The sequence below is a fragment of the Crocuta crocuta genome, unplaced genomic scaffold (genome assembly GCF_008692635.1).
Source record: "Crocuta crocuta isolate KB4526 unplaced genomic scaffold, BGI_CrCroc_1.0 scaffold480, whole genome shotgun sequence".
NCBI classification, from domain to species: Eukaryota; Metazoa; Chordata; class Mammalia; order Carnivora; family Hyaenidae; genus Crocuta; species Crocuta crocuta.
The window spans coordinates 1-56167 of record NW_027532418.1 but is presented as its reverse complement, the minus strand read 5'-3'; the positions used below and the strand labels follow the sequence as shown (position 1 = coordinate 56167).

Sequence of the window (56167 nt, the reverse complement as noted above, 5' to 3'; positions counted from 1 at the left end):
AAACTTGGCAGGCCAGAAAGGAATGGCAGGAGATATTCAATGTGATGAAGAGAAAAATATGCAGCCAAGAATCCTCTATCCAGCAAGCCTGTTATTCAGAATAGAAGGACAGATAAAAGTCTTTGCAAATAAACAAAAATTAAAAGAATTTGTCATCACTAAACCAGCCCTACAAGGAATCCTGAGGGGGACTCCCTGAGGGAAATGTTGCAAAGGAATGCAAGATGCTAGAGACACCACCACAAGCATGAATCCCACAAACAACACAATGACTCTAAACCCGTATAATTCGATATATAACACAGAATGTAAATGGGCTAAATTCCCCAATTAAAAGACATAGGGTAACAAAATGGATAAAAAATACAAAATCCATCTATTTGNCTAAATTCCCCATAATTAAAAGACATAGGGTAACAAAATGGATAAAAAATACAAAATCCATCTATTTGCTGTCTACAAGAAATGCATTTTAGTCTGGAGGACATCTTCAGATTGAAAGTAAGGGGATGGAGAATGTCTATCATGCTACTGGAAGTCAAAAAAAAGCTGGAGTAGCTGTACTTCTATTAGACAAACTGGACTTTAAAGTAAAAGGTAACAAGGGATGAAGAAGGGCATTATATAATAATTACAGATCTATCCATCAGGAAAAGCTAACAATTATAAATGTCTACGCAACAAATATGGGAGCACCTAAATAAATAAACAATAACAAACAGACACACTCTTAACGATAAGAACATGCTAATAGCAGGGGACTTTAATACTCCACTTACAGCAATGAACATATCAACCAGACAGAAAATCACTAAAGAAACAAGGGACTTGAATGACACATTGGACCAGATGGATATGACAGATATATTTAGAACTCTACATCCTGAGTCAATGAAATTCACTTTCTTCTCAAGTGTGCATGGCATATTCTCTAAGATAGAACACATACTGGGACATAAAGCATCCCTCAATCAATAGAAAAGAATTGAGATCATACCATGCACACTTTCAGATCACAATGCTATGAAACTCGAAATCAATCACAGGAAGAAGTCTGGAAAGCTCCAAACACATGGAGGTTAAAGAACACCCTACTAAAGAACGAATAGGCCCAACAGGCAATTAGAGAAGAAATTTAAAAATATATGGAAACAAATGAAAATGAGAATATAATCCAAACTCTTTGGGATTTGGCGAAAGCAGTCCTAAGAGGAAGGTACATTGCACTCCAGGCCTACTTCAAGAAATTAGAAAAAGTGCAAGTGCAAAATCTAACAGCACACCTAAAGCAACTAGAGAGACAGCAACAAGAGCACGCCAAACCAGGTAGAAGAAGAGAAATAATAAAACTCAGGGCAGAAATAAACAAACAGAAACCGAAGAAAAGTTGAACAGATCGATGAAACCAAGAGCTGGTTTCTGAAAAAATAAACAAAATTGACAACCCTCTAGCCAGGCTTCTCTAAAAGAAATGGGAGAGCACTCAAATAAACAAAATCATGAATGAAAATAGACTGATTACAACCAACCCCTCAGAAATACAAGCAATTATTAGGGAATACTATGAAAATCTATATGCCAACAAACTGGACAACTTAGAAGAAATGGACAAATTCCTTAATACACACTGACTACCAAAATTCACATGGGAAGAGACAGAAAACCTGAACAGACCCATAAGAAGTGAGGAAATGGAATCAGTTATCAAAAATCTCCCAACAATTAAGAGCCCTGGGCCAGATAGCTTCCCTGGGAAATTCTACCAGACATTTAAAACAGAATTAATACCCATTCTTCTCAAACTATTCTAAAAATAGAAATCGAAGTAAAACTTCCGGACTCATTTTATGAAGCCAGCATCAATTTGATTCCCAAGCCAGACAGAGACCCAGCAAAAAAGGAGTACTAATGGCCGATATCCTTGATGAATACAGATGCAAAAATCCTCAACAGAATACTTGGAAATCGAATTCAACAGCAAATAAAAACAATTGTCCACCAAGACCAAGAGGGTTTCATTCATGGATTACAAGTCTGGTTTAATATTCGCAAATCAATCAATGTGATACATCACATCACCAAAGAAAATATAAAAACCATGTGATCCTGTCCATAGATGCAGAAAAAGCATTTGACAAAATACAGCATCCCTTCTTAAAAAAGACCCTCGAGAGTGTCGGGATAGAAGGAACTTACTTAAACATCATAAAAGCCATCTATGAGAAGCCCTCAGCTAACATCATCCCCAACGGGGACAAACTGAGAGCGGTCCCCCTGAGATCAGGAACACGACAGGGATGTCCACTCTCACCACTGTTGTTTAACATAGTGCTGGAAGTCCTAGCATCAGCCATCAGACAACATAAGGAAATCAAAGGCATCTGAATTGGCAAAGAAGAAGTCAAACTTTCACTTTTCGCAAATGACACGATACTCTACATAGAAAACCCGACAGACTCCACCAGAAGCCTACTAGCACTGACCCAAGAATTCAGCCAAGTTGCAGGGTACCAAATCAACGTACAGAAATCAGTTGCATTTTTATATACCAACAATGAAGCAACAGAAAGGGAAATCAAGAAACTGATCCCATTCACAACTGCACAAAAACCATAATATACCTAGAAATAAACCTAACCAAGGATACAGGAGATCTGTATGATGAAAACTATAAAAAACGTATGAAGGAAACTGATGAAGGCACAAAGAAATGGAAAAACATTCCATGCTCATGGCCCGGAAGAATAAATATAGTTAAAATGTCATTACTAACCAAAGCAATCTACACATTCAATGCAATCTCAATCAAAATTGCACCAGCATACTTCTCAAAACTAGAACAAACTATCCCAAAATTTGTATGGAACCACAAAAGACCCCAAATAGCCAAAGTAATATTGAAGAAGAAAACCAAAACGGGAGGCATCACCATCCCAGACTTAGCCTCTACTACAAAGCTGTGATCATCAAGATAGTATGGTATTGGCACAAAAACAGACACATAGACCAATGGAATAAAAATTGAGATCTCACAATTGGACCCACAACTGTATGGCCAACTAATCTCTGACAAAACAGGAAAGAGTATCCAATGGAAAAGAAAGCCTCTTTAACAGATGGTGCTGGGAGAACTAGACAGCAACATGCACAAGAATGAAACTAGATCATTTTCTCACACCATACACAAAAATAAACTCAGAATGGATAAAGGAGCTGAAAACCATCAAAACCCTAGAAGAAAAAGCAGAAAACAACCTCCTTGACCTCAACTGCAGCGATTTCTTACTTGAATCATCCCCAAATGGAAGAGAATCAAGAGCAAAAAACTACTGGGACCTCATCAATATAAAAAGCTTCTGCATGCTAAAGGAAACAATCCATAAAACTAATAGGCAACCAAAGGAAAGGGAAAAGATAGTTGCAAATGACAAATCAGAATAAGGGCTAGTACCCAAAATCTATAAGTAACTCACCAATCTCCACACCCAAAAAACAAATAATCCAGTGGAGAAATGGGCAGAAAACATGAACAGACACTTCTCCAAAGAGGACATCCAGATGGCCAACAAACACATCAAACGATGCTCAGCGTCCCTCATCATCAAGGAAATACAAATCAAAACCACACTGAGATACCACCTCACACCGGTCAGAGTGGTTAAAGTGAGCAAATCAGGGGACTCTAGATGCTGGCGACGATGTGGGGAAACGGGAACCCTCCTGCACTGTTGGTGGGAAAGAAAACTGGTGCAGCACCCCCTGGAAAACAGTGTGGAGGTTCTTCACAAAATTAACAATAGAACTCCCCTATGACCCAGCAATAGCACAGCTAGGAATTTACTCAAGAGATACAGGAGTGCTGATGCACAGGGGCACATGTACCCCAATGTTCATAGCGGCACTCTCAACAATAGCCAAAACAGAAAGACCCTAAGTGTCCATCAACTGACAAATGGATCAAGAAGATGTGGTTTATCTATAGAATGCAATACTACATGGCAATGAGAAAGAATGAAATCTGGCCATGTGTAGCAACATGGATGGATCTTGAGGGTGTTATGCTGAGTGAAATAAGTCAGGTAGAGAAGGACAGATACCATATGTTTGCACTTATAGGTTGATTAGGAGGAACTTAATGGAGGACCATGGGGGAGAAGAAGGGGTATATAGTCGGGGAGAGGGAGGGAGGCAAACCATGAGAGACTCTTGAATGCTGAGAACAAACTGAGGGTTGATGGGGGTAAGGGAGATGGGAAGGGGGGTGATGGGCATGGAGGAGGGTACTTGTGGGAATGAGCACTGGGTGTTATATGGAAACCAACTTGACAATAAACTATTAAAAACAAAAAAGAAAGAAAAGAAATGAGACTAGAAAAATAAGCCTATATAAACAAGAGAAAATATATGGAGTACATATAACTGATTTACGGCTTGCTTTCACAATATATTTTTTTAATCTTTAAAGTAATAACAAATTCCCAGTAGTTTAAAAAAGTGTGAGACTCTTGATAAGTCATTATTTAAAAAAAGAGTATATCCAAGATAAAACAGGATGTGTTTTCCTAAATTTTTTTAAAAACTGGCATAACCAAAACTGACCAAAAGAAAAAATAAAAGTAAGAAACTATAAACCAAAATAATAAACATAAATAAATTAAGAGAATAATGAGGATTATCACATACTACTCATGAAAGTGTACATTTGATCAACCACTTTAAAATATTCTGTGACACTATCTGTTATGGTTGGATATATGCATTCTCTGGAATCCAGCCATTTCATAGATATACAACCTAAATTGTCACAAGCATACACCAAGAGATATGTGGAATACAGTTCATTGCAGCATTATTCATAGTATCCCCAAACTAGAAATAACCAAAATGTCTCAACAATAATAAATTGGAGATGTGGTATATTCATGCAAAGCAATAACATATAGCAATAAAAATAAATGAACTGCAGTTATATGAAAGTCCACAGATAAATCTCACAAATTTACTTATGAGTAAAATATTCCAGACACAAAACAGATGGTGTAGTATGTCACTTATGTAGATTTCAAAAACAGATAAATTGAAAGCTTGGTGTTTGATTCTAATTAAATGAAATTTTGAAAATTATCTCCTTTTTTGAACAAAAACTGTTAAATCATCAAGAAAGTCCCAAACCACCTTAACAGGCAAATTGATGGTAATAAAAGTAGAGATAGAGGTTACTCTGGAGAAAGAAGTAGGACCAGGAAAGATGACAATGAGGCTTCTGAGATGTGAGGTAACGTTCTACTGAGGTGGGTGGTTAAATGGATGTGTGCACTTTTAATAATTCAATAAGCTATATAATTACAATATACAAACTTTAAAACACCATGTTTTAAAATTTATTCTGTGCCCTAATACCTCCACTAACCATTTCTTAACAGTGAAATCTAAAGTCTTTACAATAGCCTGTAAGTCTCTGAGGGATCTACCTTCACCCTGTTACCTACCTCTCTGCCATCTTCTCCTACTACTTTTCCCACTGCCACACTAGCCTCTTTGCTCTTTCTCCATCATATTATGCTTTCTTCTGTGTCTGGTTCCTGTGATTGACTATTCTTTCTGCCTAAAATGCAACTCCCCAGATATACACACAGTTTGTTCTCTCACTTTTAAGATATTGTTTAAATGTCACCTTCTCTGTGAGGATTTCTTTACCAACATAGTTAAAATCACAAAATCCCCCCATTCTAACATTCTCCCCCAACTCCCTACCTTATTTTTTATCCAAATTATTTCTGAATAATACTATATGATTACCTTATTTATGTTATTTATTTCCTTCTCCCCCCAAAAGAATATACATACTGTGAAGACATGAGTCTTATGCTTGTTTCATACAATATCCCTGGGATCTTAAATTCTGATTAGCACCTGTTAAGTATTCAGTAAAGACTTTTTAAATAACAGAATACCAATTAAATTCCTTGAGCTACCAATTTTTTCGAGCCTCACTGAGATATAGTTTACATATAACATCGTGTAAGTTTGAGGTGTATAATATTATAACATGGGTTTTATATATGTGTATATTGTGAAATGATTACCACAGTAAGGTTCGTTTACACCTCCATCATCTCACATAATTAGATTTTTTCTTGATAGTGAGAATACTTAAAATCTACTTTCTTAGTGACTCTCAAGTATATAATGCAGTATTGTTAACTATAATCACCATGCTGTACATTAGAACTTATTCATCTTATAGCTAGAAGTCTGTGCCCTTTGACCAACATCATCTCGTTTCCTTTTCTCCTAGTCCTAGAATCCCCATTCTACCCTTTGTTTCTATAAGTTTAAGGAGCAATTCTTTCTGCTCTACATAAAACGTACCTCAGATATCTTTAACAAACTACTTATGTACAGACATCTGATGGTTAAAGAACGATTTCTTCTTCTAAATAGACAAAAGGATTCCAATGAGGTTCCTATTGCCGCTATTATGACAATCCCTATTATGACTAATTATTTCCCCAAAACCGTCAACAATATATGACTACTAGAGAAAAGAAAAGATAGAATTAATTCTGTATCTTGACTATACCTTGTGGAATACTAAGACTTGGTGTTTAATTATAAATAAGTGAAAATTCAAAAATTATCTCCTCTTTTCAACAAATACTAGCAAATCGTCAAGAGGATAAATCCCAAATCCCAAAAGGTCATGACACAAGAAAGTCAACATATATAATACATTCATCTGGGCTTTCATTTTTAACATAACCATGTGCTTTGAAACTAGAGAAAAAATACCTTGTAGGGTTCACTTTTTGCGATCCATGAGAGATTACAAACTGGATCATCCAATTTCTTGGAAGTCCTTCACCTGCCTTTTGCTCGATGGAGTAATATTTTACGTCTGGTCTGTGGCCCTCTTCTCAGCATTCATCCAAGGAGTAAGTGGAAATTGTATAACATTTGAGTCACATGTACTCAACATTTTTGCAAAAATAATTTCATAGGAAATTTTTTCTTATCTTTGAAAAAGCTGAAAATATTTCATTAGAATGAAATACTGACAAATAAATAAAACCTAAAAATATTAACTTCCGTCTTGTTTCCCTGAATTTTAGAGAATATTTTTCACTTAGTTTGTGTATCACCCTAAAAGATAAATAAGAGATATATACAAGAGGCTTAGGATTTCACGTGAAGATGTATATTAACTGAATTGCTAGGGACGGACTTATTTTAATTATTTTTGTTACTTGGTGAGTAAATTCGGCAAATTTCTCTTTCCAGTGATATCTTCTTTCCCAAGCCCACATATTACTTTTCAGTTCTATTACATTAATGAGCCCTGGTTTAATGGGGATTCTTTCTGAGGTGACAAAAGCTTCCAGTATGTTGAGTTTTTATTACTATTTTTGTTATGCATGCAGGATGTACCACAAACTCATTGGACAATTACTATCTTCAGGAAATATTCTAAAATAAGAAGGGTAAGTGTCAATAATTATTTGAAACAAATCTTTTGTCAATGACCTACCTCTGAATAATTCAACTGAGATTATGACACTAGAGTCCTAAACAGAACCATAGGAATGTCTAAAGGACAAAATGACAATCCATTGGAATATAAAAATTACAACATAGAAAATATAGCCAATAATATTGTANGTGAAGATGTATATTAACTGAATTGCTAGGGACGGACTTATTTTAATTATTTTTGTTACTTGGTGAGTAAATTCGGCAAATTTCTCTTTCCAGTGATATCTTCTTTCCCAAGCCCACATATTACTTTTCAGTTCTATTACATTAATGAGCCCTGGTTTAATGGGGATTCTTTCTGAGGTGACAAAAGCTTCCAGTATGTTTTTATTACTATTTTTGTTATGCATGTAGGATGTACCACAAACTCATTGGACAATTACTATCTTCAGGAAATATTCTAAAATAAGAAGGGTAAGTGTCAATAATTATTTGAAACAAATCTTTTGTCAATGACCTACCTCTGAATAATTCAACTGAGATTATGACACTAGAGTCCTAAACAGAACCATAGGAATGTCTAAAGGACAAAATGACAATCCATTGGAATATAAAAATTACAACATAGAAAATATAGCCAATAATATTGTAATAACATGTTGGTAACAGATGGGAACTACACTTATCATGGTAAGCATTGCAGTATGTAGAAAATTATCAAATCACTATGTTGTACACCTGAAACTAATATAACACTGTATGTCAATTATACTTCAATAATAATAATACAATGGAATACTACATGGCAATGAGAAAGAATGAAATCTGGCCATGTGTAGCAACATGGATGGACCTTGAGGGTGTTATGCTGAGCGAAATAAGTCAGGCAGAGGACAGATACCATATGTTTGCACGTATAGGAGGATTAGGAGGAACTTAATGGAGGAGCATGGGAGAGAATAAGAGGGGGGAAATAGTGGGGGAGAGGGAGGGAGGCAAACCATGAGAGACTCTTGAATGCAGAGAACAAACTGAGGACTGATGGAGGTGGGGAAGAGGGAAAGGTGGGTGATGGGGATGGAGGATGGCCCTTGTGGGGATGAGCACTGGGTGTTATATGGAAACCACCTTGACAATAAACTATTAAAAAATTAAAAAATTAAAAAAAATAAAAATGGTAATAATAATAAATCTTTCAAAAAGGAATTTGGGGATGTGATTTCTCAAAAGCCCTGTGTGAATGAGTGAGTTCTTTCTTTAAAAACATTAATAAAGTGCTTTTAGAAAACCAACAGAGCCAAAGATTTTGCTGACCTGACCTTCTACAACCATTTATACAATTTCAGGGCAAAGAGAATCTATAAATAGTAGTCCTTCCAATCTAGATGCCATCTCAATGGTCAAACAAAAGAGTCGGCCATCTATATGGTCTGACCTTTACACAAATAAGTCCAGGATTCCCTGACTCAGAGTCTTGGATTTCTACCTTGAAAAATCTTTATTTATTAAATATTTATTAAATTATTCCTTATAAAATGCAAAAATATTTCCAGGAGTAGAAAACAAATAAAAATTTAGCAAAAAAAATGTATTAAAAGCTTATTGTTAATCTCTTGATTGTAAGTTCCATAAGTGCAAGATCTGTCATACCACAACTGTTTCTTCAGCACTTTAAAGACCACTTAATACAATGAAGAAGCTTAATAAATATTTTTGAATGAATTACTTTGCTTAATATAAAAGGTCAAGATAAAGGTACTGAGGAAACAAGAGAATTGAGGTTTGATTTAATAACAGCTACTTGGGATGGAAGTAGCCACATAGAGGAGTAAGCTCATTGTTTCAGATTTGCCCAGATATGAAAGGCCTAGATGGGGCTTAGCGAGTTGTAAAAAGATACCAAAGTTCTGTTTAAAAGAAAGAAAAAAGAACATGTGGAAAAGGGCTAGGGGCAGGGAGCAAAAAAAAGAATATGGAAATCCTCACAAAAATATAAACCCTATTTTTCCATTTTTTCTTACAGCCAACTTGACCGTGAGTACAAGTATAGGCACAATGAACTTGGACACAGTGATTCAAACTAGCTGCTTCCCCCCAAGTCAACTGCCATTACAGGCATACCTGGTTCATATATGCACACAGAAGTACATCAAATATTTAGCAAGAGTAATTTAGAAAATTAGAGACCAAGCGATAGGACTCTTTATCACACTATATAGTGCATTCAGTTGCATAAAAAGCAAAGGAAGAATTTTTATACTAAATTTTATACTGGTATGAATACTTAAGTATCAGAAAATAAATAAATAAATCCTGGAATAATTGAGGTTTTCTTAGGTTACTTGAAACACCATGAGCAACCTGGAGGAACTGAAAATGAAAATAAATATTAGTTTGTGTCCTGTAATGCCACTACACTTAGATTCTTAAAGCATAGTGACTTAGTTTTTTATTAAATCAGTTATAAATCATAAAGAATCAAGTGTGCACAAACTGTTGAAAGATACTCACATGCACAGAAAAGTGGTATCAATACTGCAGATAAATTTATAAAAAAGTAAACTAATATAGGTATTTTATCAGATCTACAAGACTGCATTCTGAGTATCTACTCTTACATTCCTAGTATCTAGTCTAGCATATTTAGAAAGGGAAAAATTTGTCTCAAATTCATGTTTTCCTTCTTTTCTACTACTGTGACTTCTATTACATGTTCAGGGAGTGAGTCATGGAAGTCACAGTTTTGTTGTTTAAGCAAAAGTCTGTTTACTAGTTTATGAAATTTAAAAAAAGAAATTTAGTGTTTTCAGAGAGAACCAGCATACTCCATCAAGGGTGCTATAACCGAGTCATCTCCATGTCTTCCAGGCCAATGAATGTGTCCAGCACAGAAGCCACCAGCTCCGTTAGCCACTTTATCCTCATGGGCTTTCCCTCAAGCCCACAAATGCAGCTCCTCTACTTCGGGCTCTTCTCAGCAGTCTACACCCTGACCCTCATGGGGAACGCAGCCATTGTCTGTGCAGTGAGGTGGGACTGGCGTCTTCACACTCCCATGTACATCTTCTTGGGGAATTTCTCTCTCCTGGAAATATGTTATGTCACCACAACCGTCCCTAACATGTTGGCCAATCTCCTGTCCACAAGCAAGTCCATTTCCTTTGTGAACTGTTTTGCACAGTTCTACTTCTTCTTCTCTTTGGGATGTGATGAGGGCCTCTTCCTTTGCATCATGGCCTTTGACAGGTATCTTGCCATCTGTCGTCCTCTGCATTACCCACACATCATGACGAAACAGCTATACACTGGCCTTGCCATCTTCGGTTGGTCGTGCGGGTTCATTGTCTTCCTAACCCCAGTTGTTCTCATTTCACACTTACCCTACTGTGGCCCAAATACCATCAACCATTTCGTGTGTGATCCCATCCCATTGATGATGCTGTCTTGTTCTGAAGATACCACCACACAATTCATTTATTCTACCTTCAATGCTATCTTTATGATTGGAACCTTTCTCTTTGTTCTTTGTTCCTATGCTCTGGTGATTGTGGCTGTGCTAAGGATGCCCTCAGCAACAGGCAAACGCAAGGCTTTCTCCACTTGTGCTTCTCATCTAGCAGTGGTGATCCTGTTTTTTGGCTCTGTTATGGTGATGTATATTAGTCCTGGATCAGGTCGCCCAGTGAAAATGCAGAAAATTGTGACCTTGTTTTATTCTGTGATAACACCCCTCTGTAATCCTCTAATTTATAGCCTCAGGAACAAGAAGATGAAGACTGCTCTGAGGAAAATCTTTGGCACTGAATGTGATATTCATAAATTGTCAATCAGAATCAAATTCCATCACTAAAGTGTAACTTCCCTTAACAAAACATGAATGATCTATTTGCCTGAAAATTCATTAAGTTGTATTAAAAAAAACTACTATAATGAAAACTCATTTTCATCTTAAACACCACTCACCACAAAATGCAGTGNTTTGAAATTAGTATCAAGTAAGTGAAATTTTAGTATCTAGGCCCACTGGTCCCTCTATATGTAATTCAATTTCTAAAAAGAAGATAGAGGTCTATTTTGCATTACTGAGTTGAAACAACTGATACACATGTAATAGAGATCACACATTGTTTTGGGCATTAACACTGTAAGACAATAATTCTCCACTGAGACATACTGATTGATAAAGAAGATGCAAATTTGAAGGAAGTCTACCCTGTCAAAATGTAGTATGTGTCTTTAAGGAAATAGACTAATAGCCTTGGCTGGATATTAATGATTTTTCAGAGGGCACAAGACAAGGATTAGGAATTTACAGTGTATTAGCTACCTAGAATACAGTAATGATGAGAGCTAAACATAAAGCCTAGGACATTTTTAGCCAAGTCAAAACTCAGCTTAGGGTAAATCCAGTTAAACAACAGTTTCTGGTGCCATGTGTGGTATAATTTTAGCACTGTGTGACTTATTTTAATGCCATAAGCATCCTTAAATCTATTTCCATAAACTTCACACTTGTCAGAATAGCTAAAATCAGAAACACAAGAAACCAGCATTAGCAAGGGCATGGAGAAAAAGGAACCCTCATGCGTGTTGGTGGGAATGCAAATTGGCTCAGTCACCATAGAAAACAGTATGGAGTTTCCTCAAAAAATTAAAAATAGAATTACCATATGATCAGTAATTCCACTACTGGATATTTACCCACAGAAAATAAAAATTCTAATTTTCGAAGATAATATGCACTCCAGGTCCATTGCAGCATTATTTATAATAGCCAACTAGTGACAGAAATCCAAAGTCTATCAAGAGATGAATGGATAAATAACATATGGAAGATAAAGAAAATAGATATGTCTAAGTATACACAGACATACAATGGACTATTGCTCAGTCATAAAAAAGAATGAAATCTTGCCATTTGCAATAATATGGATTGATCTAGAGAATATAATGCTAAGTAAAATAAGTCACAGAAAGACAAATAGCATATAATTTTACTCATAGGTAGAATTTAAGAACCAAACAAATGAACAAAGAGACAAACAAACAAACAAAGCAGATCCTCAAATAACAGAATACTAACTACTGGTTGACAAAGAGGAAGTAGATGGAGGGATGGATGAATTAGGTGAACAGTATTAAGAGTTTTTTGAATCACTATATTGTACACCTGAAACAAATATAACACTATATGTTAATTATGCTAGAATTTCTTTCTCACTAATATTTTATTAGTGACCTTTCTTAGTGAGTTATGGTATATTACACCATATTATAATAAACCAATATTATATTGATCTATCAATATTTTCCTATGTTTGGCCTTTTGATGTATGTAAATATCTCTATGGTCAATTATAAGGTGAATACAACTTTACTTTTTCTTTTGTTCTGTCTCTTTACTCAATTGCTTAATTATGTTTTTATTTTAATTCATATGTAGTTACCATACAGTGTTAAATAGTTTCACGTGTGCAATACAGTGATTCAACATCTATACATTACTCAGTGCTCATCAAAATACTGGAATATAAAAAAATAAATAAAATTTAAAAATGTTTTACTTCCATAAAATATTTAATTAACATCGTTGCTTTATTTGTTCTGTTGCCACCTTTTTTTTTTAATTTGACTCTCCAAAACATGATTAAGAGAAATCATAATAGGGGACCCTGGGTAGCAGTCAGTTAAGCATGTCATTCTTGGTTTATGCTTAGGTAGAAAGCTCATGGTTTATGAGTTCAAATCCCACACTGGGCTCTGTGCTGGCAGGGCAGAGCCTGGTTGGGATTCTCTATGCTCATCCCCCACTCACACTGTCTCTCTCAAATAAACAAACTTTTTAAAAAACCATACACTAGGAGGCAAGATGGTGGAGAAGTAGAGAGCTCCATGCATTTCTCTTGCACCCATCTCTCAAACAGAAAAGGCCTGAAGTCATAGGACACAGCCACAGGAGTTTGGGAAGAGAGAGACAGAGTATAATGGGAAGGCAACCTCATAGTGTGTGAGAGCCAACCAGGAAAGATAAAAGCGGGCTGGGACCAGAGACATGGAGGGTGGGGAGGGAGTCCCGCTCAGGGGCAGCCACTGTCAGTCAAGGGGAAAACAAAAAGCAGCTGAAATTGCTCATAGAACTGTCCCTGAAGAAGATAAAAACCTTGGCTTGGAAGGAGAGTGTTTTTCGTTCTAGCTGGGGTGCTGACTTCCAACTAGGCGTCCTCAGTCCCAGAAAGCGCCAGGAAAAGCAGCTCTGCTGCGCTCCTGGCACCATCACCATCGGCGCAGACGTTTTGGGCCTGAGGCTGCCTTCCCCAGGCTTGACACCCGACAGCGCGGAGGTGGCAGTCGGAGGCTGAGTTCCCCAGGCTTAACCCCTGGCAGTGTGGAGGTGGTGGACCCCAGGCTGCTCTGCCACCGCTTGACCCCAGCGGATCTGAGGCTGCACCACTTCCCCTGCACTGCCCCCCGCCCCCTGGGCCCCCAGGAGCAGTGAAGCAGCGACCTGCTGGACTGTGGTTCAATCGATATCAATAAAGCACGCTAACTGGGACCTGGAAACGAGATGGGGCATGAGGCATAGAACACAACCCACCTTGGCTATGCCTGCAGCACAGGGAGATCAGACCCAGTGAGTGATTTGCAACACTTGATTCAAGAAGGGACTGGGGTGACACCATTTTTCTCCCCACAACCACCAAGGCGGGGCCTCAGAGAGCATCAGGCGGGAAGCAGTGGAGGCTAAGACCTGTCTACAGCAAACCACGCCCATCTCCACTAAAGAGCTGCTTTTTTTCTTTTTTTTTTTTACCGGAGCAGGGGGAACATCAACATGGATGCACTGCCCAGATTAATTCTAGATAAATTCTTTCTATTCAGATATATTCTCCCTTTTCTCATTCATAACCCTCCACTCTGCTGGACTGGGAACTCAGGTCACTGGTTTGCGTAAACAGTCACATTTAATCCATTCTCTAGATGTACATTCTACACCTCCACCGCTACCTTTTATCTCTCTCTATGGGGTAATCAGACTATATAGTTTCTCTGAGTAACATCTTCATTTCTTTCTTCTTGCCTCTAAACATATTTTACGATTTCTCCATCTGAATCAAGCCTCTTAGTCTCTCTGCCTGGTCATTTCATTTCCAATTTTGCTTCCTCGCCGCCCTGTCATTTCTCGCTCTGTATATGCTCTTTGGGATTTTTCTTTTTTCTTTTCTTTTCTTCTTTTTTTTTTTTAATTTTTATTATTTGTCTTTCCTCATAGCTCTTTTTTCTTTTTTGTTTTGTTTTGTTTTGTTTTTGTCCCTTCCTCTTTTTCTTTTTCCTTTTCCCTTTCAGTTTGCATGTTTGTTGGATTTGCCTGTGCGTTTCTGTACCTTTGTCCCTGTGTGGTTGTCTGTTTTCTTTTCCAGGACTACCTCAAGAAACAAGCCAAAGTACACATGGTGGAGAGTCCCAAATACCACTATGAGTAGGGAAATAAAATAACCAAAGTCTCAAGAAGAGAAACCAAGACACACCATTCAAAGAACACTTCCTAAATGGACAGGACCTGGACAGCCAAAGAGCCCCCTTTAATACAGCAGCACCCNTTCTTTTTTCTTTTCTTTTCTTTTTTTTTTTTTAATTTTTATTATTTGTCTTTCCTCATAGCTCTTTTTTCTTTTTTGTTTTGTTTTGTTTTCTTTTTGTCCCTTCCTCTTTTTCTTTTTCCTTTTCCCTTTCAGTTTGCATGTTTGTTGGATTTGCCTGTGCGTTTCTGTACCTTTGTCCCTGTGTGGTTGTCTGTTTTCTTTTCCAGGACTACCTCAAGAAACAAGCCAAAGTACACATGGTGGAGAGTCCCAAATACCACTATGAGTAGGGAAATAAAATAACCAAAGTCTCAAGAAGAGAAACCAAGACACACCATTCAAAGAACACTTCCTAAATGGACAGGACCTGGACAGCCAAAGAGCCCCCTTTAATACAGCAGCACCCCAGGGGCAGAGTACATAACAAGCTTTTAAAATTAACAAGAGATAGAAAGCTAGCCAAAATGATGAAATGAAAGAACTCTCCTCTAAAGAAATTCCAGGAAAAAATGACAGCTAAAGAACTGCTCAAAACAGATATAAGCAACATGAGTGAACAAAAATTTAGAACAATAATCATAAAATTAATCACTGGGCTTGAAAAAGGCATGGAAGACATCAGGGAAACTATTGCTACAAAGACTATGGAGCTTAAAAGTAGTTCTGATGAACTAAAAAAATGCTATAAATGAGATGCATAATAAAATGGAGGCATCCAATGCACGGATTGAAGAGGCAGAAAGGAGAATAAGAGATTTACAAGATGCAATTATAGAAAAAGAGGGAGTTGAGAAAAAGAGAGATAAACTGAGCCAGGAACACGAAAGGAGAATTCAAGAGCTCAGCGATAGAATCAAACGGAACAATATCCATATCATAGAAATTCGAGAAGAGGAAGCAAGAGGGAAAGGTGCTGAAGGAGTCCTTGAACAAACTATAGCAGAGAACTTCCCCAATCTGCGGAAGGAAATAGATATTGAAATCCAACAGGCACAGAGAACTCCCCTCAATGTAACTTAAATTGCTCTTCTGCACAACATATCATAGTGAAACTGGCAAAATATAAGGACAAAGAGAGCATTTTGAAAGCAGCTAGGAAGAAAAGGGCCTTAACAGAGAAAGGGAGACTTGTCAGAGTGGTGACAGACCTATCTACTGAAACTTGGCAGGCCAGAAAGGAATGGCAGGAAATCTTTAATATGATGAATAGAAAAAATATGCAGCCAAGAATCCTCTATACAGCAAGGATAGAAGGAGAGATAAAAGTCTTTCCAAATAAACAAAAACTGAAAGAATGCATCACCACTAAGCCAGCCCTACAAGAAATCCTGAGGGGAACACTACGAGGAAAATGTTGCAAGTAAAGCAAGATACCAGAGACACCACCACAAGCATGAATCCCATAAAGGACATGATGACTCTAAACCCATATTTTTCAGTATTAACACAATGTAAATGGGCTAAATGACCCCAATCAAAAGACATAGAGTAGCAGAACGGATTAAAAAAACCAAAACCCATCTATTTGCTGTCTATAGGAGACTCATTTTAGACCTGAGGACACCTTCAGATTGAAAGTAAGGGGATAGAGAAATATCTATCATGCTACTGGAAGTCAAAAGGAAGCTGGAGTAGCTATACTTATATCAGACAAACTGGACTTTAAAGTAAAGACAGTAACAAGGGATGAAAAGGGGCATTAAACAATAATTAAAGGGTCTATTAATCAGGAAGAGTTAACAATGATAAATGTCTACACACCGAATATGGAAGCACCTAAATATATAAAACAATCACAAAAAGAAACAATCTTAGGGATGAGAATGTGTTAATAGCAGGGGACTTTAATACTCCACTTACAACAATGGATAGATCAACTAGACAGAAAATCACTAAAGAAACAAGGGACGTGAATGACACATTGGACCAGATGGATTTGACAGATATATTTAGAACTCTACATCCTGAGGCCATGAAATTCACTTTCTTCTCAAGTGTGTATGGCATATTCTCCAATATAGGTCACATACTGGGACATAAAGCAGCCTTCAATAAATAGAAAAGAAATGAGACCATACAATGCACACATTCAGATCACAATGTTATGAAACTTGAAATCACCGTAAGAAAAAGTCCGGAAAATCTCGAAAACCATGGAGATTAAAGAACACCCTACTAAAGAATGATTGAACCAATCAGGCAATTAGAGAAGAAATTTAAAAATATATGGAAACAAATGAAAATGAAAATACAACTATCCAAACTCTATGGGATGTAGCAAAGGCAGTCCTAAAAGGAAAGTACATTGCACTCCAGGCCTACTTCAAGCAATTAGAAAAAGTTCAAGTACAAACTCTAACAGTTCACCTAAAGGAACTAGAGTGAGAACAACAAGAGCACCCCAAACCCAGTAGGAGAAGGGAAATAATAGAAATCAGCGCAGAAATAAACAACATAGAAAGCATCAAAACAGTTGAACAGACCAACGAAACAAAGAGTTGGGTTTTTTGAAAAAATAAACAAAATTGACAAACCTCTAGCCAGGCTTCTCAAAAAGAAAAGAGAGAGCACTCAAATAGACAAAACCGTGAATGAAAATGGACTGATTACAACTAACCCCTCAAAAATACAAGCAATTATCAGGGAATACTATGAAAAATTATGTGCTGAGAGAGGGCAAGATGGTGGGGAAGTAAGGAGCTCCGTACATCTCACTTGCCCCCATATCTCACACGGAGAAGGCCTGAAGCCATAGGAACCCTTAGAGAATCCAGGACTATGGGAGGAACAGGAGACAGAGTCCGCTGTAAAAACCCTATAGCGGCTACCTCAAGAAACAAGCCAAAGTACACATGGTGGAGAGTCTCAAATACCACTACGAGAGGGAAAATAAAATAACCAAGGTCCCAACAAGAGAGACCAAGAGATACCATTCAAAAAACACTTTCTGAATCGACAGGCCCTGGACAGTGAAAGAGCCTTCTTTGGTACAGCAGCTCTCACTAGTGCAGAGAGCATAACAAGATTTTAAAACTAATAAGAGATAGAAAGCTAACCAAAATGACTAAACAAAAGAGCTCTCCTCCAAAGAAATTCCAGGAAGAATTGACAGCTAAAGAACTGCTCAAAACAGATATAAGCAAAATAACTGAGCAAGAATTTAGAACAAAATCATGAAATTAATCGCTGGGCTTGAAAAAAGAATGGAGGACATCAGAAAAACAATGGCTACAAATAATATGGAGCTTAAAAATAGTTATGATGAACTTAAAAATGTGCTAAATGAGATACATAATAAAATGGAGGCATCCAAGGCACGGATTGAAGAGGCAGAAAGGAGAATAAGTGATTTAGAAGACACAATTATAGAAAAAGAAGAAACTGAGAAAAGAGAGATAAACTGATCCAAGAACATGAAAGAAGAGTTCAAAAGCTCAGCGATACAGTCAAACGGAACAATATCCATATCATAGGAATCCCAAAAGAGGAAGAGAGAGGGAAAGGTGATGAAGGAGTCCTGGGACAAATTATAGCAGAGAACTTCCCCAATCTGGGGAAGGAAATGTACACTGAAATCCAACAGGCACAGAGAAATTCCATCAGATGTAACTTGAATTGATCTTCTTCACGACATATCATAGTGAAACTGGCAAAATATAAGGACAAAGAAATTTTTGAAAGCAGCTAGGGAGAAAAAGGCCCTACCATACAAAGGGAAACCTATCGGAGTGGTGACAGACCTATCTACTGAAACTTGACAGGACAGAAAGGAATGGCAGGAGATCTTCAATGTGATGAACAGAAAAAATATGCAGCCAAGAATCCTCTATCCAGCAAGCCCGTCATTCAGAATAGAAGGAGAGATAAAAGTCTTTCCAAATAAACAAAAAGTGAAAGAATCTGTCACCACTAAATCAGCCCTACAAGAAATCCTGAGGAGGGTCTCTCTTAGGGAAATGTTGCAAAGGAACACAAGATACTAGAGACACCACCACAAGCATGAATCCCACAAACGACAGAATGACTCTAAACCCATATTTTTCAATAATGACACAGAATGTAAAAGGGCTAAATGCCCCAATCAAAACATATAGGGTGGTAGAATGGATTAAAAAAAACAAAATCCATCTATTTGCTGTCTACAAGACTCATTTTAGACTGGAGGACACCTTCAGATTGAAAGTAAGGGGATCGAGAAATATCTATCATGCTTCTGGAAGTCAAAAGAAAGCTGGAGTAGCTATACTTATATCAGACAAACTGGACTTTAAAGTAACGGCATTTACAAGGGATGAGGAAGGGCATTATATAATAATTAAAAGGTCTATTAATCAGGAAGAGCTAACAATTATAAATGTCTACACACCAAATGTGGAGGCACCTAAATACATAAAACAATTAATCACAAACAGAAACATTCTTATCGATAAGAACATGCTAATATCGATAAGAACATTAATAGCATATAATGCTTTAATACTCCACTTACAGCAATGGACAGATCAACTAGACAGAAAATCAATAAAGACACAAGGGACATGAATGACACATTGGACCAGATGGATTTGAGAGATATATTTAGAACTCTACATCCTGAGGCTATGGGATTCACTTTTTCTCAAGTGCGCATGGCACATTCTCCATGATAGATCACATACTGGGACATAAAGCAGCCCTCAATCAATAGAAAAGAATTGAGTTCATACCATGCACACTTTCCGATCACAATGCTATGAAACTCGAAATCAATCACAGGAAGAAGTCTGGAAAACCTCCAAACTCATGGAGGTTAAAGGATACCCTACTAAAGAACGAATGGGCCAATCAAGCAATTAAAGAAGAAATTTAAAAATATATGGAAACAAATGAAAATGAAACTAGAACAATCCAAACTCTATGGGATATGGCGAAAGCAGTCCTAAGAGGTAAGTATAGAGCACTCCAGGCCTAATTCAAGAAATTGAGAAAAAGCGGAAGTGCAAAATCTAACAGCACACCTAAAGCAACAAGAGGCAGAACAACAAGAGCACCCCAAACCCAGGAGAATAGAAATAATAAAACTCAGGGAAGAAATAAACAATATAGAAACCAAAGAAACAGTTGAAAAGATCAATGAAACCAAGAGTAGGTTATTTGAAAAAATAAAATTGACAAACCTCTAGCCAGGCTTCTCAAAAAGAAAAGAGAGAGCACCCAAATAGACAAAACCATGAATGAAAATGGACTTATTACAACCAACCCCTCAGAAGTACAATTACCAGGGAATACTATGAAAAATTGTATGCCAACAAATAGGACAACTTAGAAGAAATGGACAAATTCCTAAACACACAGTCACTACCAAAATTCACACAGGAAGATACAGAAAACCTGAACAGACCCATAACAAGTGAGGAAATCAAATCAGTTATCAAAAATCTCCCAACAAATAAGAACACTGGGGAATTCTGGGCCAGGTATCTTCCCTGGGGAATTCTACCAGACATTTAAAACAGAGTTAATACCCATTATCCTCAAACTATTCCAAAAAATAGAAATCAATGGAAAACTTTAGGACTCATTTTATTAAACCAGCATCACTTTTATTCCCAAGCCAGAGAGAGAACTAGCAAAAAAGGAGAACTACAGACCAATATCCTTGATGAATAGAGATGCAGAAATTCTCAACAAGATACCTGCAAATCGAATTCAACAGCACATAAAAAGAATTACCCACCAAGATCAAGAGGGATTCATTCCTAGGTTACAAGTTTGGTTCAATATTCGCAAATCAATCAATGTGATATATCACATCAACAAAAGAAAGGATAAAAATCATATGACCCTGTCAATAGAGGCAGAAAAAGAATTTGACAAAATACAGCATCCATTCTTAATAAAGACCCTCGAGAAAGTTGGGATAGAAGGTACTTATTTAAACATCATAAAAGCCATCTATGAGAAGCCCTCAGCTAACGTCATCCTCAATGGGGAAAAACTGAGAGCTATCCCCCTGAGATCTGGAACACGACAGGGATGTCCACTCTCACCACTGTTGTTTAACATAGTGCTGGAAGTCCTAGCATCGGCCATCAGACAACAAAAGGAAGTAAAAGACATCAGAATTGCAAAGAAAAAGTCAAACCTTCACTTTTTGAAGTGTAGTTTCATGTAGACGACATGATAGTCTACATAGAAAACCTGACAGACTCCACCAGAAGCCTACTAGCACTGACCCAAGAATTCAGCCAAGTTGCAGGGTACAAAATCAACGTACAGAAATCGGTTGCATTTTTATATACCAACAATGAAGAAACAGAAACAGATGGTGCTGGGAGAAGTGGACAGCAACACGCACAAGAATGAAACTAGATCATTTTCTCACACCATACACAAAAATAAACTCAAAATGGATAAAGTACCTGAACGTGAGACAGGAAGCCATCAACACCCTAGAGGAGAAAGCAGGAAACAACCTCCTTGACCTCAACCACATAAATTTCTTACCTGTCATATCCCCAAAGGCAAGGGAATCATGAGCAAAAATGAACTATTGGGATCTCATCAAGATTAAAAGTTTTTGCACGGCAAAGGAAACAAGCAATAAAGCTAATAGGCAACTGATGGAATGGGAAAAGGTATTTGCAAATGACATATCAGATAAAGGGCTAGTACCCAAAATCTATAAGGAACTCACCAAACTCCACACCTGAAAAACAAACAATCCAGTGAAGAAATGGACAGAAGACATGAACAGACACTTCTCCAAAGAGGACATCCAGATGGCCAACAGACATATGAAACGATGATCAGAGTCCCTCCTCATCAAGGAAATACAAATCCAAACCACACTGAGATACCACCTCATGCTGGTCAGAGTGGTTAAAATGTACAAATCAGGAAGCTCTAGATGCTGGTGAAGATGTGGAGAAACGGGCACCCTCCTGCACTGTTGGTTCGAATGTAAGCTGGTGCAACCCCTCTGGAAAACAGTGTCGAGGTGCCTCAAAAAATTAACAATAGAACTCCCCTATGACCCAGCAGTTGCACTGCTAGGAATTTACCCAAGGAATAAAAAGTGCTGATGCATAGGGGCACATGTACCCCAAAATTCATAGCAGCACTTCCAACAATAGCCAAATCATGGAAACAGCCTAAATGTCCATCAACTGATAAATGGATCAAGATGTCATTTAACAATGCTCAGCATCCCTCCTCATCAGGGAAATACAAATCAAAACCACACTGAGATACCACCTCACGCCAGTCAGAGTGGCTAAAATGAGCACATCAGAGAACTCTAGATGCTGGTGAGGATGTGGAGAAATGGGCACCCTCCTACACTGTTGGTGGGAATGTAAACTGGTACAGCCCCTCTGGAAAACAGTGTGGAGGTTCCTCAGGAAACTAACAATAGAACTCCCCTAGGACCCAGCAATAGCACTGCTAGGAATTTACCCAAGGGATACAGAAATGCTGAGGCATAGGAGCACATGGACCCCAATGTTCATAGCAGCACTCTCCACAATAGCTAAAACATGGAAAGAGCCTAAGTGTCCATCAACAGACGAATGGATCAAGAAGATGTGGTTTATCTATACCATGGAATACTACATGGCAATGAGAAACAATGAAATCTGGCCATGTGTAGCAACATGGATGGACCTTGAGGGTGTTATGCTGAGCGAAATAAGTCAGGCAGAGAAGGACAAATACCATATGTTTGCACGTATAGGAGGATTAGGAGGAACTTGACGGAGGAACAAGGGGGAGAAGAAGGGCGGAAATGGTGGGGGAAAGGGAGAGAGGCAAACCATGAGAGACTCTTGAATGCTGACAAAAACTGAGGACTGATGGATGTGGGGGGGAGGGGGGATGGGCATGGAGGAGGACACTTGTGGGGATGAGCACTGAGTGTTATGTGGAAACTAATTTGACAATAAACTATTTGTAAAAAAAATAAAAATAAAAAAATAAATTAAAACAGAATTTCTCAAAAAAAAAAGAATAGAAATTCAAATTTGTTATCAGGATAGAAAGGCGATCTTAATTTAGAATCCTTGTATTATTGGTTAATAAAACAGAGAATTTTAGAGGAAAAAAAAAAAAGAGTTTCAAAGGTTTAAGTGATGTTCCGCTTCTTAGTCTATGTGGTTAGTAAATAGCTGCCTGTTCTGTTTTTGTGTTACTATTGTGCTTTAAATTAAACATGCAAGTTTATACTCAAAAAAAAAAAAGATGTCGTTTAAAAAAAATCTGNTAACTTGACAATAAACTATATATTTAATAAAATATTTTAATTTCCAGCCTTCAAGAAGTCGTTTGTTTCACAAAGTGATGTGAAACAAAAACTGGACTTTAGAATAGTTTTTGAGCTTGGAAGGCAGGATTTCTGGGTTCTGGAAGATGTGAATGTCTTTATTATACTTTACATAAGAAACAAAATAGTTGATCAACTAGCTAAAAGCTTTTATATTGGAAGAAATTATAAACCATTTGGAACTTTATCCAAACACACTTCAATGTTAGGTTCAAAATGTTAATAATTTTAGTTGATTTTCATCCATGGTGCTTAAACAATGTTCATGCCAGTTCCATTCATCTTTCTTAATTGTATAGGAAAAATGAATAGGAATTAATGATTCTTAAAAAAGTATTGTGTGTATTTTACAAAGGTGTACAGTGCCTATACTTTCTTAGTTGTTAATTATTAGCCAAATTTTTCTCACCCATATTTATTTTACCTCATATTATGTTTGTTGCCACTAGATGGAATTGCAAATTGTTTGGCACATTAAGAAGCATTTTTAAAGACACAGACCTATTTTTACTGCACCAACTCCTCTTCCTTAGTTCACACCTATGACTTCATGTTGGAAGTGAGCTTTCATAAATAAACTGACAAAGAAGGAAAGGAACCACTGGATTCATTAAAAAATAGGTCATCTGATTATGTACTACTGTAAGAAAAAAAATGTGCTACTGCTTCACAATAGCCCCTCCACAGGTAGCAATAGAATGTAGCATAAAGGAAATTCTCACAAAGTAAAATGCTCAGAGAAATACACTTAGTTGTCTCCTTTATATGGTAGGAGAAATGGTCTGTTACTCGAGAAAAATATATACAAGATTAATGACAGACACAAAAAGTTTCATTGCTTGGTGGGGGACCTAGAAGGACCAGATAGAAAAACCAGAGTCAAAGAAGCTTGAAGAGGCAGCAAATGGATAGACCTATGAGAGTAGTCACAAAGTATGCAAATCTTTGTGTCTCAAATTGATGCCCATCATAGAGGATCCTTCACAGTGGAGGCATTCAACAGCCAGGTACAAAGAATGAGTTATCCAGGAGATGTCAGGCAGCGCTGACTTCCTTCACCTTAGTGCTTACACAAAGCACCCATGAAGAGAGTGGTAGGTATGGAGGCTGTACATAAGCTACACTATATGGACTCTATTACAAAGGCTGCTAAAACTACTGAGCTACTGAGTATACAGCCTCAGTGAGAGACCAATGCTAAACCATCAATAAGGCAATCTGTGGGGTGCCAGGGTGGCTCAATCAGTTAAGCATCTAACTTAGGCTCAGGTCATGATCTTGTGGTCCATAAGCTCGAGCCCCACATTGGGCTCTGTGCTGACAGCTCAGAGCCTGGAGCCTGCTTCAGATTCTATGCTTCTCTCTCTTTCTCTCTTTCTCTCTCTCTCTCTGTACCTCCCCTGCTCACACTCTGTCTCTCTCTTCCTCTTTAAAATAAACACTGAAAATTTTTTTAAAAATAAGGCACCATCCTTTAAGAAAACTAACCAGCAACAAGTAACAAATTGCTTACATTAAAATTCCTTTCATATTTGTCCTTTCTGTGATTGATTTCTTTTTTCCTGGATGTGGATTGAATTTCTTTTCCTAAAGAGCCTCTGCCTGCACCACCATACTTATGCTTAGAAAATAACTGACTTACTAATATGGGACCGCTGCATGACATTACCACCCTGTGAAGTGAAACAACAGGCACATGATTACAAGATTCACTGGCCCTACCATACACTGCATCATGTGGAAGCAGTATGCTTGATAGAATATAGGAATGCAATACCAAAGGATAAACATGGTTTCTCAACCTAAGCATTATTGACATTATGGGCTAGAGAATTCTTGCTTGTTGGGGAGCTGTCCTTTGTAAGACAGAATATTAAGCAGCGTCCCTGACCTCCACCCACTGTCCACCTGCTGGTAGGACAGGTGTGACAACCAACAATGTCTTCAGACAGCATCAAATATCCCCTGGTAGGTGGGGGTAGCTGCCTCCATTTGAGGACCACTAGGGTAAATGAAGATATCGTTTTGGGCCTACACTGCAAGTTGGGGACTCTGTCCTCCAGAAACTGTTACACATATTTAATCAATGGCCAATAAAAGGGGCTTCACCCTCAACAGCTAAAATTTCAACAGTCTGAGAACAAAAAAGTGCAAGACTGACTCCCTATAATATCCAGTGATTTGCTTGCAGAATTTGCTCTAGCTGCATCTGCAAATTTAAGTTCGGCCAAATAAATCACGGTCACCAGGATGGGAAGAGAAGAAACTTCTGAGAGGACCAAGAAAGAGTTCCATTAAACCTGAAGCTAGGATTGCTTCTATTTGGAATTCTCTTCTTGGCAGACCGATAGACAAAGGATTCACTCTACTGGTCAATGTAATCTATTATAATTACCCATAATTACTGCTATATAATAGGGAATGTAGTAGTATATTTGGAATTGAAACAATTCACTGGGGCTTCTTTTGGTGCTTTCAGGCCCAGTTATATCACTGAACAAGAATATGACACATATGCAGCCTAGCAAGGTTAAACAACCAATTGCTCAGAATTCTAAGACAAAGATCCAGGTGACCTCAACGTAGCTTATGCTATCCGAATTGCTCATCAATGAGAAGGGACATAGAGAATGTGTGGGAGATAAATATCTGTGAGGGCTATTAATTAACGATTCTGCATGAAGCCATTTTTATAGACTGTATTGTATTATGTTTAATAGATGTGGGCTACCAGTACCTTGAAAACGCAGAAACAGAATGGACAAAATACAAGGAACTAATGAATCTGAATAGATCAAGTAGGGTACTATAACAAAAGCTTTCGTGCTCTGCATTACATCTACTCAGCCCAACTGTATTTCCATTACAGTTGCCTGGACAGTTGCAAGCTCGTACGCATAGTGTTAATGTTAACCTCAAGACCTCCACCCTCTCCAAAGCCTCTGGGTCCCAGTCAGCTAGATAGAAAGTCAACCAGAATATAAATAAAGTGATACTCTTAAAGATAACCATCAACCTAATGGGCAGAGGAGCCAGTGGATAAATTTCCCAGCTTCTTAGACATGCTGGCAGAATCAAGCCCCAAATGCCCCAACTGCCTACATTGGAGACCTTGAAAAATGCAAACTGGCATTAGCTCTTTCTGCTTCCAAGTCTCATTCTCCCTGCTCTCTATTCCTATTTTCTAGGTAACCCCAAATAAACTATGCACCTGAGTCTATTGGAGGTTCTGATATGGGGAACATAAACTAAAACAAACTGTCATCTTTCTTAATTATGCCCCTCACAATCAGAACATATAAACATTCCTACTGACACATCTACCTTCCATTTTTAGACCTTTCTTCTTAGAAAATTAGGCATTTCACACCCTTTTCATAGGCAACCTCTCATGATTCCCTTGAGCTCATACTCTCATACATCTTCAGAGACTCTAACATTTACCTCATCTTTCTCCAGAAACATGAGAAACTTTTACCTTTCTAAAATTTCCTTATCTAAACAGAAAAGACACAGAAGGAGAGAGGTTGAGAAAATAAACTAACTCCTTGGAATGCACTCAGGTACTAATTTTTTCCCTCCATATATAGGTGCCATGGAAAAACAGTCCATGGTCAATATCTGCTTCATCTCTCATGTACTCCTCAATCCCCTGTGATCTGGCTTCCCACTTCTTCTGCTCTGCTTTCCTTCATGTTTCTGTAAAGGAATAACATTAATAACCATGTAGAGGTTTTCTTATATATAAAATATACCTAAAAGTATAAAAAAGTCTAGTAACTCAAAAGATTTCCAAATCTGACATCGCTTTCATTAGCCAACTTTATCTAATACCAGCAAAGACATGAACTTTACATTCTTATGATTCTTCATTAATTGGGTTTCAAAACCTTTTATACAGTCTGGAAATAAGTTTTCTTAGAATCATCTGCAGTCCTTTATGAACAAGGGTAAAGGTAAAAAATAAAAATAAAAAAAGTGTTACCCTACATTTGCATCTCAAAATTCAGTTAGTTTTTTATTTTTATGTTTAGACATGATATAACAGAAGTCTAAACTAGTTTTTCTCGAACTTTAATATGCATATCAGTAACCTCTGTGTCTTTTTAAAATGTGGGGCATAAGATTCACATTTCTGAGAAGTTCCCAGGAGATACTGCTGCAGCTGGTCTACAGACTACACTTTAGGTAGCAAGGATCTAATCATGAGCTATTTAAGATGTCCTGAATATGAATGCCTTAGGAATATTTCCACACTGCTAGGAAAAGGTCAAATTGGGAGAATAAGTGAAGATAATAAAGGAGTTTCTCAATTTGCATTTATAATATTTTTATTCTGTCTCAAATATTGAGTATTGGTGAAAAAACCTTTCATTTATTCATTTACTTACTCATTTTTTTCAACTTGTAGTCCATTTAGCACCTGAAATGCAGAAGGATCTGTGCTATGCATTAAAGATATGGTGGTGAGCTAAAAAGGACCTGAAACTGTCTTATAGAGCTTAATATGGTATATTAATTCTAGTACAAATTCTAAATCATAATTTAAAGAGCCAGATCAATGAACATCAAATTGAAAATTCTCAGTCTCAACTAAATCCTCTCAGACATTCTTATTCCATGTTTCAGCATCTCAGTCTGTTTTAATCATCTGCGACAACATAATTATCCCAAAACTTAGTGATTTAGAACAACTAAAACCAGGTATTATCTCTTATAAACCTGTGCATTTACTGAACTCATCTTGAAATTCTTTCCTCCAAATGATGTTGGCATAGACTGTGATCATCTGGGGGCATGATTATACCTGGAACAGCCAAAAAGAGCACCTAAATGCTTGCTAGTTGGTGCTGACTGTTGACTGGAAGCTCATCTAATTCTATAAACTAGAGCTTCTTGGTTCTGCCCCAACATGTTCCAAGAGGCAACACTGGAAGCTACAGATCTCATAAGGTACAAATTTGGAAGTTACACAGCATCACTTCTATTGTATTCTATTGATCAATATTATGGATCATGGGACCAGTTTATACGCATGGGAAGGAGAAGATACAAACTCTTGATGGGAAATTGCAAGGTCACATTCTAAAGAGCATGTAAGATAGTGATGTTCTTTGGGACATCTTTGAAAACCCAATCAACCAATCACATCACTTTCATATGTTAAATATATTCAACTCCTCCCTCGAAGGTTCTCCCCTTATGGTATCAGGCATTAGTCCAAAATCTTGTCACTTAAAATGATGCATGAAGTTCCTGGGTAAAGTGGTCTGTCAAGATAACTGCAATATTCACTTCTATTTAAAAGGAGGTAGGGGGTCGCGTGAGTGGCTCAGTCGGTTAAGCGTCCGACTTTCGCTTAGGTCATGATCTCGCGATTTGTGGGTTCAAGCCCCATGTAGGCTCTGTGCTGATAGCTCACAGCCTGGAGCCTGCTTTGGATTCTGTCTTCCCCTCTCTCTGCCCCTCCCATGCTCATGCTCTGTCTCTCTCTGTCTCTCAATAATAAAAACGTTTAAAAAAGTTTAAAAGGAGAGAGGGCCGGGGCAACCTGGTGACTCAGTGAGTTAAGGATTGGAGTCTTGATTTCAGCTCAAGTCATGACCTCCTAGTTTGTGGGTTCGAGCCTCATGTTGGGCTTTGCACCGGCAGTGCAGAGCTTGCCTGGGATCCTCTCAAAATAAATAAACTTTTAAAAAATTAAAAGAAGGAGGTGATTTACTTCTTTTTCTTCTACTTTGCTCTCCGTTTCTGAATAATTCGGCCTTAAGGCCATTAGTTCTGGCAGAGAGTAATGGGTGTTCATGGTAGAGAATTAGCCTGTGTAATCCAGAGGAAAGTATCAAAGCCCAAGTAGTTTGAAGAGGGTGGGAAGGGGTGGGGGACCGGGCATTCAGTTTTAGAAAGTGATCAAGCTAGAAGACTGTTCAGGTACAGGGAGATCCTAGTGTGAGGTGTCTATGCTCAAGTAAGGGTAACAGGTCCCTCTGCACAAGAAGCCTGGTGGCATACAAGGGATCATCAAGTAAGTTAATAAATTAAGTATATTAGGCTTCTCACGGTCAGAAAAGGGATAACAAATATACAAAGAATGAAAACTAGAATGAACCCTGTAGTATTAATTGGAATTGAAAGTACCAGTTTAAATTCACAGTTTTCAATATATATGAATAAGGAAAGAAAGAAATCTGCCACTGAGAGGACCTAGCACAGTGATGTGCCAATAGCAATGAGCATATCTACCATGTTCCATTAAAAGGAACCAAAACTCTGAGAAAACGACTGATTTCAGGGCTAAGATATAGGAAGCACAAGATGAGCCTGGAACATTTTTTCTGTGCCAGAGGACAAGGAAGTACTTAAAGAGTTGTGTGTGCATAAGACACACACACACACAAAAGTGAGCTTGAACAAGCTCTTACCAGGCAAATCAGAGACAATCTGGCAACATATTTTTAACCATCCAATTAAATGAGAACTAAGAGTCCATACAAATAAATGAACAAACTGAAAGTCTGATGAGATATTTACAAAGTTTCAAAGTGCATCCTCACAATGGGCTTACTAATAAGACTTAACTTTATAGTGAAGTAGGCTGGCAGACAATACTTTAATCAAAGCAAGCATTACCATAAGTGGGATGACAGAATGCAATAGAATAAATAAATACCCAACCTGAGTTTAATCCCAAAGTATACAAAACAAACCCAGATTGAAGAAAATTGTACAAAATAGTTGATCTGTACATTTTCACAAATGTCGAGGTCAGGAAAAAACCCAAGAACTGATCTCCACTAAAAATAAACTACAGACGCATGACAAATGTGGCAGCCATGGAAGTATGCCATAGAGATCTCCTTTCAAGAAAAAAAAATGCTGATCAATACGAGGAGAGTAGTTAGCTGATAGTCTCTAGCTGTAGTACAATTGTGATTCACCACAGCGAGTAAACAAAGGCCATGCTCTTCCCAAAGCTGGTTCCCATCTTAACATAAGGGTGAAGATGCCAGGCCTGACTAGTGAAGGAAACCTTTGAACCAGAGCTCCCCCACTGGGCTAAGACTTTCTCAGAGCAGCTTCACAGTCTGCCACTCCCCTTTACCAATCATCTTCCTTCCTTCTTCTTTTCTCAGGTGTCAGATGAGCATCTCAGTTTAAAAGCTTTCCCTGACTGTGCCTACTGCCTCCTCCTTTTTCACAGATGTTCCCTCAATAAATCTCATGTATCTCTAACTGTTAAAAGCATCTACTTCCCAAAGGACCCAAATGACACTACAACAAAACTCACTGAATAATTCTGAACTGAGTTATTCTGCGTGTGCATGCGCGTGCACACACACACACTCACACACACACATACACACACACATGGCAAAACTATAATGAGATCCTAAAAATGAAATGATAGTGATGTATCCATGTAACCTTTTGCTTTGAAGGTTGTGTTGGGCTGCATAGCAGAATATGCTTGTTTCTTAGAATGGCACAGTAAAGTATTTGGGAATGATGGTTTAGGGAAAACAACTTCTTTTGTACTGTACTCTCAAGTTTGTGTGACTGTTTCAAAATGTAAAATAAATGAGGTCAGAAGACACAAAAAAGTTCACTAGACCATAGTAATTCTGAAATCCACATGAGAACATGGCACCAATTCCTTCTTTTCCAAGGTGTTAAAAACTGAATTGTGCTCCCCAAGATTTATGTGAAGTTCTGACCCCAATGTCACTATATTTTAAATATGGTCTATAAACATGAAATTAAGGTTAAGTGAGGCCATTAGGGTGGGGCTAGAATTTAATAGGATTTGCTACCTTATAAGAAGTAGGGATACCAGGAATGTGCACACTGAGACGGAAGGCCATGTAAAGACACAGTGAGAAGGCAGCAAAGGAGAGAGGGCTTGGGAGACAACAAACCTGCCAACACCTTGACCTTGGGCTTCTAGTCTCCAGAACTATAAGAAAATAATCTTCTGCTATTTAAGCCATGCAGACTGTGGTATTGTTATGTCAGCCCCAGCTAACAATAGAAGGGAGAATGGAATGTTCGTTGATTTGGTTCTCAGTTTTGCTTTTTAGAAATGATTCTCTGTGGCTATGAGCTCCAGGCTCTACCCTCTGAGCCATCTTTCTGTTTCCATTACAAATGATTTGGATTTATACCAGAGTAGCTTTCTTAGCCTGTTTCCTCCTCATAAGGTACAGAAGTATCTTTTAAATTTTAATGGTCTCTGTTTTAGCCCAAACTGGTGGTGTTTCTTCCAACCAGTATTCTCACTTGTTTATCAGACACTGGTAAGTCTTTGAACTCATTTTATAATCCTGACATTGCCACAATTCAATTTGGCATCTAATTTACAGCAAGATCAGCATTGTGGCTATCAGAAATAAGATTCGGCTGCCATAGAAGCTCTCTGTTTCACTGACTATGACTTCAACTGAGATTTTAAAGATCTCACCTGGTCAGTTTGTTTCTACCAATGTCCCAGAACACTCAGAGAAAGCCACCCCCTGCCACAGTTCTTAGAGTCGTCATTGCTGCCCTAACAGTCAAGGTCAGAAGCCACTTGCTTGACCAAGGCACTTAACTACAATCAACAAGTGACAACTTATTTTTTGTAGTTTTCTGACTTTTATATTTTATAAAAGCCTTATTAAAATACAATTCACTTACTAAAAATTTACGCTTTTGAAGTATACAATTCAGTGTTTCAGTATATTCACAGAGTCATGCAACCATCATCACTGATTTTAGACCATTTCAACAGGACCCTGTATCCACTAGCAGTCACCCTCCATTCCCCCCTTCCTCTATCCTCTGGCAACCACTAATCTACTGTCTGTGTTTTTAATTAGCTTCTTTAACTTAGTATAATATTTTCAAGATTAGTATGATGTTTTCAAAATCAGTATATTATTTTTAAAAATCATTATATTTTCAAGCATCCNGCAAGATCAGCATTGTGGCTATCAGAAATAAGATTCGGCTGCCATAGAAGCTCTCTGTTTCACTGACTATGACTTCAACTGAGATTTTAAAGATCTCACCTGGTCAGTTTGTTTCTACCAATGTCCCAGAACACTCAGAGAAAGCCACCCCCTGCCACAGTTCTTAGAGTCGTCATTGCTGCCCTAACAGTCAAGGTCAGAAGCCACTTGCTTGACCAAGGCACTTAACTACAATCAACAAGTGACAACTTATTTTTTGTAGTTTTCTGACTTTTATATTTTATAAAAGCCTTATTAAAATACAATTCACTTACTAAAAATTTACGCTTTTGAAGTATACAATTCAGTGTTTCAGTATATTCACAGAGTCATGCAACCATCATCACTGATTTTAGACCATTTCAACAGGACCCTGTATCCACTAGCAGTCACCCTCCATTCCCCCCTTCCTCTATCCTCTGGCAACCACTAATCTACTGTCTGTGTTTTTAATTAGCTTCTTTAACTTAGTATAATATTTTCAAGATTAGTATGATGTTTTCAAAATCAGTATATTATTTTTAAAAATCATTATATTTTCAAGCATCCATGTTATACATGTACCAGTACTTCATTCTTTTTTTAAAAAATAATGTATTTCTTTACATTCAAGTTATTTTTCATATAGTATAGTGTTGTTTTTAGGAGCAGAATTTAGTGATTCATCACTTACATATAACATCCAGTAGTCATCCTAACAAGAGCCCTCCTTAATGTCCATCACCCATTTAACCCATTCCTACACCCACCTCCCCTCCAGCAACCCTCAGTTTGTTCTGCGTATTTAAGGGCTTCTTATGGCTTGCCTCCCTCTCTATTTCTATCATTTTTATTTCCTTTCCCTTATGTTCATCTGTGTGTTTCTTAAATTTCACATATGAATGAAATAATATGATAGCTGTCTTTCTCTGACTTATTTCACTTAGCATAACACACTCTAGCTCCATCCACGTTGTTGCAAATGGCAAGATTTCTTTTTTTTTTTTTGATTCCTAAATAATACTGCATTGTGACACACACACACACACCACCTCTTCTTTATCAATTCATCAGTCAATGGACATTTGGGTTTTCTCTATAGCTTCGTTATCGTTGTTGATAATGCTTCTATAAACATCAGGGAACAGGTAACCCTCTGAACCTGTATTTTTCTATCCTTTTGATAAATACCTATTAGGGCAATTGTTGGGTTGTAGGGTAGTTCTAAGCTTTAATTTTTTGAGGAAACTCCATACTGTTTTCCAGAGTGGCTGCACCAGTTTGCATTCCCACCAAAAGTGCAAAAGTGTTCCCCTTTCTCTGCATTCCTTTTTAATGCCAAATAATACCCCATTGTATGGATATGCCACAACATTTCATTTATCTATTTATCTGTTGCTGACCACTTGAATTGTTTTACTTTTTGGCTATTGTGAATAATGCTACCATGAAAACTCTCATGCAAGTTTTTATGTGGATTTATATTTTCTTTTTTTTTTCAACTTTTTATTCACACATATTTTCAATTCTGTTGGGTATATATTAGGGGTAGAATTTCTGCATCATATGCTAAGTTTATACTTAACATTTTGAGGAAATGACAAACTGTTCTCCACACTGGCTATGGCATTTTACAATCCCACTGGGAATATATGATAATCCAATTTCACCAATACTTGTCTTTTTGTATCACTTGCTTTTTAGCCAGGCTAGTGGGTGTGAATTGACATCTCATTAGAACTTTAATTTGCATTTCCCTAACTACTAATGAAAATGAGCACTTTTCATGTGCCTATTGACTATGGCACATCTTCATTAGAAAACTGTATAAACTCTTTGACCATTTTTAAATTGGGTTGTCTTTTTATTGTTGAGTTGTAAAAGTACTTTGTATGTTCTGAATATAAGTTCCTTATCAAACACATGATTTGTAAATATTTTCTCCTGTGAGATGTATTTTCACTTTCTTGATGGTATCTTTTGAAACATAAAAATTTCCCATTTTGAGTAAGTCCAACCTATTTTTTGTCTCCTGTGCTTTTGATGTTGTAAGAAACCACTGTCTAATCAAATATTACCTAAACAAATATTTACACTTATAATTTTTCTATGAGTTTTATAGTATTAACTTTTGCTTTTAGATATGATCCATTTTGAGTTAATTTTTATATGTAGTGTGAGATTGTATATATGAATTTCATTCTTTTGCATGTATTTAATTGCCCCAGCACAATTTATTGAAAATAACTTAAGTATTATGTCATTAAATACTATTTATAGATTACTAGAATTCCACTAGAATGGACAATGTAGTAAGCACTGTGTTGAAACCACAAAACAAAAGAAGTCCCAAACTACCACTGTTGAGGTTCTGTTTCCAAGAACTATCCCTGGCACCAGCTTCTGGTATCAGAAAGGTCCAGTCAATAGATATAAAACCCTCAGATTATTGAAACATAGAGAAATTAATATAAAGAAGAGATTACTAAGGTAATAAAGAAATGTCAAAGAAAACAAAAAGACAAAAAGGGAAACAAGAAATATTAAGCTGGAAATTCCATGAGCCAGATGCTGCCCTTAGTTCTGGGACAACAAAGGGGGAAATTTGGAATTATAAACACCTATGAAGCTAAAAATCAGACTTCTCAGGAGAAGATACCAGCCACCTGATGCTGTGCTGTTGTCACGAAGGGACAGCATTGATGCTATTTATGCCAGTATTTTATAAAAACATCCATTTTACTAATATGGTAGAACTCTGCATCCTCATATGGCTTTCTTCCACCCTCTGTAGTTTCCAATAAATTATCCACTTCTTGCTTATTCAATCCAATTAGCATGACGTCATTGATACAGCGGGCTAGTGTGATGTTCTGCAGAATGTCTACCACTAAAGGTAGACACTGGATGATACTCCCATAGCAGGTGGGAGGATTAACATAGCCATGTCACCTATTTCATGTAAGTAGGAATTCTTTCTGATTCTTTTTTTCTGATAATGTGGGAAAAAGCAGATCAATGTCTACATAATATTTCCTTAGCCTATGTTAAGCTGCGCATCAAAAATACATCTGGCCCAGAAAATTAATCCAGCCATGGTCCTGGATATAGACCTGAAACAGTCTGTAATTTGACTCCAGCTCTGTCCAGCCAGTCTGAAAGCGATTCTGCCTGCTTTGGGAACTGGTGAGAGACATGACCATAAATGCTCCCAGAGGTCTGTTGGCTTATCTCCATCTTAACTGTAGAGACTGAATTAGTCCTGTGATTTGGCTATAGCCCTTCTCAGCTGTTTTTTGATGTCAATCCTCCCTGCCTAGGTACCCACCCAGAGACTTGGTAGGGAACTTTGCAGGGACCCAGTGAGAGAAACCTTATCCCTGTATCTGGTAACAGGCATGTCATCTGCAGACACAACCACAGACCCAGAAGCAAACACTTGTCTCAGCACCAGACCTATGGACCATGGTCCTGAGGTGGTTCCCCCATCCAAGAATCAGAAAGGATCCACACCTGCCCAAAACCCTGCAAACAGTACTGACATCAGACCCCACTGCAGACCCAGCAGCAGCTACATGACCTGGCTCAAATCCCATACATTGACAATCCTACAAAACTGTAAAGCTGCAGAACTAATAAATTAATTCAGTAAAGTTGCAAAATAAAAAATTAATATACAAAAAAAAAACAATTGTGTTTCTGTACACTAACAATAAGATGTCCAAAAAAGAAATTAACAATCCCATTCAGAACAGCATCAAAAAGAATAAAATACAAAGACATAAATTTAACGAAGGAGGTAAAAGATCTTTACACTGAAAACGGTAAGATACTGATGATAGAAATTGAAAGGGGCACAAATAACTGGAAAGATAGGCCATGCTCATGAATTGTAAGAATTAATATTGTTAAAATGTCCATACTACTGAAAGAAGTCTAGTTCAATGCAATCCCTATCAAAATTCCAATGGCACTTTTCACATAAATAGAAAAAATAACCCTAAAATTTGTATGAAACCATAAAAGACCCCAAATAACCAAAGCAATTTTGAGAAAGAAGAACAAAACTGGAAGCATCACACTTCGTGGTTCCAAATTACATTACAAAATTATAGTAACCAAAACAGTATGGTACTGAAATAAAAACACACACCTAGACCATTGGAACAGAATACACACCCCATGCATATATGGTCAACTAGTCTATGATAAGGGTACCAATAACACATAATAGGGAAAAGATCCTCTCCTTAATAAAATAAAATGAAAAATTAGATATTCACATGCAAAAGAATAAATGGACTTTTCTCTTACACCATATCCACTCAACTCGAAACAGATTAAAGGCTTAAACAAAAGACCTGAAGCCATAAAACTCACAGATGATAACACAGAGGAAAATTTCCTTATAATCTTACCAATGATTTTTTGGGTTTGAGCTTGATTTTAAAAAAAAAAGCATAGGCAACAAAAGCAAAATTTAACAAGTGGAACTATATCAAACTAAAAGCTTTTGTACAGTAAAGAAACAATTAACTAAGATACAAAGACAACCCACAGAATGGGAGAAAATATTTACAAACTCTGTATCTGATAAAGGGTTAATATCCAAGATACCTAAGGAATTCATACAACTAAAACAAAGTATAAATATATATAAATAAACCTAAAAGTGGGCTCAGGATCTTTACAGACTGATTTCAAAAAATGATATACAAATGGCCAAGAGATACATGAAAAGGTACTCAACATCACTAATCATCAGAGAAATGCAAATCAAAACCACAAAAGATACGTCATGCCTGTGAGAATGGTTAGTATCAAAAAGATAAGAGATGAAGTGCCTGGGTGGCTCAGTCCAAGTATCCAACTTCAGCTGAGTTCACAATCTCACCATTTGGGAGCTCAAGCCCTGCACTAACAGCTCCGAGCCTGAGCCTATTTCGGATTCTGTGGCTCCCTCTCTCTCTGCCCTACCCCTACTTGTATTCTCTCTTTCTCAAAAGAAAACTTTAAAAATTAAAAAATAGATAAGAGATAACACTTATCACTTCTGGGTATATATCTGAAGAAAATGAAATCACTATGTCAAAGATATCTGTACTCCCATGTTTACTACAGCATTACTCATACCCAAGACATGGAAATAAATTTAATTTCTATCTACAGATGCATGGATAAAGATTATATGGTTATATACACAATGGAATATTATTCACCCATGAAAAAGGTAATCATGCTTTTTGTGAGAACACAGGAAGAGTTTGAGGATGTTATGCTAAGTGAAGTAAATCAGACAAAGACAGATACTGTATATCACTTGTATGTGCACTCTCAAAAATGTGAACTCATAGAAAGAGAGAAAAGATTGGTAGTTGCCAGAGGCTGTGAGGTAGGGGAAAAGGGGAAGATGCTTATCTAAGGATACAAATTTCCAGTTTTACAATAAATACATTTTGGATGTCTAATGTACATCATGGTGATTATTGTCAACAATGCCATACTATATAACTAAAGTTGCTAAGGGAGAAGATCTTCAATGTTTTCACCACAAGAGAAAAAGGATAATAATGCAAGTTGATAAAGTTATTAGGTAATGTTACGGTGGTAATCAATGCACAATATGTGAATGTGTCAAAACAGTACATTGTACACCTTAAACTTACATATTGTTGCTACACATTATATGTCAACTATAGCTCAATAAATCCAGTGAGAAAATTTTTAGGTAAAAAAGACTACACTGGATTACAGATGTGATACAAAAAATAAATTCAGATAACAGGACTGCATGCCACAAAGAATCCATCTCCCCAGTTTACACAACTGTAGCACACTGGCCATCTTGCCCTTTTCCTGACATACTTAACATATTCCTAGCATTAGCTGTTCCTTATGCCTGAAATCTCTCCTGATATCCTCTTGGTTTTTGCCCTCACTTTTTCAAGCATCTGCTCAAATGTTAGTATCTCTGTTAGGCTTTGTTTAAGACCTTATTTAAAATTACAAACCCAGTGGGGAAAAAACATAGTGTCTTCAACAAATGTTGCTAGGAAAACTGGACAGCAACATACAGAAGAATGAAACTGGACCACTTTCTTATACCATATACAAAAATAAATTCAAAGTGAATGAATGACCTAAACGTGAGACATGAAACCATCAGAATCCTAGAGGAGAACACAGGTAGCAACCTCTTTGACCTCGACTGTAGCAACTTTATCCTCGACTTGTCACTGGAAGCAAGGGAAATAAAAGAAAAAATGAACTATTCGGAATTCATCAAGATAAAAAGCTTCTGCACGATGAAGGAAGTAATCAACAAAACTAAAAGGCAGACTATGGAATAGACAGAGATATTTGCAAATGACATATCAGATAAAGGTCTAATATAGAATATCTTTAAGGAATTTAGCAAACTCAAAACCCAAAACACAAATAATCCAGGTAAGAAATGGGCAGAAGACATGAACAGACACTTTTCCAAAGAAGATATCCAGATGGCTCAAAGACACATGAAAAGATGTTCAACATCACTCATCACCAGGGAAATACAAATCAAAACCACAATGAGATACTACCTCACACCTTGTCAGAATGGCTAAAACGGACAACACAAGAAACAACCAGTGTTGGCAAGAATGTGGAGAAAGGGGAACCCTCTTACATTGTTGGTGGGAATGCAAACTGGTGTAGACACTCTGAGAAAGAGTGTGGAGATTACTCAAAAAGTTAAAAATAGAAATACCCTATGATCCAACAAATGCACTACTAGGTATTTATCCAAAGGATACAAAATTACAGATTCAATGGGATATATGCTCCCCGATGTTTATAGGAGCATTTCAACAATAGCCAAGCTATGGAGAGAAGCCAAATGTCTTTTGACTGATGAATAGATAAAGAAGATGTGGTGTATATATATACACACCATGGAATATTACTCCACCATCAGAAAGATGAAATCTTGCCATTTGCAAAGATGTGGATGGAGCTACATTGTATTACACTAAGTGAAATAAGTCAGTCAGAGAAAGACAAATACCATATAATTTCACTCCTATGTGGAATTTAAGAAACAAAACATATGAACATATGATATTGGGGGGAAATAAAGGAGAAGCAAACCATGAGAGACTATTATGAGAACAAACTGAGGGTTAATGAAGCAAGTTGGGTGGGAGACAGGCTAGACGGATGATGTGTGTTAAGGGGGCTACTGGATATGTTGAGCAATGGGTGTTGTATGTAAATGATGAATCACTGAATTCTACTCCTGAAACCAATATTGCACTGTATGTTAACTAACTAGCATTTAAATAAAATTTTTAAAAAATAAAATAAAAAATAAAACTCCTGTCCTATTTCTGATCCACTCAATTACCACACAATTTTTCTTAAATGAAAAAAAATATATAGTTCATTTACTGATGCTGTTAATCTTACATTGCTTTCCATACCCCACTGAATTGTTCAATGTAGGTAAGACTTTTTTCTATTTTGTTTGCCTAGATATATTCCCAGTCCCTGGTAAGTACTCAATAAATATTTGTTAAATAACCCCACACCAGTTTTAGCACTAATGGATATGATAGAATTGTGACTGAAATGTCTCTAAAACACAAATCTGAGAACTAATACTGATAAGGGAAGAATTTTCTTTCTTCAAAACAAAAACAGGGAATTCAAAGGTGCATCTTCATGCAATAGCTATTACAGCAAGCTCTGTTACAGTTTAATCCCGAGGAACATTTTACAATGCCTGTATAGAAAAAGCATAAGAGAAGGTAAGAGCCTAGTTCTGCAATGCCCCAATCCTCAGGGAATAGTAGGGCCTGGGATTTCACTGGAAATAAATAAAATTCAAAACAAGCTCATCTATTGAACAAATACTTTAAAAATATCATGGGAGAGAGTCCCAAATCTCAAAAGACAAAGAAATAAATATAGATTATACCTTCACCTAGGCTTTAACTAAACATAAACGTGAGTTTTGAAGCTAGGGAGAAAAAAATCTTTTAAAATTTACTCCTTGCAATTCATGGCAGGTTACAAACTGTATTCTCCAATTCTTCTGAAGTCCTTCACATGCTTTTCACTCTGTGGTAATATTTTACTTCCCTTCTCACATTTCTTTTTCTTGGTACACATCCAAGGAGTGAGTTAAAATGTGCATGCCCTATTACAAATGCTGAGTTTTCTGCAGAAATGGATTTGCTGGCAAGTGCTTTCTGTTTGATCTAAAAATACAAATGTCTGATTAGAATAAAATTCAGATGGAAAAGTTTGAAAATATTACTTTTTCCCTTGTTTAGCCCAGTATAGGGAAATATATTTATCTAGATTCCTCATCCCTTTTAAATAGATAGGTAATATTTATAAGAGGAGCCTGAGGATTTTGTGTGAAAATGTGTAACTAATAAATTACTAGAGGTAGATGAATGAGGAATTCTGTTGCTTGTTCAACAGAGAAAATACAACAAATCTACAATTCCACTAATATAATATCTCAGTCATATATTGTTTTCAGTCTTACTAATTTAATATGCCTTGGTTTTATGTGAAATATCTTCCTTTAATGACAAAACCATTCATTATCTGTGTGCTGTTCCTTGCATTTAAAGGTTCTTCTTTGGATTTGGACTGTATACAGTTAGGATTCCCAAGAAATATTGTAACAGGAGACCCAAATAGGGTGAGTATTGATACTGATTTGATATACCACTGTTAGTGTCCCATTGTCAATCAAAGTCTTAGTTAAGATAGCTTGGAGTAAGAGCCAATGTATTATGATACAGGCCAGAGTAAAAAGGACAAAAATAAATGAGTTTTAAATTCAGTCAAATGAGTTATACAAATAACCACTGAGACCTGATAGGTATATTAAAAAGCCTTTTCTTCAAAAGAATGCAGCAGAATAACTTGTGGGCATCCCAAAGGTAAGAGATTTTTGAAACTTAAGAATATCAATTGGGACGCCTGGGTGGCTCAGTCGGTTAAGCGTCTGACTTCGGCTCAGGTCATGATCTCGTGGTTTGTGCATTTGAGCCCCGCGTCGGGCTCTGTACTGACAGCTAGCTCAGAGCCTGGAGCCTGTTTCAGATTCTGTGTCTCCCTCTCTCTGACCCTCCCCTGTTCACACTGTCTCTCTCTCTCAGAAATAAAGAAAACATTTTTTGAAAAAGTTTTTTTTAAAAAGAATATCAATTGCCTCTTACACTAATAGTAACATTATTTTTATCTTTGCTTCTGCATATTGTGTCCTCACTATACATACATAAGTACAATTACATGTTGTTAAGTTAAAGGCACTCTATTTTTCATTTCTAGGTGAATTTCTCTCTCCTAGGGGAATTTCTCTCTCCTGGAAATATGCTATATCACCACGACCGTCCCTAACATCTTGGCCAATCTCCTGTCCACAAGCAAGTCCCTTTCCTTTATGAACTGTTTTGCACAGTTCTACTTCTTCTTCTCTTTCGGGTGTGATGAGGGCTTCTTCCTTTGCATCATGGCCTTTGACAGGTATCTTGCCATCTGTCGTCCTCTGCATTACCCACACATCATGACAAAAACAGGTGTACACTGGCCTGGCCATCTTTGGCTGGTCATGTGGGTTCATCCTCTTCCTAACCCCAGTTGTTCTCATTTCACACTTACCCTACTGTGGCCCAAATACCATTAACCATTTCATGTGTGATCCTGTCCCACTGATGATGCTGTCCTGTTCTGAAGATACCACCACACAGTTCATTTATTCTACCTTCAATGCTGTTTTCATGATTGGAAACTTTCTCTTTGTTCTTTGTTCCTATGCTCTGGTGATTGTGGCTGTGCTAAGGATGCCCTCAGCAGCAGGCAAATGCAAGGCTTTCTCCACTTGTGCTTCTCATCTAGCAGTGGTGATCCTGTATTTTGGCTCTGTAATGGTGATGTATGTTAGTCCTAGATCGGGACACCCAGTGAAAATTCAAAAATTCATTACTTTGTTTTATTCTGTGACAACACCTCTCTGTAATCCTCTAATTTACAGCCTCAGGAACAAGGAGATGAAGACTGCTCTGAGGAAAATCTTTGGCACTGAACATGGTATTCATAAATTGTAAATCAGAGTCAAATTCCATCACTAAAGTGTAACTTCCTTTAACAAAACATGAGAGATGTATTTATCTAAAAATTCATTAAGTTGTATTAAGAAATTACTATAACAAAGACCCATTATCATCTTAAACACCACTGGACAAAAAATGTAGTAGTCTTATTTAAGAATGTGTTTTAGCAGTGGATTCAATTTTGTTTTGAAGTTAATACCAAGTAAGTGAAATTTTAGTATTTAAGCCCATTAGTCCCTCTATATGTAATTCAATTTCTAAAAAGAAGACAGAGGTCTATTTTGCATACTGTGCTGAAACAACTGATACACATGTAATAGAGATCATGAACTTCTTTAGGCATTAACACTGTAAGCCAATAATTCTCCATTCAGACATAGTGACTGATAAAGGAGATGTAAATTTGAAGGAAGTCTCCCCTGTCAAAGTATGTGTCTTTAAGGAAACAGACTAATAGCCTTGGCTGAATATTAATGATTTTTCAGAGAGCACAAGACAAAGACTAGGAATTTACAGTGTATTAGCTACCTAGAATAAAGATAAGAGCTAAACATAAAGTCCAGGACATTACTCAAGGCATAACTCAGCTTGGGGTAAATCCAGTTAAACAACAGTTTCTGGTAACATGTGTGGTTTAATTTTAGCACTGTGTGACTTATTTTAATGCCATAAGCATCCTTTAAACTATTTCCATAAACTTCATGCTTGTCAGAATGGCTAACATCAAAAACACAAAAAACCAGTGTTGCCAAGGATGTAGAGAAAAAAGGAATCCCCATGCACTGTTGGTTGGTGTGAATGCAAACTGATATAGCCACCATACAAACAGTATGGAGGTTCCTGCAAAAATTAAAAATAAAATTACCATATGATCAGTAATCCACTACTGGATATTTACCAGCAAAAAATGAGAATGCTAATTGGAGAAGATATAGGCACCCCCAGGTCCACTGCAGCATTACTTAAAATAACCAAGATATGACAGCAGCCTAATGTCCATCCATAGATGAATGGATAAAGAACATATGGAAGATAAAGAAGATAGATATATCTATGTACACAACACTCAGTTTATTCTCTATATTTAAGACTCTCTTATGTTTTGTTCCCCTCCCTGTTTTTATATTATTTTTGCTTCTACTCCCTTATATTCTTCTGTTTTGTATCTTAAATTCCACATATGAGTGAAGTCTTATGATATTTGTCTTTCTCTAACTTTGCTTAGAATAATACCCTCTAGTTCCATCCACACTGTTGCAAATGGCAAGATTTCATTCTTTTTGATTGATGAGTAATATTCCTTTGTACATATATACCACATATACCATCTGTCAATGGACATTTGGGCTTTTACCACACTTCAGCTATTGTCCATAAGTGCTGCTATAAACATTGGAGTGCATGTGTCCCTTTGAAACAGCACACTGTATCCTTTGAATAAATGCCTAGTAGTGCAATCGCTTGGTCATAGGGTAGTTCTTTTTTTAATTTTCTGAGGAACCTCCATACCCTTTTCCAGAGTGGCTGCACCAATTTGCATTCCCACCAGCACTGCAAAAGAGTTCCCCTTTCTCCACATTCTCTATATTTAAAGGTTAATACAACTTTCCTTTTTCTTCTGTCTATTCAATTTTTTAAAATATGGTTTTTATTTTAATTATTATACACTTAACTTACAGTGTTATATTAGTTACAGGCATGTATATAGTGATTCCACATCTATACATTATTCAGTGCTCATAATACAGTAAAACCTTGGTTTGCAAGCATAAATTGTTCTCGAAACATACTTGTAATCCAAAGTCCTTGTATATCAAATTCCTCCAGAAGAAATAATGGAAACTCAGAAGATTTGTTCCACAACCCAAAAATATTTATGTAAAAATGATTGCAATACTGCAATATAACATAAAATACAAAATAGAAACAAAATAAAGAAAAATAAATTAATTAATCTGTCCATAACTTTGAAAATTTTTGTGGCTGCTGTGAGGGAGATAGGAGAAAGGAGGGTTAGTGTGTAGGACAACTTTTACTATCACTAAAGGAATAACTACTATCTATTGGCTCAATTGAACCTTTACTTTTCATGAAACTTTAACAAGGACAAGGAAGCTTTCCAATGACCTAGAATGAAGCAAAGCATTCCTAAGCTTACTCTTGTGTGGAAAAGCAAAGGACTATTCCTAAATGCTTTGAAGTGACAAAAAATACACTAGTGCCAATTGTGGGCACCTTCCAACTTTCTGAAAAATCACTGATTTCTGCAAACTCTGCAGCCTGAGACTGAGCATTCAAGCATGGGAGATGATCACCCACAATCCCATAGCAAGAGAAAAAGAGAGAGGGAGAGGGAAGGAGGGGAGGAGGGAGAAGAAAAGAGAATTGGCTCAGTTGTGATGTGATATTTGGCATCACATACTACTCATACTGCAAGACATTGCTTGTTTATCAAGTTAAAATTTTTAGAGATGTTTGCTCATCTTGCAGAATACTCGAAGAATGAATTACCCACAACCCAAGGTTTCACTGCACGAGAATATAAATACATACATAAATACAAAAAGAAAAAAGAAAACTATTTCCATTAAATATTTAATTAACATTGTTGTTTTCATTATGGCTTTTATTTTGTTCTTTTGCCACTTTTTTAAAAAACATAATTTTCCAAAACATAATTAAAAGAAATCATAATATAAAATGTAATCAACAGAATTTTAATTTATAGCCTTTAAAGAGTCATCTGCTTCACAAAGTGATGAGAAACATCAATTGAATTTTACTATATAAAGAGCCTAGATTGAAAATATTTTTTGAGCTTGAAAGGCAGGATTTCTGAGTTCTGGAAAATAAGTGAATGATTTTATTCTACTTTACATAAGAAACAAATTAAAAAGCTGAACAACTTCCTGAAAACTACTTTATATTGGAAGAAAAATATATAAACCATTTGGAACTTTATCCAAACCAACTTCAACATTAGGTTTCAAATGTTAATAACTTTAGTTCTGATTTTCATCTATGGCGCTTGAACAATGTTCATGCTAATTCCATTCATCTTTCTTAATTATACAGGAAAAGGGGATAAGAATTAATGATTCTTAATAAAATAATGTGTGGATTTTTATGAAGGTGTACAGAGCCATATATTTTTTTAGTTGTCTTCAAGTTAATTATTAGCCAAAATTTTCTTATCCATATTTATTTTACCTCATATTAAGTTGTTCCCACTAGATAGAATTGCAAATTATTTGGTACATTAACAAGCATTTCCTTAAGACATAGACCTTTTTTTTACTGCACCAACTCCTCTTCCTTAGTTCACACCTATGACTTCATGTTGGAAGTGAGCTTCCATAAACCAGCTGACAAAGAAGGAAAGGAACCTTAGGCTTCATTCACAAATAGATCATCTGATTATATACTACCGCAAGAAAACAATGTGCTACTGCTTCTCAGTATCCCCTCCCACAGGTGGCAATAGAATGTAGGGTGAAGGAAATCCTCACAAAGCAAAATGCTCAGAGAAATACACTTAGTTGTCTCCCTTTATATGGTAGGAGAAATGGTCTGCTACTCAAGATAAGGATATGCATTACTAATGACAGATGCAAAAAGTCTCACTGCTTGGTCAGGAACCCAGTAGGACCCAGATAGGAAAATCAGAGTCAAAGAAGTTTGAAGAGGCAAGAAATGGATAGACCTATGAGAGTGGGCACAAAGTATGCAAATCTTAGTGTCTCAAATCAATGCCCATTCTCAGAGAGGATCCTCCATGGTGGGGGTATTCAACAGTCAGATACAAAGAATGAGTCATCCAGGAGATGTCAGGCAGCTCTGACTTTCTACCCTTAGTGCTTGCATAAAGTACCATAGAGTGGTAAGTATGGAGGCTACAACATAAGCCACAAAACATGGACCCTCTCTTACCAGGCTGCTAAGGTCACTGAGCTACTGTGGATACAGTCTCAAAGAGAGACCAATGCTAAGCCTTCAATAAGGCACCATCCTGGGGCGCCTGGAGGCTCAACTGATTAAGTGTCCAACTTAGGCTCAGGCATGATCTTGTGGTCCATGAGTTTGAGTCTGCTTCGGATTCTGAATTTCCCTCTCTCTCTGCACCTCCCCTACTCAGAGGTCTCTCTGTCTCTCTCTTTCAAAAATACATAAACATTAAAAAATAAAATTAAAAATAAGGCACCATCCTTTAAGAAAACTAACCAGCAACAAGTAACAAATTGCTTACATTAAAATTCCTTTCATATTTGTCCTTTCTGTGATTTTTTTTTCCCTGGATGTGGATTGCACTTCCTTTACTGCAGAGCCTCTGCCTGTACCACTACCCTCATGCTAAGGGAATAACTGACTTACTAATATGGGACCGCTGCATGACATTACCACCCTGTGAAGTGAAACAACAGGCACATGATTACAAGATTCACTGGCCCTACCATACACTGCATCATGTGGAAGCAGTATGCTTGATAGAATATAGGAATGCAATACCAAAGGATAAACATGGTTTCTCAACCTAAGCATTATTGACATTATGGGCTAGAGAATTCTTGCTTGTGGGGATCTGTCCTTTGTGAGACAGAATATTAAGCAGCGTCCCTGACCTCCACCCACTGTCCACCTGCTGGTAGGACAGGTGTGACAACCAACAGTGTCTTCAGACAGCATCAAATATCCCCTGGTAGGTGGGGGTAGCTGCCTCCATTTGAGGACCACTAGGGTAAATGAAGATATCGTTTTGGGCCTACACTGCAAGTTGGGGACTCTGTCCTCCAGAAACTGTTACACATATTTAATCAATGGCCAATAAAAGGGGCTTCACCCTCAACAGCTAAAATTTCAACAGTCTGAGAACAAAAAAGTGCAAGACTGACTCCCTATAATATCCAGTGATTTGCTTGCAGAATTTGCTCTAGCTGCGTCTGCAAATTTAAGTTCGGCCAAATAAATCACGGTCACCAGGATGGGAGGAGAAGCTTCTATGAGGGGACTAAGAAAGAATTCTATTAAACCTGAAGCTAGGACTGCTTCTCTTTGGAACTCTTTTATTGGTGATATATTCCAAGTGTCTGGTAAGCACTCGATAAATATTTGTCAAATAAACCCACGCCAGTTTTAGCACTAATGGATATGACAGAATTGTGACTGAAATGTCTCTAAAACACAAATCTGAGAACTAATACTGATAAGGGAAGAATTTTCTTTCTTCAAAACAGAAACAGGGAATTCAAAGGTGCATCTTCATATAATAGCTATTACAGCAAGCTCTGTTACAGTTTAATTATTCCCGAGGAACATTTTACAATGCCTGTATAGAAAAAGCATAAGAGAAGGTAAGAGCCTAGTTCTGCAATGCCCCAATCCTCAGGGAATAGTAAGGCCTGGGATTTCACTGGAAATAAATAAAATTCTAAACAAGCTCATCTATTGAATAAATACTTTAAAAATATCATGGGATAGAGTCCCAAATCTCTAGCTTTGGGAAAAGACTATGATGCAAAGAAATAAATATAGACAGTACCTTCACCTGGGCTTTATCTTAATCACAAACATGAGTTTTGCAGCTAGGGAGAAAAAATCTTTTAAAATTTACTTTTTGCAATTCATGGCAGGTTATAAACATGATTCTCCAATTCTTCTGAAGTTCCCCCTGTGCTTTTCACTCTGTGGTAATATTTTATTCCTTCTCTCTCACCTTTCTTTCTTCTTGGAACATATCCAAGGAGTGAGTTAAAATCTGTATGCCCTATTACAAATGCTGAGTTTTCTGCAGAAATGAACTTACTGATAATTGCTTGCTTCTTGCTCTGAGAAGACAGATATTTTATTAGAATAAAATTCAGATGAAAAAGTTTGAAAATATTAACTTTTCCTTGATTCACCCAGTCTAGAAATACATTTATCTAGCTTCATTATCCCTTTAAAATATAAATAAGTATTGTTTACAAAAAAAGGCCTGGGATTTTGTGTGAAAATGTTTAATAAATTATTAGAGGTGGATAAATGATGAATTCTGTTGCTTGTCCAACAGAGTAAATACAACAAATCTATGATACCACTGATATAATATCTAAGTCATATATTGCTGTCAGTTTTATTAATTTTATGTGAGATAATTTCTTTTAATGACAAAACCATTCACATCTGTGTGCTGTTTCTTGCATTTATAGGTTCTTCTTTGGATTTTGACTTTATACAGTTAGGATTCCCAAGAAATACTGTAACGGGAGACATAAATAGGGTGAGTATTGATACTGATTTGATATATCACTGTTAGTGTCCCAATGTTAATGAAAATCGTAATTAAAATAGCTTAGAGTAGATTACCAATGTATTAGGACACAGGCCAGAGTAAAAATGACATAAGTAAATGAGTTTCAAACATTCAGTTGAATGAGTTATACAGATAACCACCAAGACCAGATGGGCATATTAGAAAGCCTTTTCATCAAAGGAATGCAGCAGGATAATTTGTGGGCCTCCCATAGGTAAGAAAATTTTTGTAACTTAACAATATCAATTTCCTGTTACATTAATAATAATATTATGCTTTCTCTCTTTGCTTCTGTATATTCTGTCTTCACTATACATACTTATGTACAATTTAAATGTAGTTAAGTTAAAGGCACTCTGTTTTTCATTTTTGGATTCACTAGTTTCATACCTTGCGGTCCATATAAAAGATAACACGAAAGATCCTATACAACAAACTCAGTGAGAAAATCTTACAATTCTTCAGGATAAAAATCCTAAATAATCTTTTAAAAATAAATCTTACCATACAATCACAACATATCAAGGGAGATATTTTCTCTTCCAGGAAGGGGGGGGGTGGACTCTCTCTTTCTCTCTCTCTCTCTCTCTCTCACTCTCACTCTTCTAATTGGAGAAATTCTGGAACCTGCCCTAAACTGCCATCTGATATGATATGATTGCTATGGGAAATAAATAGAGTGAACCACCAGCTTGCATTCAGAATTGACACAGTCTACACAGCCCCATGGGCAAAACAATAGTCCTTCCACCTTAGATTTTAATGTGATAACCAAGAATAGATTTCTAAGGACATAACACATGTACAAGTTAAGCTGTAATTCAATAAGAATTAACTGGGAGGAATTTTAGGTGCCAAAGAGCAAGGAAGGCTCTTCTCCATGTTATAAAGCTCCATACAAAAGTCTGGATAAAGAGAAAGCAATTTTTATGTATCAAACATGTCTAGTCATGTAATGAACCATCTATGATGGAACCAGAGACCCACATAGTCATCACTTAACCACAGCATAAACAAGATAAAAAAGAATAACTCATTCCCTGTGCCCTTTCACTGTATCTCAGTGAGAAAGAACTTTTTGAAATGTCTTAATATAAATAGGACTTCATTTGCTATTCTTATCAATATTACTAATTATAATAAATTAATTTTACATTATGCCTTAAAAGAAATGTCAATTTCGTACTCTTAATATGTAATCCAGTCTCCTGACCTAGTTTAATGATAGACCCACAGCATGTTTTTATTTATAGGATTACTTACGTCTTATCAAAATGAAATCATGCTTATCAAAATGAAAACAGGTTGTGAGCATCACTACTTTGCTGCTTTAATAGAAACCTCATGGTTTATTACATTATCAAAAAAATGGCCAAGAATTTGGTGTTTTCAGGGAGAACCAGCATACCCCAGTGAGAGTGCAATAACCAAGTCATCTCCATGTCTTCCAGGCCAATGAATGTGTCCAGCACAGAAGCCACCAGCTCCGTTAGCCACTTTATCCTCATGGGCTTTCCCTCAAGCCCACAAATGCAGCTCCTCTACTTCGGGCTCTTCTCAGTAGTCTACACCCTGACCCTCATGGGGAATGCAGCCATTGTCTGTGCAGTGAGGTGGGACCAGCGTCTTCACACTCCCATGTACATCTTCTTGGGGAATTTCTCTCTCCTGGAAATATGCTATATCACCACGACCGTCCCTAATATGTTGGCCAATCTCCTGTCAACAAGCAAGTCCATTTCCTTTGTGAACTGTTTTGCACAGTTCTACTTCTTCTTCTCTTTCGGGTGTGATGAGGGCTTCTTCCTTTGCATCATGGCCTTTGACAGGTATCTTGCCATCTGTCGTCCTCTGCATTACCCACACATCATGACGAAACAGCTATACACTGGCCTGGCCATCTTTGGCTGGTCATGTGGGTTCATCCTCTTCCTAACCCCAGTTGTTCTCATTTCACACTTACCCTACTGTGGCCCAAATACCATTAACCATTTCATGTGTGATCCTGTCCCACTGATGATGCTGTCCTGTTCTGAAGATACCACCACACAGTTCATTTATTCTACCTTCAATGCTGTTTTCATGATTGGAACCTTTCTCTTTGTTCTTTGTTCCTATGCTCTGGTGATTGTGGCTGTGCTAAGGATGCCCTCAGCAGCAGGCAAACACAAAGCTTTCTCCACTTGTGCTTCTCATCTAGCAGTGGTGATCCTGTTTTTTGGCTCTGTTATGGTGATGTATGTTAGTCCTGGATCAGGACACCCAGTGCAAGTGCAAAAAATTGTGACCTTGTTTTATTCTGTGATAACACCCCTCTGTAATCCTCTAATTTATAGCCTCAGGAACAAGGAGATGAAGACTGCCCTAAGGAAAGTCTTTGGGACTGAAATATGTGCTCATAAAATATAAATCAGAAGTCATGGTGAACTATGTCCCACTGCAAACTATCTTATTAAGATATGAGCAAGTTTACTTTCTAGAGAATTCAATAATTTTGGTTAGGAAATTGTTACAACAAAGCCCATCATGATCTTTTTTTAACATTTTTTAAAAAATTTTATTATTTATTTTGAGAGAGTCACTGACAGTGGGGGAGGAGCAGAGAGAGAGGTGAGAAAGAATCCCAAGCAGATTCTACACTGAGCACAGAGCCTGAATGGGGCTTGAACTCATGAAGCTGTGAGATCATGACCTGAGCCAAAAACAAGAGTCAGACGCTTAGCCAACTGAGCCACCCAGGTACCCCAAACCTACCATTATCATAAATAATCCTCACTACATGATGGGATAGTTTTATTTAAGAAATGAAATTGTCTTAGGAAAAACTGAACTCTTCTTATATAACTGAGTTTCTTAGGAAGTATAAATCTACTTTGTACTTCAGCATTGGAGCATTGTATAATGGTGTTAACATAGGTCATAAATGGCTTTGGGGATTGACACTATAAACAAATTCTCCACTGGTAGTTACTGACGAAAAGGAAGGATTTCTGTATGAGAAAGTTCAACCTTGCAGGTGTGATCTTATCACTACCTCCAAAGAAAAATGCCTGCTTTTACTTAAGCTTTTTTTTCTTTCCAAGTTTGATTTAAATTTAAGTTAGTTAACATATAGTGTAGTACTGGTTTCAGGAGTAAACCCCAGTGATTCATCACTTACGTATAATACCAGGGCTTATCCCAACACATGCCCTCCTTAATGCCCATCACTCATTTAGCCCATCTCCCCACCTATCTCCCTCGCAGCTCCCCTCTGTTTATTCTCTATCAAGATTCTTATGGTTTGCCTCCCTCTCTGTATCTTACTTTCCTTCCCTTCCCCTATGTTCATCTGTTTTATTTCTTAAATTTCACATGAGTGAAATCATATAATAATTGTCTTTCTCTGACTTATTTTGCACAACATAATACACTCTAGCTTCATCCATGTAATTTCAAATAGCAAGATTTTATTCTCTTTTGATGGCTGAATAATATTCCCTTCCACACACATTACAATCACACACACACATATATACCACTCTTTATATATTCATCAGTCAATGGAAATTTGGTTTGTTTCCATAATTTGGCTACTGTTGATAGTGCTGCTAAAAACATTGGGGCGCATATGCCCCTTTGAATCAGTATTTTTGTATCCTTGGGAAAATACCTAGTAGTGTAATTGCTCGGTTGTTGGGGGTAGTTCCATCTTTAACTTTTGGAGGCATCTCCATACTGTTTTCCAGAGTGGCTGCATCAGTTTGCCTTCCCACCAACAGTGTAGGCGGGTTCCCCTTTCTCCACATCCTCCCCACATCTTTAGTTTCCTGAGTCGTTCATTTTATCCATTCTGACAGGTGTCAGGTCATATCTCCCTGTGGTTTTGATTTGTATTTTCTGAGGATGAGTGATGTTGAGTCTCTTTTCATGTGTCTGTTAGCCATTTGTATGTCTTCTTTGGAGAAGTGTCTATTCATGTCTTCTGCCTGTTTCTTCAGTGGATTATTTATTTTTTGCATGTTGAATTTGATAAGTTCTTCACAGTTTTTCTATACTAGCCCTTTATCCAATATATCATTTGCAAATATCTTCATCCATCCCATAGGCTGCCTTTCGGTGTTGTTGATTGTTTCCTTCACTGTGCAGAAGATTTTTATCTTGATGAAGTCCCAATAGTTCCTATTTGCTTTTATTTCCCTTGCCTCTGGAGATATGTCTAATAAGAAGTTGCTACAGCCAAGGTCAGAAGGTTGCTGCCTGTGTTCTCCTCTAGGATTTTGATGGTGTCCTGCCTCATATTTAGGTCTCTCACTAATTTTGAATTTGTTTTTGTGAATGGTGTAAGAAAGTGATCTGGTTTCATTCTTCTGCATGTTGCTTTCCACTTTTCCCAACACCATTTGTTGAAGAGACTGTCTTTTCCCATTGGATATGCTTCCCTGCTTTGTCAAAGATGAGCTGGCTAGATAGTTGTGGGCCCAATTCTAGGTTCTCTATTCTATTCCATTGATGTATGTGTCTACTTTGTGCCAGTACCATACTGACTATTGTTTATCTCTAATATGATTAAGATAGATGCTAAATGCAAAGGACTAGGCATTAGTCAGGATTTAATTCCCTTTCCTGCAAATCTAGTGTGAATTGACTGTTTTTAGAACCACATTTTATTTCACTATCTTTGCTGCATGGCATATTTAAGTATTACCCAAAATACCTCTAAAGATTATCTTGTCTTTAAAATACATAATCACAATTATTGGTTTTTACATACATTTTATTTTAACCATTAGCTATCTACTTTTTTCAAGTGTAACTTTCTAAAATGTAATTAAAGGCAATAGGAAAACAAGATGCAATTTACAGAGCCACATTTACAGTCTTCCAAAAGAGATCCCTTCCACAAAATGAAATATAACTGTAACTGGATGTACTTTAGGAAAGAACCGAGGATTTGAGGTTGTCTGAAACTAAAAGGGCAGGATTTCTGAGAGTTTCATTTCAAAAGAGAGGTGTTCTTTGTTCTTTTTCACAGAAGCAAAGTGAATTAAATGGCTGACAGTTGCCTGAACAAATTACTAATATAAGCAGTAAACCTTAATTAAGAACTTACTCTAAAACGTCTTTAATAGAATTGTATGATGGTGATACTTTATGATTATTTTAATTATAATTCCTCTCTGGGTGCTTATGGTTTATTCACTCTATAGTCATCGATATTTCTCAGTAGATTGAAAAGGAGATAAAACAGTGTGGTAATTAATAAAATGTGCTGTTGGTTCTTTCTAAAGGTGTGTGGTTTCTGCACTTGTAAACAACTTTGAGGTAATAATTAAGTAAGCTCTTTACATGTCAGACTTCCCACATCCCAAGAACACTTTCACCTAATATTTCATGTTGCTGCAACTTATGGAGTGAAATCCAATTTATTTAGTAACTTTTGCTGAATTTAGGATTTTATAAATAAAGAATACAAGATTAAAAATTTGAAATTTTTGTCTAATTTGTCTAATTTAGTTTAAGAGATAAAATATTTATAAGGAGACAAACAAAAGTCTATCCTACTCAATATAAGATTTCATTTCCCTTACCACCCCTCAATCACTACCAAAAGGTTACATTCTTTTCAAACCATATCAAATACAGAGGACACAAAACCTCCTCAAATACAGAGGATAACCTTGCAGCCTCCTTCATTTATTTCAATAATATGTACTACTATTTGAGCATTTAGCAGCTCCTAGTCACAGAGATAAATCGCATATATACTATCTTTAAATTTTCCAAAAAGTTTTCAAGGAATAATCCATGTGAAATTAATAAAAAATGGGGAGGAGTCTGTTCAATTAAAAGAAAGTATGATATTGAAATAAAGCAAGTAATGACTTACACCAAATTAAGCCAATTCATGAAGTCTTCAAGAACATCATAAGCATTATCAATCTCCAAAATTAAATATTTTAGGATGGAGCTATATCCACTTTTGAGACGATAACTTCCTTTCTTCCCAAATCACCTCATTAGACTATTCCACTAAATTTATTTTGAAAACAGTCACTTTTTCTATTATATATAACGACCATCTAGAGCAGGGTATTATCCACGCCATTTTTAAAAATTTGGAAAACTGCAAATGTAAAATGCCTATACTACCCAAAGCAATCTAAAACTTCAGTGCAAATTCTATCAAAATCACAACAGCATACCTAGACAAGATAATCCTAAAATTTGTATGGAATCATAAAAGACTTTGAATAACCAAAGCAATCTTGAAAAATAATAAAATTGGTGGTACCTCAATCCCAAATTTCAAAATATACCACAAAACTATAGTAATCAAAACAGTATGGTACTGGCACAAAAATAGACACCAAGATCAATGGAAGAGAATGAAGAGACCAGAAATAAGCTCACACTCTTGGGGTCAATTAATCTATAACAAAGGAGGCATGAATATAATGAGAAAAACAGTTTTTTCTATAAATGGCGTTGGCAAAACTGGACAGCTATATCGAAAAGAATGAAACTGAACCACTTTCTTACACCATACACAAATAAACTCAAAATATATTAAAGGCCTACATGCGAGACCTAAAACCACAAAATTCCTAACAGAAAACATAGGCAGTAATTTCTTTGACATCAGCCTTAGCAACATTTCTCTAGATAGGTCTCCACAAGCAAGGGATATAAAAAATAAAAATAAACTTCTGGGCCTATACCAAAATAAAAAAAATTATGCACAGTACCAGAAACCATCAGCAAAGCAAAAAGGCAACCTAGTCAATTGAAGAGGATATTTAGAAATGATACATCCAATACAGAGTTAATATCCAAAATAAAGAACTCATACAATTCATACCAAAAAAAAATCTAACTTAAAAATGGACATAAGACCTAAGTAGACATTTTTGCAAAGAAGACATTCAAATGACCTGCAGAAACATGAAAACATGCTCAACATCACTATCAGGGAAATGAAAATCAAAATCACAGTTAGATTTCACCTTCCACCTGTCAGAATGGCTAAAATCAAAAAGTGTTGGTGAGGGAGGGGGCAAGATGGCGGAGAAGTAAGGAGCTCCGTACTTGCACTCGCACCCATACATCACACGGAAAAGATCTGAAGCCATTGGAAACCTTACAAAACCTGAGAGATTGGGAGAAAAAGGACGCAGAATCCACTGAGAAAGCCTTCTAACGTGAGTGCGAACTGGGGAAGATAAAATCGGGCCGGNGGATCAGAGACTCCAGGGGCAGAGGTGATCCCCCTCTACCCTCTACGGGGAGAGAGAGGGGAAAAAGAGAGAGTCTGGAAAAGAAAAACCTCCGCTGGGGGGGGGGGGGAACCTCCGCTCGGGGCATAGAAAGACGATACTTGCCAAATACCTGATGCCAGGTCCCCTCATGCCAGCTGGTCCCGGGGGGGGCTGAGCGCACAGACTGCTGCTTTGTGCGGGCTCCTGGAG

General features: G+C 37.0%; 3 protein-coding genes across 3 annotated transcripts; all 3 read left to right on the top strand.

Moving 5' to 3' along the window:
- The first annotated feature begins 10345 nt into the window (after positions 1-10345).
- On the top strand, positions 10346-11323 carry LOC144243866 (olfactory receptor 11G2-like). Its single transcript, XM_077779004.1, has one exon. It carries the CDS (start codon positions 10346-10348, stop codon positions 11321-11323), a length of 978 nt encoding a protein of 325 aa, XP_077635130.1.
- An 8633-nt stretch (positions 11324-19956) lies between these two features.
- On the top strand, positions 19957-42424 carry LOC144243865 (olfactory receptor 11H6-like). The gene is given in 9 exon segments (XM_077779003.1): positions 19957-19978; positions 26073-26150; positions 27982-28056; positions 31592-31646; positions 33421-33466; positions 35639-35852; positions 40943-41013; positions 41668-41886; positions 41888-42424. Coding segments are annotated over 9 exon segments (1317 nt in total).
- A 7750-nt stretch (positions 42425-50174) lies between these two features.
- On the top strand, positions 50175-51128 carry LOC144243903 (olfactory receptor 11G2-like). The gene has a single exon (XM_077779044.1). It carries the CDS (start codon positions 50175-50177, stop codon positions 51126-51128), a length of 954 nt encoding a protein of 317 aa, XP_077635170.1.
- Positions 51129-56167: the final 5039 nt, after the last annotated feature.

What these genes read in the sequence shown, in the direction of transcription:
- LOC144243903 (XM_077779044.1), top strand. Translation starts at nt 50,175, where the DNA reads ATGAATGTGTCCAGCACAGAAGCCACCAGCTCCGTTAGCCACTTTATC.
- LOC144243866 (XM_077779004.1), top strand. Translation starts at nt 10,346, where the DNA reads ATGAATGTGTCCAGCACAGAAGCCACCAGCTCCGTTAGCCACTTTATC.